The sequence below is a fragment of the Fistularia commersonii genome, chromosome 1, assembly GCF_037954325.1.
Source record: "Fistularia commersonii isolate RoL2024-O1a breed Wild chromosome 1, RoL_Fcom_v1.0, whole genome shotgun sequence".
Taxonomy (NCBI): Eukaryota; Metazoa; Chordata; class Actinopteri; order Syngnathiformes; family Fistulariidae; genus Fistularia; species Fistularia commersonii.
The window spans coordinates 10,225,438-10,278,790 of record NC_141284.1 but is presented as its reverse complement, the minus strand read 5'-3'; the positions used below and the strand labels follow the sequence as shown (position 1 = coordinate 10,278,790).

General features: G+C 42.9%; 2 protein-coding genes and 1 pseudogene across 3 annotated transcripts; all 3 read left to right on the top strand.

Moving 5' to 3' along the window:
* The first annotated feature begins 7,705 nt into the window (after positions 1 to 7,705).
* On the top strand, positions 7,706 to 52,600 carry LOC147237311 (uncharacterized; annotated as a pseudogene).
* Positions 44,623 to 46,647, top strand: marcksl1a (MARCKS-like 1a). Its single transcript, XM_086147124.1, has 2 exons — positions 44,623 to 44,934; positions 45,872 to 46,647. Exons 1-2 carry the CDS (start codon positions 44,863 to 44,865, stop codon positions 46,367 to 46,369), a joined length of 570 nt encoding a protein of 189 aa, XP_086003250.1. The 5' UTR covers positions 44,623 to 44,862; the 3' UTR covers positions 46,370 to 46,647.
* Positions 48,607 to 51,232, top strand: adi1 (acireductone dioxygenase 1). 2 transcript variants are annotated; one of them, XM_086147129.1, is made up of 4 exons: positions 48,607 to 48,766; positions 49,326 to 49,445; positions 49,533 to 49,680; positions 50,352 to 51,232. In XM_086147129.1, exons 1-4 carry the CDS (start codon positions 48,644 to 48,646, stop codon positions 50,405 to 50,407), a joined length of 447 nt encoding a protein of 148 aa, XP_086003255.1. In that variant the 5' UTR covers positions 48,607 to 48,643; the 3' UTR covers positions 50,408 to 51,232. The 2 variants fall into 2 exon arrangements, with proteins under 2 accessions (XP_086003255.1, XP_086003245.1); XM_086147119.1 differs by having other exon boundaries at positions 48,608 to 48,766; positions 49,533 to 49,712.
* Positions 52,601 to 53,353: the final 753 nt, after the last annotated feature.

Below are 53,353 nucleotides of genomic sequence, written 5' to 3'. Positions count from 1 at the left end.
TAGTACAAGTCATTGTGAGAATTTTTCATCTATGAGTTGAGTAATTGACATAGCCAAGAGTTACTGTTTTTGGAAAAACTGAAACTGTCTTCTAGTGAGGCCCAGTATGTTTCAATGGATGGCGCTGTTGCTCCAGATGGGGGCCAGGTTAGAAACTGCCACTCCTGTTCTGTTAGCCACAGCATCCATCTTACAAACTGCCATATGTTTTCCTGTCATTGCTCATCATAATTTGCAGTAATTATGTACTTTCTGTGTATCAGACACAGTCGATTGCGTCGAAGAAGGAAGCTGGAATGATGGTGTGTGGTCAATAGGTTAAGTCCATAGCATCAAAGCCAAGACCACTATGGCGATAATTTCAATGTGATTCTACATATTACAGGAGAACTCGACAAAGCTTTGAATCTTGATTATTGTATGTGAGTATGCAATAAAATGAACACACAGGAAATATGAAAGTAAAACCTTGTCAACTAGATATATGTTGAATCAATTGACTGCTCTTACATTCAGGTGACCATGGTAATTGCTTGTTGCAAGCTGGGTCCTAAATTACACAAAAACATAATATTGCATTGTTTATTATTCTATTCCTACTCACAGTCCTTACTCAGCAGAAAGGCAGTAAAAGAATTGCCTGTTGAGCCCACTTCTCCTCATGCCTGAATGTACATTACATAACCATCAGCTCTTGACAAATGACATATTCAGATCATGAACACACAATGAGAGGATTGGATGCAAACTTCTGTGAAGAGAAATATCTCCCTCCTGAGTATATTTTCAGCCTCCCCTTTCAATGCACCTTTGCTGCCTTTGCCTCTTCAACTTAATTTCCAGTTACTATCCCCTGTTTCAGTTTAACGCACTCTGTCAAATTCTCTCTCTCTCTGCCCCCCTTTCTTCCATGCGCACATCTACACTGTTTCATACGCGCAAAAAACTGGTGTCAGAATGAGGTAATTGTCTTGAGACTATCATTCTCTGCCCCATGAAGGGATTAACCCCCTTTCAGAAAGAACAACAGCTTCCTTTTGAGGGAGGGAGCAGATTCCTATGGAATGTGTTGCCTGTGTTTCAATTCACACCAATTGCATGTATGTGTGTGTCTGCATTCGTCCTTGCAATTGTGCAAGGATATTTAATGCTTGCATATTTGTGTCTGAATGAGTCTTTTTAGATCTTTATTAGTGTGTGTGTCTGCATACAGTGAATTTAGACATCTTGGTGTTCACTGTTAGTTTGAGGCCCATGCATATCATAGTTTTGTTCTCTTCCAAGCACAGAGGTACAAACTGTAGAAAGCAGATGTTGACCAAATGATTTGAAAACAAACCAAAAAACTTCGAAAGGACTTGAGATGAGATGCCTCTATATTTTACCATGACAAGCTATTGGCTTTTCTAATGTCCAGTGGTGGGAACTTGCTACTTTGTATGTAGTGGAGGCTTAGAGAAATGTGGGATTTAGTCAGGGAGGGCATGGAGGGAAGTATGATAACTCCTACTCTATAAAGATTTGTGGTCAAGACAGAGGGGCTCCTCTGGATACATGTCAGGGGTATAGCATTGATCCACCTCTCTGCCCCTGGGCTGCCAAAGCAAATGCTTGGTCACAACCACAACCTCTTTTCTTCATCTCTCTCTTTCTACCACCATATGGCTCAACTGTGCATACGTTTGTTCTTTTAAAAAAGTGCTCATTTTGTATTTGAAGAGCACCTTTCTCCTGCCAGACAGCCCTCCATTTTATAAGAGTGTGAAGATCATAATGGTTGATTTTTCAGAGATTTGATATAAACTGTGAGGCAGATGAACATTTTGGGAAAGTTTAAGAATGAATGTTTTTTACTCTTGCAATAATTTCTGTTTGACGTTTTGTCAAAATGTTGTTGTGGAGACTGGACTTGAATTTCTTCACTGAAGACTTTTGACCCCTCATCATCTAAGGGGTGTTGCTTGGAGGGGACAAAGGAGCAACCTTCGGGGATTTTCCTGGATAAGAATGTGAAAAGGTGAAGCCAAACTTCTCAGAATGTGAAACCAAAGAGTGAAACCTGTAGGATCACATCAACTGAGGCTCATGAGGAAGTTACTGGGGACTGGATTTGGTGGTGGATCTTTCAAGGTTGTTTGGAGGGTTCAGAAGGGCCTCGTCCATGTGTGCACATCGATCTTGGTATTGATCCCAGCATAGTGATGTGCAATTCATGATTGAGGAATTCATTTTTTTTTTACACAGGGCCATATAATAAACCTGAAAACGGTGTTGGAGGTCCCAACTAATAATAACAGGAAAAGCAACACACTTGTATAACATGAAAAGAATCAATATTTTTTCATTCATATTCTGATTGACCTCACACAGGCCAGTGAGGGACTGTGAAATGCCCATGTGTGCACTAGACCCTCTATTTGTCAGTCAGTGATGTCTTATGGCTGGTAATCTTGAATTATCTTGATTTGTTCATATTGTGAGTGAGTGAGTGGGTGAGTGAGTGAGTGAGTGAGTGAGTGAGGAAATAGTAAATCAAGAGAGAGACTTTGTAGGAGAAGACAGCCACTTAGTCAACAAATGGTTATTATTGAAACTGCTGTACTTTTCTGAGATCTATTTGAGGACACACATATTCATGTGAGAGTAGTTACAAATCAACACTGCCCACTCTCATATTCCATACAGGCTGGGAATGGCTATTTAGTTTTTAAATAAACTGTCGTCCAACCCTGCCAAGACAATGCTTATTACTGTTGCAGGTTCATTTGCGTTTCTCCAGTAATTTAATTTGTCTTGAAAACTGAAGTGCCAAGCAAAGCTTTAGAGAAGAACAAATATTCATACTCCCTGGCATATGAATAAATGTTCTTCTTTGGTTCTCAGTGTGTATGGAGTGAGTGGAGATTAACTGTTCCATGCTTTGGTTGTCTCTTAGACAACTGTCCTCACTTTGCTTGATTTAGTGTATTACTGTACCTTCACATAATAAGCAAAGTTTGTTAATTAGTTTAAAACACTTCAACAAGGGTGTGTCTCATTTAAATAGATATTCACAGCAAATTGTATGTGTGGAAACATGTTTTATTTTTATTTTTTGTTCTGCCCTAAGACTTGTAAGATACCTTCTCCTGGCCTTATCTCACTTACTTATCTGCTTTTTCATTTACTCTTTCTTTTTTTTTTACTCACAGCTAGCTCTGCAGCACACACACACACACACACTCACACACACACACACACACACACACACACACACACACACACACACAAAATCCTCTGTAGTGTTCATCTAATAATTCCAAAGCACTACATAAAGATTTCGGGGTCATCTGGTGCACTTAATGACCATCTATCTGGACAGGTTTGTTATCTTAGTTCACACAGATTCTCAAATACATGTAATTCCATCATGGCTGTAGTGAAAACTTCTTATAAAGGTTGTGCATTCATTAATAAACAGGACAAGGTATAACTGTCCCTTGGGCCAAGATCCTAGGTAAAGCTAGCAATAACAAACAACAAACCAGACACCACTTACCTACATTAGTACCTACATCATTGAGGGTTTTCAAGTGGGCACCTTCCATGTCTGTGTTTTGTTGAGTTGGGCCCACAACACCTCAAGAAGGCTTGACTGTGAACTCCAGGATCCTGGAAACACCCCCCTCCATGCGACATAGCTGATCCACAAACTCAACAACCATTCTTTAACAACCACCCCAGTTACCATGCTTCCTTCTTAGCCACAACCATTCACTGTATCGTTCTGCTGCCCAAGATGTGTTACTGACTGCAAGTTTCAGACTCCTTCTGTAAATGCCCAATTCAATCAGTAGGGCAATGACAGACTGCCACAAACACACGATAGCCCACCTCTACAGGCTGCACTCGAGCCATCCAACCTTGCTGCTCGGTGTCTGCTGCCATCTCAGCATACCTATCTTTTTTGCATGCACTAGCCTTGTCAACTCAACCCTCTCAGGGGACCGTAACTTTGATAAATACACTATCCTCTCAACCTCAGACCACAGCAACAAATCTGGTGGTTCCTGGGTGCGAACTATTTATAGTGTTCAGATCTGTCATCAGCTCCCAGGCCCTGCCAACACTAAACTGCCCAGCATGGTGCCTGGTCCTAAATGATCTAACCTTTTCTCCCTCACCTGCCTAACCTCCCTATTACCATCTCCAGAATTTATATCTAACCTATTTTCTTCCACTGCTGGTGCCAAACATTTCAACACCTGGTTATGATACCAAGAGTATTGCCCCTGGGAAAGACTAACCTTACACCCTGTCAATATATGTCTATGCGTGCCTCTCCAGAACACAATGGGCAGGCAGTGTCCTCGCCCAACTATTGCTTTTAAGTTCTGGGGAGATGGCAACACATCATACGTAGTCCCTCTGATAAAGGTAATTCTATTAGCCTCCATGCTCTACAACTCTCCACTTCAGCGTTCTTCTTTCCATATTCTCCCAATTCCCCCCCTGTCTTTGCTTTGCCTATGACACTGCTTTAGTATGTGTTATTACCTCCTCTTGCCGATGTATTTCATTTACTATCAACTTTCTCTTTTCTGCAACTGTATCCTTCCCCCACACCGGTTTTCTTACACCAGGATGAGAGTAATTCCTAGTCTAACCTTTTGACACTTGTACTCTTCTGACAAACTAGAAACTGGCAACTCCAATATGCCTTTCCCATACAAGGCTGCACTGCTTAGGCAGCGTGGAACTCCGAACCATTTCCTAATAACTGAACTTAACATCCTTTCAAGCATCTCTACCTTTGACAGGAGAACCTCTTACATTGTTTACGGCCACATCAACCGAGGCAACAGCCCAAACTGCAAACACCAAAACTTCAACTTCCCTGGGAGCCCTGATAATGTTAACAATATGTATGACTGGCAATAAATTGTTTAGATAATAAGTTACATTGAATAGTTACTAGGGATGGTACTTGCATGTGTGTTTGTGTATCTTTGTGCGTTAGTGTTTGTTGATACATAAGGGCTACATGGGCCCTGAGGCACTGGGCAGTGTCTTCCCGAGCTGGTCTAAAGCCGGGATAAATGCAGAGGGTTGCATCAGCAAGGACATGCGGGGTAAAACTTTTGCCAAAACCAAACATTAGAATCAAACCTAATAATCACATACTGGATCGGTTAAGGAAAAGTGGAAAGGTAGTGAGTCTAGAAGCTTAGGAGCAGGCTTTAAGTTGTACAAGTGACCTGCAGTCAGTAGAGGCGTGGGAGGCCAGGCCTCACCTATCATCACGGAAAGAAAAATGCAAAATGAAAGCTAAATTAAATGGTTATATTTATTCAGTGATTTGTACTATAAAGTTATTTTCCAAAAATTCATATTTACTGTTTAAATATGAAGAAGAGACATGCAGTTACGCGGCAACCAGCAGATCCCACTATGGATTGTGCAATGATTCCGCTAACTGTGCTGCCATGCTATGCACTGAGACCGTATTGCTGTCTCTGTGGATGTCACTACTAAAAAAAAATTAAAATATATGAACTAAATTTCCATAGTTCAGCCGGTGTCCAATGTTTTTCATCAACAACTGCAACATGTTTCTTGTGTTTCTCATATTCACAAAACGACTGCAAAGTGACACTAAGTGAGGCATGCAGTGACGGTGCCTCATGGTAGGGGGCACTGCTGATCACAGGGATCCTTCTTACTACTTGGCTACAGAATAATAGAATAGCAATAGCGAGCTACAGTAAACAGTTAGCAAGTCAAGTGCAGCCATCCAGCTATTTTTTTGCGGCTCTCATCGGGTTGTATAGCTCACAAACTGTGAGCGATGAATGTAAATCTCCTGGGCAGCTTCTCAACTTTTTGGCCCATAAGGATCTTATTCAAACTGTTCCTTAGGCAACAAAGTTGCTCCGGATGGTGGTCACCGTTCCGGCTACGACAGCATCGGTGGAGCGGTCATTCTTGGAACCGAAAAGACTCTAAACATACAGTCGGAACAGGACCAGTCAAGGATGACTGTCTTCACTGGCAGTGATTTCCATTGAGACAGAGAGACTTTTAAAGCTAAGCTGCAAAGACGTTATAGGTGAGAGTGTAGCCAGATAACATAGGATGGTGGTTTGTAGGATTACTGGTGCTGAGGAGGATCAAGAGGACAAAGGCAGCACAGTGGACTAAGAGGTGGAAGCTGGAAAGGGAGGAGTGGTGTGTGGTTTTCAGGGAGGAGTTGAGAAAGGGTCAGGGTGAGCTTCCAGATGATTGGACAACTACAGCTAGTGTTATCAGGGAGACAGGTAGGAGAGTACTTGGTGTGTCATCTGGAAAGAAAGTAGATAAGGAGACTAGATGGTGGAATAAGGAAGTGCAGGAGTATATACAGAGAAAGTGGTTAGCAAAGAAGAAGTTGGACACTGAGGGGACTGGAGAGAACAAACAAGAATGCAGGGAGATCCATCCATCCATCTTATCCTGTTTATTCTGAGTTGGGTCACAAGGGCAGCTGTCGGGGCAGTGAGGCTCAGACCTCCTTCTCCTCCGCCACATGGTCCAGCTCCTCTGGGGGTACACCAAGGGGTTCCCAGGCCAGCCTGGAGACATAGTCTCAAGCGTGTCCTGGGTCTTCCCCATGGTCTCTTCCCAGATGGACATGCTTGGAATACTTCCCTTGGGAGGTGATGAGGAGGCATCATGACCAGATGCCCAAACCACCTTATCTGGCTCCTCTCTATGTGGAGGAGCAGCGACTCTACTCTGAGCTCCTCCCGGATGACCGAACTTCTCACGGTATCTCAAAGGGAGGGTCCGACCAACCAGCGGAGGAGACTCATTTCGGAGTCCAACTTTTACCGGAAACAGGTCCGACTTATAACCGGCAAAGCGAACCAAGCTCTGACACCGATCATACAGGGACTGAATAGCCCTTAGGACAGGGTTCAGTACCCTTTACTCCATGAGCACCACCTAAAGGATCTCCCGCGGCACACGGTCAAATGTCTTCCCCAGGTTCACAAAACACATGTATACTGGTTGGGCAAATACCCATGCCCTCCCGAGGAGCCTACCAAGGGTAAAGAGCTGGTCCACTGTTCTACAACAGGGACGAAAACCACACTGCTCCTGAACTCGAGGTTCAGTGACGCGGCAGACCCTCTTCTCCAGCACTGCTGAATAGACCTTATCAGGGAGGCTGGGGAGTGTGATCCCCCCTAGTTGGAGCACATCCTCTGACTGGAAGACTGGTTCCCCCTTTTTAAAAAGGGGGATGAAGTGGCACTGTCCCTGACATCCATGCAATGTGGCAGAGGCGTGTCAGCCAGGACAGCCCTACAGCATCCAGAGCCTTGAGGAATCCAGGGCGGACCTCATCCATCCCCAGGGCCCTGTTACTGAAGAGCTTTTTGACTGCTTCAGCAACTTCAGCCTCAGAAATAGGTGTGTCTGCTCTGAGTCCCCTGGCTATGCCTCCTCATTGGAAGACATTTCAGCTGGGTTGAGGAGGTCTCTGAAGTACTGAAGAGGATCAGGCTGTCAAGGTCCCCCCCTTCTGCTGCTGCCCGACTCACACCGCACCCAACCCCCCTTCCAGGGGGGACCCATGTCGTTCTGGTTGTGCCTGGCCGAGCCTCATGAGTAAAGATCTGGCCACCAGGCGCTTGCTGCCGAGCTTGTCTGTCCTGTGCATGTTGGGATCGATTTTGCAGCTATGGCCACCGACCAGCCCAGTGACAAGGATGTCCTCGCTCTGCGGTCGTCTCTGCGATGTCTCTACTGGCTGGCCGCGACCCGGTGGTCCCTGAGGTCTGGCGGCATCGGGTTTTCGACTCTGTGCACTTGCTCTCACACCCGGGAGTCCGTGCATCAGTGAAACTTCTGTGCGCCAAATTTGTCTGGCCTGGCATTCGTAGGGATGTGAAGGAGTGGGCAGCCGCGTGTGTGGCATGCCAGCGTGCCAAGGTTCATCGGCATGTAAGAGCACCCCTTGCGCCGTTCTCGATTGCTACCAGGTGTTTTGATCATGTCCATCTTGACCTAGTGGGCCCTCTACCCGCTTCACAGGGTTTTACCCACCTACTCACCATCGTGGATAGGACTACTAGGTGGCCGGAGGTGGTCCTGTTGTCCTCCACGGCTGCTGCGGATGTGTCTCGAGCATTTGTGTCTTCTTGGGTTGCCAGTTTTAGAACCCCATCAGATATTACTTCAGACAGGGGTCCGCAGTTCGTGTCGTTGCTCTGGTCGGCGTTGGCTGGGTCTTTCGGGGATGACAGTGCACCGTACGACGGCGTACCACCCTCAGGCTAACTACTTGTGCGAGCGGTTTCACCGGTGCCTGAAGGCGGCGTTACGAGCTGCGCTCTCAGGCGACAATTGGGTGGACCGTTTGCCGTGGGTCTTGCTTGGGTTATGGTCAGCTCCTAAGGATGACCTCGATTCCTCCCCCGCTGAGCTGGTTCTCGGTCAGCCATCACGTGTTCCTGGAGAGTTTTTTTCTGAGAGGTCTGCTCCACTTTCCCGGCCGATTGCACCCCTAGGTTTGTGTTTTCTGGACCCGGCCCACCACTGTTTCCCATGGTCTTTTCGTGCCAGCAGAGCTCATGTCGGCTCATTTCGTGTTTGTTAAGCATGACGCTCACCGCTCGCCATTGCAAGACAGGGGTGGGCGTAGGGAGCGCATCACGCTAGATCGGCTAAAACGGGCACACAGGATGGCAGGTGAAGATGTCTCCACTTTCCAAGTACCCCGCTGGGGCCGCCCGCCGTCCAAGCCTGCGGCAACGCCCCTGCAAACCAAACATCCAGCGCCTCCTGTTGTCGTGCCTGAGGGACGTCGGAGCCGTTTCGGCAGACTCATCAGGACTCCCGTGCAGGGCTAATTGTGTTTCCTGAGTCCCTTCTGGGTGTTCGGGGGGTGGGGGGGTGGCGGACACAAAGGGGCGTCCTCTCTCACTCCACGGGACTAACGGTCGGCGTGCGTGGTTAAGGCGGGTTTATTTAGTTGATCCCGGATGTTCAAGTTCCAGTTGTATTTTGTTGGTGTCTCAAATTAAAGAACCAAACTCCTCTACGCCTCCGCCATTATTTCATCTTTGAAACACCACAACATACCAAATCTTCGCACATAAGACCATGCATATAGACACACTAAAACACACGTTAACTCACATGTAGAGACTGACATGTGAGTCATTCATTCTGTTCTTCAGTCTGACACATGGAATCATTAGTCAATAGATGAGAGGTGACATAACATTGAACTTAAAGTTTTAGTAGGGTGAGTTTTATAAATATATATATATAGGATTTATATATAAATATATATAAATATATTTATAAATATATTTCAGAATATGCAAAACTCACATAAGTATAGTTTTAAAAGAAAAAAATGTTGAATAATGTAACTTCATCTTTGAGGTTTTATTGATAGATGAATTCCCTCATGCTCATAGTAGTGGATATTTCCAAATAAAAAAATAACAACAAATTTCCATGTTTCATTACAGTACATTACAGTCATTTGGCAGACGCTTTTAACCAAAGCGACTGACAAGAAGTGCAATTCAGTCATTGAAGATCCAAAGTACCAGTAGTCAGAAGTGCTCACTAAACCAAATAGCCATCTCAGAACCATATACATGCATACACCTTTTTTTGTTTGGTGAAGAGGTATGTTTTCAGCTTACGGCGAAAGGACGGCGATCCCGCTGTTCTGATGTTGTTTTAACCAGTTTTACATAATTGTTATGAAAATGGTTAGGGAAATCCATAGGACACAAATATTTACAGGGGGATTAGAAGACACCACTTGTTAGCTTCACATCATTTAGAATTCATTAGTGCTAATCTAGAAATCTACCTACATGGTAAGTAAATCTCCATTTACACAAAAACATCCAAAAAATGAAATCAGTTAGATCAAAGATTTTTAAAGAAAATTATATATCCAAATCATAATCTGGAATGGGACAAAAACATATCTGTGTTAATTTCCTTTGGCTGGTTCAGCCTCCTTTCTCCTATTATTGTCTCTGATCCCACCTCCCAAGATTCTTTCCTAAGACATTTATTTCAAATCAACTGATTTTGGTGAAGAGAAGCTTATTATTCATGTTCAGGAAACACTTTTCAAAAGAAGACATTGAGTGATGCCATAGAATCACAAAACTGTGAAGGGGAGAGGAAAATGAGGAGTATGGTTACACGAGATTGCTGTTTAGTGTTGGTCCCTTCAGCCCATAACCTGTTTCTCAGCATAACCCCTTTTTTTTCATTTTAATTATTATTTGTTTTCTATTTATTGTATTTGTTTTCTATTTATTTGATTTAATTATTTATTTTTACTGTTACTGTGTCGTTATTTTAGTATGGTCTGTGGGTACTGCAGCATATCCAAATCTGAACTATTACATTTAAACATGTTATTTTTGATGGTCACCCGCTGTCTTAATGGATTCAGATCAGAAAGTGCTTGAAACCAAAGATATTTGTTATTTTAATTTTTTTGTTGGCTTCATAAGCATTTGTTTCAGAGTCCCTTGTCCTACTCATTGGCTTGTCATGCAGCGCCACCTGCATGCTCTGACTGCAGACTTTTGCTCCCAGGAGTAAAGGTACACTGCAACTCTAATGCAGCATATCAGAATAAACTTTCACATCCAGAACTTTGGTTCCCGGCCAAGCCTTATGTATGTCGCTTGTTTTAAAAAGACACGTTTTATTCCGATACTTCCCCCTCTTCACTGCACCTCTCTCCCTTTCTCTGAGTACACTTGCTTGAGGTCAAACAGAGTTGAGATCATGAGCCTGACTTAGGATCAAAGAGTGACTGAGCTATACTAGTGGCACTTACACTTTGAGGTGAATCCAAGTTGACCTTTTTGATACACATTTATCAAAGTTGCCTTATAATGTTGTCATGTTGATGTCACTTTTCAGTGTCAGTAAGGTGACGCATCGTGCTGCATACCAGACTGCCCAAGCATATGTAATGGACGCAAAGCACCCGTGTTGTGGGGGGGTGAATTTATCTCACTCTGGATGCCCGGGAGAAGCCAAAAGGGGTCCTAGCCCCTCGCCCTGACTCAATTTGCCCCTTAATTAACCTGCAACCAATTAACAAGTGGCATGAGTAGAGTCCCAGTGTTTATATCGCAATGGCCACCTAGGGTGTAGTTTGTATGAGTGAGGTGGTGATTCCTACCTTGTGTCCAACACGCACCACCCTTTTAACCCCACTTCAACTTTCTCTCTTCTGCTTCTAATGGAACTTCCCCTCTTCACACAGAAACATGTTTGATATGAAAACAAAAAGCCCCAGGCAACCAATCCCCCAGCCCCATACGCACAAACCTAGACTGGGTAGCCATAGCAACTGTGGTTCGGTTGTAGTCAGAATAGTTTGGTCCATGAAAGGAGACAGGTTACAGTGATAAAGGGATGATGCCTTAACCAGAGTAGCAAAGGAGTGAACTTGTGGTTTATGTTACATAAAAAGAGTTATCCTTCAACAAAGGATAGCTTTAAAGCTTTTAAGGATAGTCCTTATCTCAACACAACACAACACAACACATACACAACAGAAATGAACAAACAAACACAAATACAATTTTGTTGTTTATTGATATTTTTTAAATGGCAGTTTTAAAATCGGGGCCGTACTAGCTGACAAGCCAGCTGCGTATGTTGCTCTACTGGGAGACAGAAGTCTTACAGCTTCCAAAAACTAGGCTTCTTGGAGATTACTGAGTCTGGACCACTTCTCTCTCGTCACTGTAATGAGATTATCTGTTGTCTGTGTGTGTGTCTGTGTTTGTACATACAGAGGGGCAAAAAAGTATTTAGTGAGCCACCAACATACCAAGTTCTCCCACTTATAAATATGAGAGGCCTGTAATTTTCATCATAGGTACACTTCAATTATGAGAAACGGAATGAGAAAAATCTTTTTAAAGAATTTATTTGCAAATCATGGTGGAAAATAAGTATTTGGTCACAAGCAAGATTGCTGGCTCTCACAGACCTGTTACTTCTTTTTTAAGAGGCTCCGTAGTCCTCCACATGTTGCATGTATTAATGACACCTGTTTGAACTGGTTATCAGAATAAAAGACACCTGTCCACAACCTCAAACAGTCACACTCCAAACTACCATATGACCAACATCAAAGCGCTGTCAAAAGGCACCAGAAACAAAACTGTGGACCTGCACCAGGCTGGGAAGACTGAATCTGCAACAGGTAAGTAGCTTGATGTGAAGAAATCAAATGTGGGTGCAATTATTACAAAATGGAAGACATACAGGACCAGTGATAATCTCCCACGATCTGGGGCTCCATGCAAGATCTCACCTCGTGGGTTCAAAATGATCACAAGAACGGTGAGCAAAAATCCTGGAACCACATAGGGGGATATAGTGAATGACCTGCATAGAGCTGGGACCAAAGTAACAAAGGCTACCATCAATAACACAATACGCTGCCAGGTACTCAAATTCTGCAGTGCCAGACGTGTCCCCTTGCTTAACCCTTGAGTGGTGTTCGGGTCCTCTTTGTGGCAATAGAGGGTCTGAATTCACTGGGTCTTCCACACATGATAGGGTCATTCGCCTTGAACTCTCTCCAGCTAATCCATTGTATGTTTCTGTCGGGGTTCAAGGGCCGACATCAACACTATAAGGAAGACAGGAGACGAGTCAAGTCTGTTCAGCTTGCGAGGAGAGTCAGTTGGAGCACCACCGTATAGTAGTCTCCAGACAGCTTTGACTTTCCTTCGATAGCATGAGCTTTTATTTGTAATGGCATTGTTACATTTGCGTAAGCAAGATAATAGTTAATAGGCAGACACTTGCCCTGTTGGGTGTCGCTTCGCACGCGATGTTCTCTCGGCAGTTCGCTTCTTCATGCGATAATTTATGGTTTCAGCACAGTCAGTTGCATAGCAGATAAATAACAGGATAAAGTATCAGCTTGTATAGCTCATAAAACAGGATATGGTTCTCACATGATAATATAACACAGACAGTCTTGCTACATAAGGTAAATTACTCTAACAGTTTCCAATTGCAAATCAGAAGCTGGAGAGCAAGTGGACATTAAGTTCTTTGCCTGGAAAAAGTGTTCCCGTCATGACCTAAATATTCAACTAAAGAAGATGGAGAGACGGGGAGGAGGGACCAAGAGTAGGGTCTATGGGGGTGGGGGGGGGCTTTTTAAGGTGGGGGGCTTTTTAAGACAAAACAATACAAAATAGGGAACATATTTCCCAGTTTTTATATTTTGATGCTTGTATCTTTTACGTTCGTTCTTCTTTCCTTATCAGATGAATTTCAGCGGAAATCAATGCCATCTGCATTGCTTATTTTTGCATTTTTGTTTTGGGATTGCCCCAGTCATCATTCATTCATAGGTAAGAGTGTAGCCAGACAGCATAGGATGGTGGTTTGTAGGATTACTCTGATGACAAAGAAGATCAAAGGACAAAGGCAGGCCAGAGGACAAAGTGGTGGAAGCTGAAAAGGGAGGAGTGATGCATGGTTTTCAGGGAGGAGTTGAGAAAGGCTCTGGGTGGTCAGGGAGAGCTTCCAGATGATTGGACAACTACAGCTAATGTTGTCAGGGAGACAGGTAGGAAAGTACTTGGTGTATCATCTGGAAGGAAAGTAGATAAGGAGACTTGGTGGTGCAATGAGGAAGTACAGGAGTATATACAGAGAAAGAGGTTAGGAAAGAAGTGGGACACCGAGAGGACTGAAGAGGACAGGAGTACAGGGAGATACAACGTAAAGATAGAGGTAGCAAAGGCAAAACCTAGGGTGACTGGTATGCTTCGCTGTGGTGACCCCTGAAGGGAAAGCCGAAAGGAGGAGTTCTTGAAGGCTCTCTTCCATTCATCTCTATGGCAGTTCTGAACAAGGTGGTAGGTTTTGGAGATCAAGCTTTGAGAAAATGGCGGCTCCTTGAGCAGGTTCAAAGGCTGAAGACAGGAGAGAATATTTATTCTTGACAGTGATTTGGTTTAGTCCTCTAATCGATACAAGGTGGACAAAGTGGTGGAAGCTGAAAAGGAAGGAGTGTTGTACGGTTTTAAGGGAGGAGTTGAGAAAGGGTCTGTGTGGTCAGGGTGAGCTTCCAGATGATTGGACAACAACTGCTAGTGTTATCAGGGAGACAGGTAGAAGAGTACTTGGTGTGTAATCTGGAAGGAAAGTAGATAAGGAGACTTGGTTGTGGAATGAGGAAGTGCAGGAGTATATACAGAGAGAGCGGTTTGCAAAGAAGATGGACACTGAGGGGACTGAAGAGAACAGACAGGAGTATAGGGAGATACAACGTAAGGTAAAGATAGAGGTAGCAAAGGCAAAACCAAGGGCTTCGCTGTGGTGACCCCTGAAGGGAAAGCAATGACCTGTATGCTCAGTTAGACAGTAAGGAGGGAGAGAATGATCAATACAGGTTGGTGAAAACGCGTGATAGAGATGGAAAGGATATACAACAGGTCCGGTTGATCAAGGACAGTGAGGGAAATGTATTGACAGATGCTGGGAGAGTGATGGGAAGATGGAAAGAGTACTTTGAAGAGCTGATGAAAAAAAGTGTAGTGAGGAAGGCATTGAAGAGGATGAAGAGTGGAAAGGCAGTTGGTCCTGATGATTTACCAATAGAGGAGTGGAAGTGTCTAGGAGAGTCAGTGGTCAAGATTCTGACTAGATTATTCAAGATGATCTTAGAGTGAGAAGATGCCTGAAGAATGGCGATGAAGTGTGATGGTGCCCATTTTTCAGAATAAGGGGTATGTGCAGAATTGCGGCAAGTATAGAGGGATAAAGTTGATGAGCCATACAATGAAGTTATGGGAAAGAGTAGAGGAGACTGAAGCTGGCTTCATACCCAGAAAGAGTACTACAAATGTAGTATTTGCTTTGAGAATGTTAATAGAAAAGTACAGAGAAGGCCAGCGAGAGCTGCATTTTTTTTTTTTTTTTGTAGACCAAGACAGAGCATATGACAGGGTGCCAAGAGAGGAACTCTGGAATATATGAGGAAGCCTGGGGTGGCAGAGAAGTGTGTTAGAGTGGTGCAGGACATGTATGCTAGCTGTGAGACAGTGGTGAGGTAGTTTGTAGGGAATGACAGAGAAGTTCAAGGTGGAGGTGGGACTCCATTAGGGATCAGCTCTGAGCCCCTTCTTGTTTGCAGTGATGGTGGTCAGGCCGACAGATGAGGTGAAACAGGAATCTCCATGGACCATGATGTTTACCGATGCCATTGTGATCTGTAGTGAGAGCAGAGAACAGATGGAAGAAAATCTAGAGAGCTGGAAAAGAGAGGAAGGTCACAGCAAGACAGAGTATATGTGTGTGAATGAGAGGAACACAGGAAGAACAGTTAGGATACAGGGATTGGAGATCAAGAAGTTGGAGGATATCAGGTACTTGGGGTCAACAGTCAAGAGCAGTGGAGAGTGTGGAAAAGAGGTGAAGAAACAGGTTCAAACAGGTTGGAATGGGTGGAGAAAAGCATATAGAAGACTATCAGCCAGAATAAAAGGAAAGGTGTACAAGACAGCGGTGAGACTGGCGATGCTGTATGGCCAAGAAATAGTTACAATGAAGAAAAGACAGGAAGCAGAGCTAGTCGCGGAGATGAAGATGCTAAGGTTTCTCTGGGAGTGACCAGGATGGATGGGATCAAGAATGAGTCTATCAGAAGAACAGCACATGTTGGAATTTTCGGAGAGAAGGCCAGAGAAGCCAAACTGAGCTGGTTCGGTCAGAGGAGGGATAGAGAATATATTGGTAGACGGATGCTGTAATTGGAGCTGCCAGGCAGGAGGTCTAGAGGAAGACCAAACAGAAGATTTATGGACATAGTGAGAGAGGATATAAAGGTAGCTGGTGTAAGACAGGAGGATACAGAGAATAGAGTTCGATGGAGATGGTTGATTTGCTGTGGCGACCCCTGAAGGGAAAAGCTATAAGGAAAAGGAGAAATACTCCGTTCTTTTAATAGTTGAATGTGCTGACAACAAAATCATACAAAAATGATTGATGGAAATCAAATTCATTAACCCATGGAGGTATGGATTTGGAGTCACATTCAAAATTAAATTGGAAGAACACACTACAGGCAGATCCAGCTTTAATGTCCTTTCAAACAAGTATAAATCAATCAGTGTTGATTCTTATGTGGACAGTTTGATGTTACAGAAGTGCGATTGATTTGGAGTTACATTGTGTTGTTTAAGTGTTCCCTCTATTTTCTGAGCAGTATATACAGGCTCTTCTCAAAAAATTAGCATATTGTGATATGGGCATTATTTTCCATAATGTAATAAATGTGTGTTCCACATTGGCGTTTGTTCCATGTGATAAAAATTAAACTTTCATATATTTTAGATTCATTACATGCAACTGAAATAGTTCAAGCCTTTTTTTTTTGTTTTAATATTGATGATTTGGGCAAAAGAGTCAAGAAAAAACAAAAATCCCTATCTCATAAAATTAGCAATTATCATCCGACCAATAAAAAAAAAAAAGTTTTTAATACAAAAAAGTCAACCTTCAATTACTTATGTTCAGTTATGCACTCAATACTTGTTTGAGAATCCTTTGGCAGAAATGACTGCTTCAATGCGGCGTGGCATGGAGGCAATCAGCCGCTGGCACTGCTGAGGTGTTATGGAGGCCCAGGATGCTTCGATAGCGGCCTTAAGCTCATCCACGGTGTTGGGTCTGGTGTCTCTCAACTTCCTCTTCACAATATCCCACAGAGTCTCGATGGGGTTCAGGTCAGGAGAGTTGGCAGGCCAGTTGAGCACAGTAATACCATGGTCAGTAAACCATTTACCAGTGGTTTTGACATTGTGAGCAGGTGCCAGGTCGTGATGAAAAATGAAATCTTCATCTCCATAAAGCTTTTCAGCAGATGGAAGCATGGAGTGCTCCAAAATCTCCTGGTAACTAGCTGCATTGACCCTTCCCTTGATAAAACACAGTGGACCAACACCAGCAGCTGACATGGCACCCCAGAGCATCACTGACTGTGGGTACTTGACACTGGACCTCAGGCCTTTTGGCATTTCCTTCTCACCAGTCTTCCATCCGACTCTGGCACCTTGATTTCCGAATGACATGCAAAATTTGCTTTCATCCTAAAAGAGTACTTTGGACAACTGAGCAACAGTCCAGTGCCGCTTCTCTGTAGCCCAGGTCAGGCGCTTCTGCCGCTGTTTCTGGTTCAAAAGTGGTCTGACCTGGGAATGCGGCACCTATAGCCCATTTCCTGCACACACCTGTGCACGGTGGCTCTTGATATTTCTACTCCAGACTCAGTCCACTGCTTCCACAGCTCCCCCAAGGTCTGGAATTTGCCCTTCTCCACAATTTTCCTCATGGTCCAGTAACCTCCTCTGGTTGTGCTGCGTTTTCTGCCACACTTTTCCTTCCCACAGGCGTCCCACTGAGGTGCCTTGATACAGCACCCTGGGAACAGCCTATTCCAGGCCTGGCCTATTCGATCAGAGGTTTCTCTCTGTGTCTTACCCTCTTGCTAGAGGGTGTCAATGATGGCATTCTGGAGAGCTGTCAGGTCGGCAGTCTTACCCATGATTGCAGTTTTAGGTAATGAACCAGGCTCAGAGTTTTTTAAAGCCTCAGGAATCTTTTGCAGGTGTTTAGAGTTAATTCGTCGATTCGGATGATTGGGTTAATCGCTCGTTTAGAGTACCTTTTCGTGATATGCTAATTTTTTGAGAATGGAATTTGGGGTTCTTCTTGCCGCCGGCAGCGGGAAGAAGAAAGGAAGAGGTGTCGCTGTGTTTGTAAACAATAAGTGGTGCAATCCCGGACATGTCACGGTGAAGGAGCGTGGTCGCAACATCAAACTGTTGGCAGTGAGCCATACTATCTGCCCAGAGAGTTTTCCCACGCTATCATCATCACTGTTTACATCCCACCGTCTGCCGATGCACCGCGGGCTAATGTCGTTATCAGCTCTGCGGTCACAAGATTTCAGACCTGGCACCCCAGTGCCTTCATTGCCATGTCTGGGGATTTCAACCACGCCACCCTGTCATCATCTCTGCCCACTTTCAAACAGTTTGTGTATTGCAAGACAAGAGACAAAAACCCTGGACCTGCTGTACGCCAATGCCAACGCCAACGCCAAGGACACATACAGCTGCACAACTCTCCCTGCTCTGGGCAGATCAGACCACAATCTGGTCCACTTAAAGCCTCGCTATGTTCCTGAAGTCCAGCGGCAACCTGTGATCACCAGAACTGTCCAGAGGTGGTCACAGGAGGCAGAACTGACTCTGCAGGGATGCTCTGAGACGACTGACTGGGATGTACTCTGCGAAGATCAGGGAGAGGACATCGAAAAACTTTCAGCTGCATTACGGACTATGGGAACTTCTGCACTAACTACATCATCCCCACCAAGACACTGCGTTGTTTCTCAAACAACAAGCCCTGAGTGACCAATGACATAAAGGATACGCTGAACGGGAAGAAAGCGGCATTCAGGAGCGGAGACAAAGAGGAGCTGAAGAAGGTGCAGACTGAGCTGAGGGAGAAGATGGGAGAGGGCAAGGACAGTTATAGCAGAAAGCTGGAGAGCAAACTCCAGCAGAACAACATGAGGGAGGTGTGGAGTGGGTTGAAAACAATCACTGGCCATGGAAAACAGGCAAGCCAGACGATGGAAGGAGACCTTAGGCCAATGAGGCCAATGAACTGAACCTGTTTTTCAACAGATTTGATGAAGGAGCCTCTGCCCAACCTCCCCCCAGCTCCACTCTGGATTTTCCTCCCCATGTGCCCTCACCCCACACTTCAAAGACTTTTTCCCCTCGCCCACGCACCTCTTCTGCTCCCCTGTACGACCTCTTGTCAACACCTCAGCCCTCCTGCCCCCCACTGGGACTCTCTCCAACCCCTCCTGTCACCTTCACCGCTGAGGAGGTGAGAAGAGAGTTTAGTCGCCTTCGTCCCAGGAAAGCTGCTGGCCCTGATGGCCTTAGCCCCAGAGAGCTGAAAGGATGTGCCTCTCAGCTGTGTGGGATCTTCATACATCTCTTCAACCTGAGCCTGATCCAGATGGTTGTCCCTGACCAGTGGAAAACCTCATGCCTGGTCCCAGTGCCCAAGAAGAAGCATCCTAGCACACACAACAACTGCAGACCAGTGGCCCTGACATCACACGTCATGAAGTTGCTGGAGAGGCTCGTCCTGAGGCACCTTCACACAGTCTTCGGACCTTCGCTGGACCCCCTGCAGTTCGCATACCAGCCCCAGGGAGGGATGGAAGAAGCCATCATCTTCTTGCTGCACAGAATCTACACCCACCTGGAGGAGGCAGGAAGCATTGTGAGAGTCATTTGAGTTCTTTGACTTCTCCAGTGCTTTTAACACCATTTGACCTGCCCTGCAGAACAGAAAGCTTCTGGACATGCAGGTGGATGCCCCACTCGCGGCCTGGATCAACAACTACCTCACAGGCCGGCCACAGTACGTGAGGCTGGGAAACATCACATTGAACACCATTGTGAGCAGCACGGGGGTGCGACAGGGGACTGTCCTGTCTCCCTTCCTGTTTACGCTGTACACCTCGGACTTCAGGTTCTCCTCGCAGTCCTGCCACCTGCAGAAATTCTCAGATGACTGTGCCATCGTGGGCTGCATCAACAGAGGCTAGGGGGAGGAGTACAGAAGCGTGGTGGACATGTTTGTGGAGTGGCATGGACTGAACCACCTGCAGCTCAATGTGACAAAGATAAAGGAGCTACTGGTGGATTTCAGGAAACAAAGGACCATCTGTACCCGGTCACTGTCAGGGGTACAGAAATGGACATTGTGGACAACTACAAGTACCTGGGTGTCCACTTGGACAATATACTGGGCTGGACTGTGAACACCAACGCCTCCTTTGAGAAGGGCCTGTTCTTCCTCAGGAGGCTCAGATCTTTAGATGTCTGCAGGACCATGGTGCAGATGTTTTACCACTGGGAAGAGAGAAAATGACCTTCTGAGATTACCTTGGAAATCAATCCATGTAATTATGTTGATGGGACGTACAAGCACAGACACATTAAAGGGTCAAATGGTCGCCTTCCTATATGCTGGTCAATGGTAGTGTAGCAGTGTAAAAAAGACAAGTGAAATGTGAAAAGAGGGGATCATAATTACAAATGCCATTGTTACTAACATACCCCTTTGTTCCCCTGTCGCCAATCCACACAATTTAAAAATTGTTGAAGGCATGAGTAAACTAAATATTGAGAATCCCCTTCATACCTTTCTCATATTTCAGCAGTATTGCCCAGAGTTGTTAAGGACCTCTAAACTTTAGTGAACTGTCGATTATTTTCTGACACCTCTATAATTTATCAAACTTTTTAAAACATCCATCCTGTTTATTGTGGATTTATTGGCGCTTTATTGACAGAGTGATCTCCCGATGGGCTTCATCATTTCTAATGGCTCTGGTATCCTCTCTCTGGATCCTCTCATAAGCCGGCAGGCACAGGAGGGTCCGCACCTAATTGAGAAACCATAGTAATCTTTTGTGACTGCTATGTTAACGAAGGTTGCTCTAGCAGGTCTTTCCTTTAAAGGCAGGTTTATTCTCGTGTCAACCGTTGCACCCAGTGTTGACATTGTCTGGCCTACAGTCTGTTGACATTATCCTTGGGTATCAGATCAGCTAATTTGGAACCTCACCAGAGCAGGTACTAAAATAAGTACCAGGTACCATGTGTATGTCTGTATATGTATATATATATATATATATACATATATATATATATGTATATATATATATATATGTGTGTGTGTGTCACGATTCCTCGGGTCCCCGGGCCAGATGCACAGTGATCACTGCGGTTATCCTCTGCACCTGGAGGCCACGAATCAGCTAATCAGCCAGACTATTTAAGGCCAATCCATGGTTTCAGTCAGTGTGGGGTCTTGTTTGAGAACACTTGAATAAACCAACCTGCAAGTCTATGTACCTGGCCGCCTGGGGTAAAACTGTAACAGAGGATCAGACCTGGTATGGAGCCCACAAGCTTCCAACACCTCAGCCTCCACAAGTCATCCATGCTGCCCCGATGACCAGCCCTGCTACTTACTCTGGCTTCCCAGAAAGCTGTAAGGGATTCCTCCTCCAATGCTCTCTGATGTTTGAGATGCAGCCCGCTCGGTTCCCCACGGAGGAGTCGAAAATTGCCTACATCATCTCCCTCCCGTCGGGCAAGGCACTCCAGTGGCCTGAGGCAATCTGAATTTTTTTTTTTTTTTTTGGGGGGGGGAGGTAACTCTTATTGTTAAAGATGAAGCTTAAAACATGATTGATAAGTCCTGCTGTACAAGCACCTATCAGACTGAAACATTGTGCCCACTTACAATATCTTCTTTTGGTCTCTTTACATACATAACCAGTGAAGAATATTGGCCTGTATAGCAACATTAAGCAAAATGACAATTTTAGGACAAATGAACATTGAGATAACATAAAAAGTTGCTGAGCGTTTGAATCAGAAGTTTATGTTGTCTCCAACTCGGCTTTGTGTAGAAACGAACAAGACTGAGAATTCATTAAACCACCCGCATTTCAACTTACCTGTGTCTGTGCTCTTGGGGGAAACCTTAACAGTGTGTGTGTGTGTATATATATATATATATATATATACATATATATATGATAAATACGTACATAAAGACATGTCTATATTGATAGAGATACATTAAGAGAATATCTGCACACCATTATTAGGCAACTATAAGTATGCAAAATGAATATGCAACTGAATGAAAAACAAAGACTTTCCCATCTAACTTGTTTATTTTCGCCTATTAAAGTGAGACTAATAAACTCAATATTTATAAATAAACACTTCTGAAATTAAAAAAAAAAACAACCTCAGTGACTAATATAGCCCACCCTTCTTTCCAATAACAGTCACAAACCTCTTGTTCACGGAGTGAGTCAGTTTCTTGATCTGGTCCGAATCAACTTTTTGTGTAAGAAAAAAAAAACAAACACAAAAAAACAGTGCCTCCCAGACACTCTTCAGAGAGATGTACTGTTTACCTTCACTGTAAATTTCCTGCTCAGGAAAGGTCCCAACAGTTCTTAGTATGGTTTGAGTCCAATGAAGAGGGGGGGCATGTCATTAGTTTGTTTTTTTTCATCTTTAAGGCTTTTACCTGACAGCCACACAGTGGAGTACTTTGATGCATGTGATGGAGCGTTAACTTGCATAAAAAAAATTAAAGTCTTCTTGAAAGATTCTGACTTTTTCCTGTACCACTGCTTGAAGAAAATGTCTTCTAAAAATTGGCAGTTGATGTCAGTAGAACAGATGATGCTACAAAGGGTAAAGAAAAGTTGCAGAAGGAATGGGTAAGAGTACAGAAAGAACTAAATATGGAAAGTAAGGGAGGATGGACGTGGATATGACTGGCAGCAGATATGCGAGGCATAGAGGTAGATATACAGAAAATATGCAGGAGCTTAAGAAGAAGGTGAGAGAAGGGGTGTGGATAGAAAGAGGGAAGAGCAAGGAGGCGTATGAGACCAAGGAACATTATTGACAAATTGTGCACATTATGTGTCTGGCCATAGCAGCCCTGTGTTCAGTGTGGGAGGGTACACCATCGCCACAGGAGGGGGAAGATGGCGCCGAAAGGGAGGACGAACAAAAGCGAAGAAAATATGACAGCATCTATCCCGCTCTCCCAAGGGGGGAAAAGAGGAGTACCTCCTCACCCTCACTCCGCCTCACCCGTATGGGAAAACGAGAGGGAGTGACACTTATGGCACCAGTACTGCGAATAGCAGGCAAACTGGCCATGGATGTTGAAGACCCTGAAGGACAAATGGAAGAAAAACAACTTAAAATGATATGAGCAGTCCTGCAAGCAAGAACTAAGGAACGCCGTGATCAAGGTGAAGGACTATCACCTGTGCAAGCAGCCACCGGCATGAGTGCTTCAACCCCGAGCAGGGGGTGTAAGGACATTGGAACCCCACAGGAGGCAGTGGCAAGCCTTCGGGAGCAGCTGGCTCAGAGAACGGGAGAACTTGAGAGATTGGGCGAGCAGGCAATTGAATTCGTGAGGCAGCTGGATGAGCGAGGAGAGGAGAACGAGGAACTAGTAAAGGGAATGTGCAGAAAATTGAAAGACAGCTCAGGGAAGAAGAGGAGGAAATACGTCGGGAGGAGAGACGACAAACGAAATCAGAAGATGAACAACACAGGCAAACAAAAGAAGGAACCAGTAGAAGGGATAAGGAAGCAAGAGGGGGATGGCCCGATTTCCAGCAGCGAAGGGAGCGACACCAGCACAGCTCCAGAAAGCGAAGAGGGAAGTGACACCGACGGTGAAAACCGGAACACCAGCAACTTCCACTGGACAAAACACCCAATCAATAGCTCGGGCATTGCAATCTAAAGGGGACAAATTGTCCAAAACAATAGGTGTTTGCGAGGAGGCACTGGTAACCAGAAGTAAGACAACCTCTGCTAGAGGTCAGTACCCCTTGAGGGAAACCTTTGCTGGACAGCTGGCAGAATATCACCCCCTACTGGTGAGGGCCCTGGAACAGATAACTGACAAGCTGCCCCCTCTTTCAGGGGTGGTAGAGTGTGGTTGTGTAGATATAACGCTCTAATGCCTGGACAAAACTTGGCCCTAGGAGATTTGCGTCAGGCACTCAGGCAGTGCTGCTCTGCAGGACAAACCATAGAGTGTGCGGCGGGGACAAGCAGGCTCCCGTCCTGCACACCTCTGGGACAGTTGTGCCAGCAGTTATTCAGAGCCATAAGGGACACCATCCCAGTTACGTGGGATGGCGTACCAGCGTTCGACCCATGGACTAATGAAGTAGATCCTGGCAAATTCATCTCGACCTGTGAGCAGGCCTGGATGGATAAAACCGGTAGACACTATGCACGAGACAAAGAATCAGAGATGTTGTTCAAAACTACAGGAGTGCCCGCACTTCCAAAAGAAATACAGGAGGCCCTGGCCAACGACCCTGACCTGTATACGGGAGCGCTTCAAAAGACACGTAATGCATCACCTTTAGCAACACATGTTGAAAAAAAGCAAAGAACAAGGAAATACCAGAGAGTTGTCACTTCAGCTCCTTAATCTGCAGTTAGCTAAGGCCGTCTCCGTGCCCCCCCCCCAAGCCTGCCTTGGGGGGGCACGGAGCAGTGTAATAATGTTACTTTAGTAAAAAAAAAATTACAGGAAAAGCCATCACAATAAAAAAAAAAATCCACACACGTTTTAATCTTAAGATATTTTCACCCGCAACTTTTCGCGCTGGCACGCAACAAAGAGCCAATCCTTTCTGTACTCCGGTGTGCTGGAAGGTCCGAGTCTAATTTTGTTGGATAATTTATAACAGCCTGCACACGTCACTTTGAGGCCAAGAAGTAATATTCCCTCGTTTTTGGTTAGCTTGTTTATGCAGCGTGAACCCTTCTAACCAAGAAGATGACGAAAAGAAAAAATAATGAGGATTACCGTATGTTTCAGTAGGAATGGACAGAAGAATTCGCCTTCGTGGAGAGAGCGGGTTGTGCAGTGTGTCTTTTATGCAATGATTAAATTTCATCGATGAAACGTTCAAATATAAAGCGACACTTTGACACACGCCATGCCACATTTGCAGAGAAATATCCAGCGGGAGATGACAGAAAGAAGGCCTGTCAAGAACTAGTGTCCAGAGTGCAGGCTAGTCAGCAGCAGCTCCGTGTCTGGGCCAAACTAGGTGATTACAATTCGGCTAGCTTTGCTGGTTCTTTAACAATTGTGAGAAGCGGGAAGCCGTTTTCAGATGGCGAATACGCCAAATCATTCATGCTTGATGTGGCCTAACGAGCTTTTTGACAACTTTAAGGATAAAGACAAGATAATCAAACGGATAAAAGATATGCCTTTCTCAGTAAGAACTGTACATGATCGTACCATTATGATGTCAAATCAAGTGGAGAAACAACAGGTGAATGACATAAATGCAGCAAAGTATTTCAGTAGTTTTCGGACATGTGGGTAAATAAGCAGAGCTGGCAAGTAAACACAAATGGACAGAAAAAAACTTCAGCCTGCAGACCAGCTGCTTGTTATAATATTGACAATGGACAGTCGTTCTCGCACCTAGAAAACATTAAGACGAACCTGCGGTCACGTTTAGCAGCATTATAATTAAGAAGCACTTTGCTTGTTATTAAGTTACTTTGTTATAGCAAAGTATGTTGTTCAAAATAAATTCAGTCTTATTGTACTCTAAAATTGTTGGTCTTTCTCTTCCATTTAGCTGTTTTTGGTATTAAAATATACATATGGCTCTCTTAGGATCAGATTTTAAAATATGTGGGTTTTTTGGCTCTCTCAGTCAAAAAGGTTCCCGACCCCTGCTATAGGGTGTTGATCTCCTTAGTCCATACCCTCCATTACACAAATACACATGACCTAATATGCATTAAATCCAATAAGCATTCAAGTTTATATTGCTTGGAGTTAGAAATTATTGATAAATTAATGATATGGTCAAAATAATCACTTGCCTGATAATTGTGCTCAGAGTATAATCAAGACTAATCATATGAATATCTGGATTGCACTGGCAAAGGCATGAGGACCCTTGGTTAATGGTGTAGTAATCTGGAGGTTTCACTATTCATTGTGACTCAAGCCTCTTGTTGAGAAGCGATAACTATCTACCGCTACTATTTCGTCAATAAAATTTTATTTCGGTTGGCCACAAATATTGGGTATTTAAGTCTGACTCACTTTCAATATTTTAACTTATTTAGAGGGTGTTTGATAAATTCAAGTGCAGTGCAGGTTCATAGTACAAAACATTACAAACCCTAAAGCTAACCCTAACACCTGTCAGCATTTGCAATATTAACACTTGCAAATTTCTCAAATCAAGGCCTCTTCAAGAAATTTTTTTACCTTGTTGTCACACTGGTTCAAGAAGATACAGTTCTCTACATTATTTCTTGATACCGAAATTGAAATTTTAAATGTTTTACAAGGTTCAAAGACAATTTCATGATTATAAACCAAGTTAATTTTCAAAACTAAACTAAACTAAACTAAACTAAACTAAACTAAACTAAAGTTGTTGTTTTTTCAATTGCGATTAAAGAAAGTCTTGTTTTAATTGACTACAGTCTTCTTCCTGGATTTGTTTTTTTTCCTCATTTTCAAATTCTGGTTCCTTTTGTGCAACTAAAACAGGTATTTAACATATAAGAAAAAAGATTTGTGTCTGTGTGGGAGAACTTGGCTCACACTATTTTTTTCCTATATTGTGGTTTCAGTTACAGCAGCTGTAAGGGAAGTCAAGAGTATTTGTGGGCTAAGCGCTTATATTTTTGAATGTGTGTGCCCATGTGTGTGTGTGTGTGTGTGTGTGTGTGTGTGTGTGTGTGTGCTATTGCTTGTTCCTCCTCACCTCCCTGCTAAGTCTACTCTACTTCCTTGTTGCAGGTGCTGCAGTTAGATCACTTCCCGTCAACTCCTCTGCTTGTGTATCAATGGGCTCCAGCTATTTCCTGTCCATGGGGAAGAGGAAACTATAGGAAACAGGATGATCCTCTCAGGCAGGAGGGTTAAGAGAGGCCTGGGAGAAATTAAAGGGAGAGGGAGCCACTATATTAGGGGTTTTCTGCCTTGTTAAGATTGATAGTTTTGTCTTGAGCCAACACAAATACTGAAAAGATAAATCATATTCTGATTATCTTATTTTGTATTACAGAAGTCACAGAATGACTTGTCAGAAGTATCCATATTTTTGTAATTCCTACCAATGATAATTTATGGCTCAAAATTTAGCTCAGCAAAAGGATGGAAGGGCGAGGTATAAAAATGCATCAATCACCTACTCTAGATTCTGTTAAGCATTACGACAGGATGTTAGGATGCCACTGATGATGGTACAAAATGTTTTTTATTGCTCCATGTATCACATTTCCATGCAGCAAACATTCAAGTAGCCAAACAGCTTAACTGGTGTGACATTAGCCTACCAATTACACTTCCCCTGATTTCTCTTTTTCATTTAATGATTATTCCATGGTGTTTACAAAGCACCACCAAACCACAGCAATTTCTTTGTAATTGAAAAGATAACTGGCAAATAAAATTATCTTTGCAGAGGCCATATACATCATTTAAGCACTTCATGCATTATTTGCTGAAGTACATGTTTTGTTTTGAAATAAATGACTAATGATTGATTGATTTGCACTGATAATTATTGAGTGATATACACAGAAAGGAACATGTGCTGCTCAAGGCATTTGGACATTCTGCAGCTGGGAAATTATTAGTTTGAAATGAATAGTACAGGGCCTGAAGAGAACATGGATTCTTGAACATGCAATTGTGATCTAAACATGGCCTTTATATGACTAGAATGTGATCAGTGTGATCTGAAAATGTCCAAACCTAAAATGTGAGACCGGAAGTCACGAGCACAGATAATGAAGATGGATCTGTAAATATATGGTGGCAATAGATCGCGTCGATAGATCTTTTTTCAGAGTTTTTTTTTCTTGCAATTTGTTGTTTAATACATTTTTGAAGCTAACTACGACAGAAGACAATTGTTTCACAAGTCACACTGTCAAAAATTCTCCAAGATATGAATAGGTTTTGCAGGAAAACATAGAACAGTTGTGTTTTGGCTAAACACAGATAACAATTGTATCAGTAGCTACATAGGTGTTCAAGCAAGATGGTTCTCTTTAAATGAAAGCTTGGAATTTATCCACGGTTTATAAATATTAGCATAGGCTTGTTTTATACGGTAGCAAAATTAAAGGCACCTGTTATCAATTGCCAGTTTTTTACATCATTAGGAGTGATACAATTCCATTTCTTATAACAGTCTCGGTTACTCCTTTCCGGTTACTTTTCAGTGTTATATACAGCTTTAACAAAAAGGTGATAAGTGTATTTGATGAGTACTGTTAAAAGTAACTAAACAATATGGTAGTTGATCTTCAATGCCAGAAAGAAGAGTTTTTAACCACATGGTGGAAATGAAGATGTGAAGTCAAACCTGATGCCTTGAAAGCAGCTGCTGAGAAATCAGCATAATTTATAAGTTATACTCATTTTAAAAAACTGTACTTCAGCGAGTTGTCTCACACTGGATTATAGCCACTGCTGATCAGCTGCCACTGTGCATAACTATTGTGTGCCTATTATGCATTTTTGGTCAATTATGGCTTCCTGTTACTTTCACACCCCATTACATACCTTACCTAAAATTATCACTGTGCAAATTGCTCTAATAATTGTCTTGATAATGCTCTCATTTGAAGGGACTTTTCTATGTGTGTGTGTGTGTGTTTGTGTGGTGTATGCGTTTGTGTGGTGTATGTGTGTGTGTGTGTGCAGATGGACCTTCCTGTTAAAGACGTGTGATTTCCTGTGCTCACACAGCTGGGTTGTGTGAGCAAATGTTGTGTACAGCGATCTTAACATCCCACACATGTATGTCATATGATAAAAGTTAAAAGCTTGACCTTCATATTTTGTCCAAATGCTAGGAATATGAGATGATTTATCCAGGTATTTCTTAAGGCGATTAACTTTCTTCAATACTCTCTGACCACAGATTGGTTTTCCATGCACTGATATTGGTTTCAAGGCACAATAGGACGACAAGCCGCAGGAGCCCTCAAAACCCAGCTCGCATTCTTTTAGATGCTTGTTGTCTAGTCATTAAAGCATACTAGGAATGTGAGGAAAGATAGTCACCACGAGAATACTTGGATTAAATGATTTATGAAGCTTCTTTATCAAGTGCTCCATGTAAATGTGCCGTACTAGTTTTGATGTTGTGCAGCGACAAATTCAGTAAATAATTGGTTCACTTAAATTAATTTCATGTTGCCATATAGTGCATAAATCAAAGAACCCAAAGAAGATGCACAAATACTGTCTCTTCATGGCAGGTACTGGAATGCATTGTTAGTATTCAATTTGGGGCTCATTGTTTATGAAAGGATGTCCTTGTTTCTCCCAGGAGTCACAGTCAGAAGTCATCTGTCAGACTTTGACTCTGTATGCTCATCTTTAGAATGCACTGCCTTATTAACTCTACTCATCTTTGTGGCTATTTTTTGTGATGGAAATTTTGGAGTGCAACACCTGAAAAGTATAACTTAATTTTAGGGTACCCACTTATCATTTAACCCCCCTTTGTCTGTGGTCAGTCTGAATATTTTAATTTTTATTAGGATATCAACTCTGACTCCCAAAATTTTCTCACTATAGAGCTATAAAAATCCATTACATTATATTTTGTGGGAGAGGCCCCTCCTTTTCCTGTGGGATGAGTGGTTCTGCATCCTCCAGATGCCCTGATTTCCAGTGGGGAACAGTAACTTGTATGACCCAGGGGAAGAAGGGTGTTTGGGATGGTGGGAACTGAAGTGAGCAATGACTGAAATGTCGCAAGAATCAACGACTTCATGGAATCTATTCTCCTTATTAGAATATAGTTTTTAATTCTGAAAACAAATAAGGCATTGTTCAGGAAGCCCAATCACACTGCCACCAATCACAAAGCTTATGTCCTGTATGTAATTTGAAGATTTAATGAACCAAGATAAACAAAATGTCTGTAACAAAAATATTTTACTTACAATCTACAATTGCATGATTTGTGTCATTCATGATTGAAATAGATCTCTGATCTCTAATGCATATTGATTCCCCCATAACAAATAAACAACAGTGATTTATTACATCATCTTTATGTTGTTAAATTCATGATGATTCTTTTTCGGACCAGAGGGCTTTTGATTTTTCTGTTTTTTTTGCACATGTCATGTCAGATCTAGCTAAAGAATAAGACTGAAAAAAAGATCACAAAAGTAAGTGAGGAACAATTACATTGATAGAAACATTTTTAAAGTGAACAAAATTATATACTGTACATACTGCATTTGTCTATTCAGTATAAGATGCAGGGTGCAAACTGCTTCTTGTTCAGTCTTAGTTGGGATTCACTGGAGCACCACTGTGACTCTGAATGAAGGCTACATGGAAGAGCAAATGAATGAATGAATGAATGAATGAATGAATGAATGCAATCATTGCACTGCACTTGCTCAGATAAATATAATATAAATCTATTCAGATGGATGCAATAATTTATGTTCCCATAATTTCTGCAGAAAATCATCAAATACTTCCTGTTCATCCCGGATCTAAACCAAAGGAGCAGTGATGCTTTTGGAAAAATTGTATGCACCTTTAAACGAAGAAAAGATGAGAATGCTCATCTACCCAGCAAAAGACCCCAAACTAATATTGTAAATAAGGTTTTTAACCCATGAACTAGAGGCATTCAAGTTGTTTGACTTTGCAAAATTCACTTTTTTGTTGACTATTTTGAAGTTAGCCCATGACATTTATCTTATCTTATAGGACTATCAGATCTACATTCAATTTCTTTGTTAAATTATTGAAATATTAGTTACCTGTTATATTAAAGAAATGACATTATAATTTGATTATGCTTCTCCTTTCGGCTTTTCCCGTCAGGGGTCGCCACAGCGAGTCAACTTTCTCCATCTAACCCTATTCTCTGTATCCTCCTCTCTCACACCAACTACCTTCATATCCTCTCTCACTATGTCCATAAATCTTCTCTTTGGTCTTCCTCCAGACCTCCTGCCTGGCAGCTCCAATTCCAGCATCTGTCTACCAATATATTCACTGTCCCTCCTCTGTACATGACCGAACCATCTCACTCTGGTTTCTCTGACCTTCTCTCCAAAACATCTAACATGTGCTGTTCCTCCATCCTGGTCTCTCCCAAAGAGAACCTCAGTATCTTCATCTCTGCTACCTCTAGCTCTGCCTCCTATCTTTTGGTCATTTTAACTGATTCTAGGCCATACAGCATCGCTGTTCTCACCACTATCTTGTACACCTTTCCTTTCATTCTGGCTGATAGTCTTCTATCACATAGTGCCCCTGACACTTTTCGCCACCCATTCCAACCTGCTTGAACCCATCTCTTTACCTCTTTTCCACACTCTCCGTTACTCTGGACTTTTGACCCAAGTACCTGAAATCCTCCAACTTCTTGATCTCCACTCCCTGTACCCTAACCGTTCCACCTGAGTTCCTCTCATTCACACACATATACTCTGACTTGATGCAACTAACTTTCATTCCTCTCCTTTTCAGCGCACACCCCCACCTCTAGATTTTCCTCAACCTGTTGTCTGCTCTCACTACAGATCACAATATCATCTGCAAACATCATGGTCCATTGAGATTCCTGTCTAACCTCATCTGTCAGCATGTCCATCACAACTTCGAACAAGAAGGGGCTCAGAGCTGATCCCTGATGGAGTCCCACCTCCATCTTGAACTTCCCTGTTACCGATATATATGGGGTTATATGTGGGTATATATGGGGTTTTATTGACGTAGTAGGCTAGATATATTATCTTCTACCTATGAAACTGGTGAGTCAAGCTTGTCAAGTGAGAGATTGCCCCCCTAAGGTGACCTCTCCCATTGCGCAAACACAATATTATTGTTATTGTATGCTCAGTTGTTTGTTCAGCCCATAGTATATAAGGGGATAGGTTTCTTGTTCTCTACGAACAGATTTTCCATATGAAGCTAAAGTCTGTTATGGCAGAAAAAAATGGTCTTGAAACTACAGGAAGCAGCTGCAGACTCCATTTTCTCCCGTAGAAGAAGTAGCGCGCAGTGCATGCTGGGATGTATGACTGCGCGAAGCATGTATTTTCATTTCCATTTGTGTGTGTATGTGCGCATGACGCTGAAGTAGCAGTGGTAACAACGGTAAAGGGGAATTCCGTTCTAATAGCGATCAGTCACGCAGTAGAACATGGGAATAGAGCTGCAGCGAGAGAATTCAACATTAAAAAAATCAATGGTAAGAGATGGCTACAGTGAGAGGACAAACTCAAACAGTGGGTTGTTGAACAGAAAGCGGCAAGTAGAAGCATCTCTGCAGTCACTATTTGAATGAAGGCAACAGCACTAGCTAGTGACATGATCAGCAATGAATATAGAGGCGGTCCTTCTCAGTGCTTTCGTTTTATGAAACACTTTGAACTGTGTCATTAGAAATACATTGTTTTCAATAAAGGCAGCGCAAATACCGATAAGAGCTACCCGTACGTACGGTACCCTATTGTGAATGCACTAACTTGTTTTGGGAGTAAACAGTTGTCAGAACGTTGGTTTGTATTCTATTAATAAAGTTTGACTGACTTATCTGACTGTTTTGTTGACATTCCCTTTAGCGCAGCTCCATTTAGTGGATGCATAATGCAACCCCAGCCACTACTATAGCTTCTATTATATGCGCCTTATAATGCGGGGTGCCTTATGTATGATTTTTTTTTAAAATAGGCCATTCATTGAAGGTGCACCTTATAATCTGGTGCGCCTTACGGTGCGGAAAATAGGGTATACTGTATACAGACGCATGGAGTTGAGGAGAAGAATTAAGGCAAAAACATTCGTCTTAAGCCCTGCTTATGAATAATTTGTGATCACTCTGGTCATTTAGGAGGTCATTTAATGTTAGAATCTTCTTATCCTTCACAACATAATATCAAAAAATACTGTGACATCCATCTATCCATCCATCTTCTCCCGCTTATCCAGAGTCGGGTCACGGGGGCAGCAGCCAGAGCAGTGAGGGCCAGATCTCCCTCTCCCCTGCCACATGGTCCATAGCTAGTGGACTCCAGCGCTGCGGGAGAAGGAGTCCTATCAGGCCTTCTGGCCTGTGGACTCCAAAGGCAACTGACATCTACTGGCAGGCCAAGCGACATGTGGCTCCAGTGGTTGCTGAGCAGAAACTCGGCTGTAGGAGTGGTTAGGGGGTAACATGCTACACCTGCCCATTTCCAGTCTGGCAGAGGAGTACAAGTGTGCCAAAGTCAGATTGGAGATGATGCTGTTGGTTCAAGCGACCCATTCATAGCCCAAGCACCCCCCATCCTGGCAACTGGGAGGAAGTGGACCCCGCTGGCTGCAGCTGAACAGGCAAAGGCAGCCCTCAGACACAGGGACATCGTGGGCCGGGTTCAGGAGGGGAGGAGTGGACTTGGGCTCGGGGCCAGTACACTAGCCTGGAGCAAGGCCAATCCAGCCCAAAGACGCAAGCTGGTGGTCCAGGAAGTTCGCCGGGAAGAGGAAGCAGGAAGGCGCGCACAAGCTGTGTCACAGGCAAAGCAAGGGCAGTGGATGACATGGGAGGGAGTCGAGAAGCGGAAGATCTCCTGGAAAGATCTGTGGGAGATGGAGGCCTTCAGGGCGAGCTTTACCATCAGGGCAGCCTTTGATGTCCTGCCTTCTCCTGCAAATCTAAACCAGTGGTATGGCGAAGACCCTGCATACCCTCTATGCTCAAGCCCAGCAACATTGAAGCACATCCTAGTGGGATGCAAGACCAGCCTCTCCCAAGGCCGTTATACCCGGCGACACAACCAGGTACTAAAATGTCTTGCAGCGGTGCTGGAAACTCGCCGGACGAGCGTGAACGCCCTTCCTCCCCCGTCATCCCGTTGGCACACAACTCCATTCGTGCGGGAGGGGCAAGCCAGCCTCCCCCCCACGAGAACTGACCTTGGGCCACTGGCCAGCGCACGGTACTGGAAGCTGCTAGCGGACCTGGACAAGAAACTTTGCTTCCCAACTGAGATCGCATCCACCAACCTGCGACCAGACCTCGTTCTGTGGTCATTGTCTCTTAGGCTCGTCTACATCATAGAGCTCACGGTACCCTGGGAGGGTGCAGAGGAGGCCTATGAACGGAAGAAGCTGAGATATGCTGAACTGGTCACAGATGCTCAGCGACAAGGCTGGAAAGCGAAGGTTCGTCCAGTAGAAGTAGGCTGCAGAGGTTTCATAGCCACGTCAACATTGAGGCTACTCGGGGAGATGGGAGTTAAAGGACGTGCCCACAGACAGGCAGTCAAGGACTTCTCCAGGGCTGCTGAAAATGGGAGCCAGTGGCTGTGGCTGAAGAGAAGAGATCCAACGTGGGCCTTCAGGTGAGCTGATGGCATCTAGGGAGTGAACCTGGGACGCTGGGATTTACTGCTGAACCCTCTGGAGATGTCATGGGCCAATCAGCGAAACATCCATGAAGGAGGGCGCTCACTTGACAACCCGAAGGAGGCCATCGCTCACTTGAAACCCCACAGTCTCATTGGTGCCTTAGGCATGCTTTCATCAAGGGATACCAACACATAGTCATACACAACAGGTCTGATCATCTGGTTAACCAGTGACTGCTGTGAAAGTGCAGCTGACAGCAAGGGAAAGACCTTGCGACAGCATGGAAAGACAGCTGACAGGAGGGAACAGACCCCAACGGGGCCATCATGGGCTAGCTACCCGTGGTTGGTGGGACCCAGCACAACTGGTGTATGGGTCCCACCCATAACTTGCTATGAAAAGTAATACGAAGAAAATACCCCCTGAGCCTGCAAGAGCGGGGCGGAAGATGGCTCATCGGCAGATAACACGGTAACGGACACAGGAACGGAACAGACTACGAGTTTGATGATCAGCATGCCAGAGGCTCCGCTAGGCTACAGCAGGACACAGGCTCCAGAACTGCGTATGTGGTTGGACAAAGGTTACCTCCACCCTCGGCCTGAAGATACACCAGGGCAAGAAAGGGTGCCTAAAGAAGGGTCAACAGGGATGTCGCATCGACAGCTACTTTTTGAGAAGCAGGGCGAGTCAGTCGACTGAAGTCCAGCAGCAGGACACACACCACAGTCTGCAGAACATCAATGCCCCTGTCCCAGAGGAGGAAGAGCTAGGCGTAAGAGAGGAACCGGAATCCAACACCTCACGTCCATCAGCAGAGAAGAAACTCCCGGGGCGAAGGCCATTAGTCAAGTGGCCAAAGTCCTGCGACAAGTCGCTGTAGAAGGAAATCAACACTGATCTCTGCAACATCCTAGAGGGGATCAAAAGCACCACCATGAAGAAGTTGGAGAGAATGGGCGGGCTGATCTATGCCTATGGAGCAGAACGGTTTGGTGTGGTCGAAAGCAAGCGATCGAACACAGCAGTGCCTACCAAGTCCAGAAGGCAAACAGAAATAGACCGCCTAGTCAAGGAGAGGAGGCAGCTGAAGAAGCAATGGCGGAAAGCCACAGAGGAGGAGAAGGAGGGAATAAACCTGCTGCAGGAAGAAATTCAGAGTGGGCTTACAACACTGAGGAGAGCTGAAAACCTCCGCAAGAAGCGCAGGAGGAAGGAGCAAACAAGATCACGCTTCTACAAAGACCCCTTCCACTTTGTGAAGATTAGAATAATCATTTCATGTGATCTGGTAATTCAGATATTTTTAAAGATTGAGCCAAATTGTCCTTGTATTAAGCATTCCTGGTTCGAGTCCCTGTTCCTCCTCAATTGTCGAAGTGTTGTGGAGCAAAATACTGAACCCCTCCTTAACTGCTCCCCTGGTGCTGCTCAGTAGCTGGCTTCAGCTCATGGTTCAAACATGCATGTTAAATGCGGATATCAAATTTTGCCTATGTATATGTATGTGTCAATACAGGACTTTCCTTTTTCTTTCTAAATGCAAACAATATGTAAAATTGATCCAAGTTGCTTGATCAGATGAAGATACAATGAGATTCTCCTCTCTTGCTTTCTCCACATACTCCTAAATCATTCATGATTTATATGGTATGAGTGCCCAGTCAAAATAAAAAGCATATGCAGTAGTTTCCACCCTCACCGTGCTGTAAACCCAAGACAAGGACTGATCCAAGACTGCTCAGACGACTACCTTATACTTAACGATTGAGATAACTGGAGTTCACTGTGACTTTAATAAGACTCCAGTAAGACTCCTTAAATTTGAGTCTGCAGCTGGGAAAGTTGTTAGGCTTAAGCCGAACATAAGAGAAAAAGAAAAAGTGGCTACGAATTGAAACATCAACATTGCCTTAATTGCCTTAACAGTGATAGCTGCTGCTTTTCTGTGTTATATCAATGTTTAGTAGATATTAATATTTTCACCAACTCATATCTTATGTATCCCTCTGGCTAGTCCATTTCTGACCCTAACACAACTGGACCCGAACACAACTGTACAGTAACAGAGCACTTTGGCAACACATGTGGCCTGCTCGTTTATTGAAGGAAGAAACTCTTTGAACAACCTTGAGTGCATCTCTGTGTAGGATCAGCAACATAATTATAATAGTGTGAATAATCAACATAACCTCTGAAAATTTTGAGGTGTTTCATGATAACACAGGAGCTGAGATAAACAACAACAGCAGGGCTATGCCAGGATGCTCTACGTGGAACTACAGCTTGGCCTTCAACACAATCACAACAGACATTCTGAACACCAAACTGGACACCCTGGGCCTTACCCCTTACACATGTAGATGGATCAAGGAGTTTTTGACTAACATACCTCAGACTGTGAGACTTATCCACAGGGCTGTGTGCTGTGCCTCCACCTGTACTGTCTCTATACCTACAACTGCAGTACGGCCCACAGGAACATAGTCCAGTCAAATACGGTGACAATATCACAGTGGTCAAACCGATCTCTAAGAGAGATGATACAGCCTACAGAGAAGAGGTCAACGATCTATTGAACTAGCGCACAGACAACAGCCTGACATTGAACACCAAAAAGACAAAGATTATCATAGACTCCAGGAAGAGCAGAACTAATCCACCCCCTCTACATCAATGGCAAGTGTGTGGAAAAGGTACACTCATTCAGGTTTTTGGAATTCAGATCTCCGACGACCTCTCCTTGACAGACAACATCTCAGGGTGTCCTAAAGAAGGCTCAGTAGCATCTACCCTTCTTTAGAGTCCTCGGAAAGAACAATCTGGAAAGGGACCTGCTGCCAGCCTTCTACCACTCATCCACTGAAAGCCTGCTGACATACTGTGTTTCCACAGTATGGTATGAAAGCTACAACAAGGCAGAAAGAACGAGGCTTCAGAGGACTATCAGAGCGACACAGAGGATTGTTGGCTGCCCTTCCCCCTCCCTGATGGACATCTACACCAGTCGATGCCTCAGCAGAGCTGTGATCAAGGAAAGTCCACATCCATGTCCATGATAGACCTGTTGCCCTCTGGCAAGTGCTAAAGATGCAGCAAAACAAGTACAAAAAGACTGAAAAGCTGTTTTTCTCCAAGAGCCAACCCCACACTGAACTCTCACATACAAAGACCTCTAGCACTAACTCAGCAATCAACCTATCTCTTCTCCTTTCGGCTTTTCCCTTCAGGGGTCACCACAGCGAATCAACCTTCTCCATCTTACCCTACCCTACCTCCATCTCTGTATCCTCCGCTCTCACACCAACTACCTTCATATCCTCTCTCACTACATCCATAAATCTTATCTTTGGTCTTCCATGAGACCTCCTGCCTGGCAGCTCAAATTCCAGCATCCGTCTACCAATATATTCACTATCCCTCCTTTGTACATGGCTGAACCATCTCAGTCTGGCTTCTCTGACCTTCTCTCTAAAATATCTAACATGAGCCGTCCCTCTGATAGACTGTTTCCTGATCCTATCCATCCTGGTCACTCCAAAAGAGAACCTTAGCATTTTCATCTCTGTGACCTCGAGCTCTGCCTCCTGTCTTTTTGTCATTGTAACGGTTTCTGGACCATACAGCATTGCTGGTCTCACCACTGTCTTGTACACCTTTCCTTTCATTCTGGCTGATAGTCTTCTATCGCATAGTACCACTGACACTTCTCTCCACCCATTCCAACCTGCTTGAACCCGTCTCTTCACCTCTTTTCCACACTCTCCGTTGCTCTAGACTGTGGACCCCAAGTACCTGAAATCCTCCAACTTCTTGATCTCGACTCCTGTAGCCTCACCGTTCCATCCAAGTTCCTCTCATTCACACACATATTCAGTCTTGCTGTGACTAAGTTTCCTTCCTCTAGCCATCAACCTATCTGACAATATAAAATATTTCTCACCCTTTACATCATAATCATGCCAATACATCCTGTACATTTCTATCGTGACCGTCTCCATAAAATTTGCACTGTCTTGCACTGTTTGTATTGTCTTCTACACAGAGTAAATTTGCACTGTCTTGTCTAGAGTAAAATTGCACTGTCTTATAAGGTTTTATCTTATTTATGTTAGTTATTAGTAAAGCTAACATTTTGAAAGGAGAAGCTATCCAAGCTTGTTGTTCTTTCAGTATAATGTCACTGAAGGGTGTTCTATTCTATTCTATTTTCTATCCTATAAAGCTGTTCACAGATTTCAGCTGTTGGTTGTCAAATATGTAGGATCAACCTTACCTTGAGGAGATTAGGGTCACTCGGCCCATTAGGAAGGACAACTTGCAACTGCTTTCCAATTTCCAATAAAATTCCCAAAAAGAATACTTTGAACACTACAAACAACATTAAACTAGGAAATGCTGATAAATAAGATTTTAAATAAAAATGTATGACAATGGATAAAGCTTTTTTTTTCATCATTGATGACACATGTTTCACCATTTATTACCAACATCATTGGACTATCACTCACAGACAAGAGTTAACTCTACTTTGGTCCCTCTATGTCAGTCAAATTTTTAACACACAGTCAATTGGAACTGTTAGCAAGAAAATTCCTGGTTTTGATCACAACCGGTGTCTTTTTGTGTAAAGATTCAAAATTGTCAAAAAATTGTCCTGAAGTGTGAATAGAATAGTGACTGGCTGTGTATCTGTATATTTGGCTTGGTGATCAATTGGCAACCAGCATTAGACACAACCCATTTGGCTAGAGCACAATTCAGTTTTGCAAGATAAGCAATATAAAGAGTAAAATAAGTACTGTATATTAGCCTACTGTGATATTTCTTGATCCAGATGACATCAAAAGAGCAAGTACAAAACAAAACTCTACAAATACATTAAAATCAAACCTTATGATTGCTTTTCACCAGCACCACTCACCTTTAAAATTTTCAGCACCAAATAATCAGCCATAGTCAATGTCTGCGTCCTGTTTACAAAACACACATTGCCAGTGTATATGAATGGCCCTGCCTTAATAATTAAAAGGGACAGATTCTAAAATAATGATAAACCACTGGTGTGGACAGAATCAGACATTGTGGGTACAAACAATGTCACAATTTGCAATTTACTGTCCCTGAGGGTATTGTCTACCTGCAGTAGATAGAAAAGAGGCTACGATGCATCAACAGACAGTGGTCACTTTTCTCTTTTCATACATGCATCACACCATTCTGCTCTGCCCACAACCAAAATACAGGTATGTGCTGTATGTATACACACATGCATCACACAAAGAGACTACATATGTAGATTAAATAAACTGCATTGCAAATAGACGGGATCCAAAACAGATGTCCTGTGCGTCATGTATTTGCAAGTGTATTTGCAGTCCTTAAGTCCTCTATTGTAAGTTGCTTTGGATAAAAGCGAAATGCAATGTAATGTAATGTAATGTAATGTAATGTAATGTCCAAGTCCCAAACCCGTTACTGTAACCCCACTCACTCCGTCTCAGAACTGCATTCTCATTCTCACAAAGGAAGTCACACTGTCTCATTAACCAATTGCCTCTGTATCCCTCAGATGTTGCTAGTGCTACTGATTATCCTTTTATTCCTGTCAACAGGAGATACTGGCATACCTTTTTTTGTGTAAATCTGCCTGGATCGTGTATTGGTTGCTGAGGAGGAGTGAATGTATGAGAAATTAACAGGCTGTGACAATTCTTTTGTTAAACGGACTACACTTATTAATGACATAAAATGCTTGTGGTGTCCACGCCCTTGTGGTTCTACTACTCTCTCTTTCCCTTTTTAAATCAATCAATTCCAACTCAATCACCTATAATCATTGTCAGAAAATAGCAAGACGGTTATGAGTTCACCATAGCTAGAAAGTAGAATGCAAATACAAATTGTCCAGGTTGCTCAACCTGTCATAGATCAGCCCTCTCTTAATCAGCATTTATATCTCATGCCCACATCTGAGCAAACTATTCCTCAAGAATGGGATCTGAATAAAACGTGCAAAACACATTTCCAAGAGTTTTTGAATTTTTGGATGGAAGGTTTATGAATAGAGTGCACAAGATGAAAGTCTGTTGACAAATTGAGATTTTAGTGCTGGATTTTGTGCTTTAAAACAGATTAATGCATTGCGATTCACAAATGATCTCTTCCTTTTCAGATATAGTATTAGTATACCGCAGGGAGCAACATCACAACCTCTGTGATGTTCAGCTCATTATGTCCAGACGGACCATTTTACTGAGCATCCTATTACTCTGTTGTGCTCTCTTTGTTCTGTGAGATCGTTGTGGAGTAGAGAAATAGGGGCATGTCTGCCACCGATTATGTTAATGTTGGGTAAGGATGTTGATATGTGAGGTCTAAGTCATGAATACAAACTTGGGGGGATACACCAAGATGCTCTCTGTTACTCACTGTCAGGATGCCGTGCCCCAAACCAACGCAGTCCACCAGGTGAGGCACAGCACGGCTGGCAGGTCATACTTAACACCAAAGCCTCCGCAAACTTCCTTGCTCCGCAGCGACCTCCCCCCTCTTCTGTGCCCATCCCCCACTCGATCCTTAAATCTGCATTACAAATGAAGATAGCTCAGGAGGAGGCTGGGGGAAGGGGTTTGGGGAGCTCTGTTTGAGGAGAAGAAATGACAGAAGCAAGAGTGATGATCTAAGCAAATTGTCCAGAGGGAATATTGGGAGTTTGTTTCACGTGTCTTTCTTTCTCTTCTATTTGTATTTATCACTTTTTTTTCTTGGTCTTTGTCTCTTTGGCTTTCTGCACATCTGTTTCAGATCATGCTCCATATATATATATATATATATATGTATAGATGCCAGTGGTGGGCCGTGCGTTTCACACGGAGGCCTTCAGTCGTGCTCCATTTATCAATCAGCCCGTAAATAATTGTTTTATGGCGATGAAAACTAGCTTATCATGCAGAAATGCAGCATAAAGAGCCGTGATATCGCAGAGGCAAGTCGTTTAGCCATATACACACTGTTGCTGAAGAAACAAACCCGGAGTGCACAAGCCACCTTCTACTGCAACTCCAACTGCGACACACATGAACAAGCAACAATAATATCCTTATAAAATTGCAATATTATTTTGGAAAATAGAAACATTTTACTTACCAAAAATTCAGATTATTTCTTACTCTCAAAAAGAGTTCAATTACTCTGTTGCATAGACTATCCGTGCACTTCAGCTCCATCAAGAAGTCCTTTTATATCACCATCAAAGTTAATGTGACAAGTTGAGTCTGCCCTGTCATATTTCTGTCTTTGACAATAAATCTGCAACCACATCTGCAACCATAGCAACCACATCTGCAACCACATCTTCTTTCTGCCGTCATGGGTTGACAAATTATCTATTATATTGACAGGGCTTTATTTGTGCGCTAGCTCTGGATAGCACACTCTCTGACGATCCAATCAAAGGGCAGGTGACACGCTGGCGTTACTGTAGCCTTCTTGAAGGCCTTGGTGTCGCAACTTGAAATCTGATTGGTTGAAGAAAAAGTTTCATCGATACTTATTTTTTGCTGGAACGCCTGTGAATCTGATTCTGCAGGCCTCCAAGGCAGATTTCTTTGACTTTGACCCTGCCAGGCAACAAAAAATGGCTGAAATGTAATTGGTTAAATTCTTTAATATGGAAAAATGAATGTGTGGGACCAGCACAGCCAGGGAAAAGGCTATGAAAGGAAACGGACAAACCATTTGGAATTATTTAATGGATTCATGGATAAAATATAATTAAAATCAGTCTGATTCAGATATTTCTTAGGCCAGAAGAGAAGGAGTTGCAGGCCCTGATGGCCCACCACTGATATAAAAACACTCACACATACACACACACACGACCACACACACACACACACACACACACACACACACACACACACACACACACACACACACACACACGACCACACACACACACACACACAAACACACACTGCCTCACATGCTTTTTCTGTCTTATTTTGACAGTGCTTCCTGGACTTTTTCATTCCTCTCTCTCTCACCTGTCTGACATGTATTTCGCCCTATGCTGCTGTCTCACTGGCTGGGCTAGTGGGTAATGGAGGATAAATGAGAGACTGGACACACATTACAGTAGGTCATACACAAAGCAGATGATTTGATTATTAAAATGAAAATATAGCCTGATTTGGAGAAGGAAAAGTAAAAGTAAAAAGGAAAAAAATCTGCTGTGGTGAAGGCAGTTGTTCACCTCAGTAAATTTTCTTGTCAGAATCAGAAATAAACAAACAAGGGCTGGTGTGGTAAAAAAAACAACTATGCTATACCTTTAAATTATAGATGTGGGTGGCACAGTGGTTAGTGCTTCAGCCTCACAACACAAAGGTGTTGTGAGGGTGTATCCCCTCAAGTTTGTATGTCTGTGTGGGTTTCTTCCAGTTCTGTCTTACAGTCCAGGTTAATTGGAGAAAATTGCCCTGAGTGAGTGAGTGAAATCTATCTGTATATGTGGCCTTGCGACTGACTGGCGACCAGTCCAGGGTATACCAGGTATATCTCACCTGATGACAGCTGGGAGAGGCTCCAGCATCCCCTTACAACCCTGAGTGCAGCATAACTGGCAGATGATGGATGGATTTTTGTTAGACATCAAATTTTATCTGGTCTACTAATATTGTCTAATTTGATTTCATTGGATCAAGTGAGAAGGCATTTCAACAATTCATTGTTAATAAATATTTACATTTTTCAAATCACAGTCAATTACATAACTTTGGGAGAACTCAGTTGTCAACATGCAAACAAACAAACAAGTAACACTGACCCTAACATGGAAGTGGCATATGGTAACACATGCACAAAAATTGGGAATATGTGGAGACAATCAAGATAAATCTGACAAAAAATTGGTTTACACCCTACAATTTGAAACGATTTTGAAAAGACTTGTGTAAAACTATCATCTCACACCAGCTCACAACTAAAGACTAGTTTTTAGAGTTTTAAGGGCATGTGAGGGCATGAAAACAGCCTCCTACAGAAACAGGGCCATTGACTGGCTTAGACGTTTAAAATAACTAAAACCAAAAAAGAAATCATCTCTTCTCTGCTCTTGTTCTATAACCCTTATTGATTTAAAAAAATTAATGTATTGTCAGTTTAGTAGAAGAGAGAAGGAATTCCATATCTATGTTCACAATTTGCATGAATGAGATTAGATTTACTTGAATGAGCCCATGCATGGGAAATTGTTTAAATGTAGTGCGGGAAGCTGAGGTATGGGTGGAAAAAGAAACAAAACTGTTCTAAATATTGGGCTCTTTCTTGACTCAGTAGGAAAAAAAATATGGTCTGGTGGTGGTCTGTAGCAGGTTTAAACCCATATCGGTGTAATCCACATCAAGAAATTTTGGCTAAGATTTTACATTGTTTACTTTGTGACATGTGCATGCCTCATATACCATTGTTGTGACATGTTAGTGTATACATGTAGACTGGGAGTGTTTTATCTCTTTGATTTAGGGGAATGTCAGCATAAGATGCATATAAAGAACAGAGAACCTTCATAAGAGTAAAGCATAAATTAATTAAGTCATGTAAAGATGAAATGCAGATTGAGTGTTGGTGAGTCAGCCTTATCATTACGGCCAGTCTTAGTTCCTTTCCTTGAAGATGCTTCACCTCTCATCCGAGAGGCCTCTTCAGCCCATAAGATCGAGTGATCATGAACTAAAGAAGGCTCTCAGATGAGAGGTGAAGTGTCCTAAAGGAAAGAAAGTCCAGTTGCAACAATATAATTTGACAATGACTGACGATGATTTGGATGAACTGGATGAGCACCTGAACAAGTGTCATTTAACTTAGTAAATTACTATCTTATTTGATTTAGCTCTGAAAGATTACTGTACTGTACTTAACTTTACATAATACTTGTCCCTTTTCTCTTTGATGCAAAACACTGTTGTTATCACAGGTTGTATATTTCCGTGAGCTGTATGAATTCCCAAAAGTTAAGTTGATTTTCACAGAATAAGGGCAGCTCAAAGCTATTTCGTGAGCACCATTCTTTTTTGAAAAATATTTTGCCTCTGAAACTTATTTTTCAAACTTTTCCATCTTTCAAAATGTCCAACCCCAACCAAAGTCCTTGCGGTTGGTAGCCATATGATGTTGGATACATTGGAGGTAAGTTGGTATGCTACTGTCAGTACCTGAAATTATGTGTAATACCTGATATATTCTAAACTTTAAACTATTATTGTCAGTCTTACTTTCAGGGAGTAAAAATTCTCTTTTGAGTAACAGCCCAATGTACGGCTTTGTCATGTTCCTCATGCTTATGAATTTTCAAAATGTCCAAAATCTTTAGCACTTCAGTCTGTTGCATTGACAGAACATAAAGAGGGCCATCTCCTGGCTGCCGATTGGATATAAACCTGACTGTCACGCCCAGGGGAGGAGACTGTCGAGTTTCAGGCGCGGTAGAGATGTTCACAGTTGTAACCGTAACAACAGTTAATTTGAGTTTAGCTGCTTGGGGACTAGTTGCGGCTGAAGAGAGAACTCTTTGTTTCCAGACCTAACTGAAAGGGAAGGGGGTTTCATTGGGATTTTTACCTCGTTGGTGTGATCTTATTGATTCCAGTGTTGGAATTTTAATAAAAAAACGCAGTTTTTCCCTTTTTAAGTTTTATTTATTTGTTTTTGTTTGTTTGTTTTGTTTGTTCCAAACATCTCTAAAGGGGGAAAATGGGAGTCCACATGTCCAAGGGAGGAGTAGCTGCCACAGCAGAACCCACTGCTGCCAAAGCCAACGGCCAGGTGAGTCAAACAGACCAGACAAGCTTAACATCAGGAGCCACATGGGATCCAACGCCCACTGCCGGCATAGGTGCGAGGCTCAGGATGACAACAAATCTTTTTCTCAAAGCAGACTTCACTAAGAGCATGTTTGTTCAAATTATGCTCCCGTTTAGATGTAAAATGGGAAATTCGGATGGCAAAATGTTGGTTTAGACAGTGTTTTCTTTAATGATCAGATTGCGATCTGATGTGGGCTGTATATTATCTGATGACCAACAAAAGGTGCAGGGACAAGCGGCGCATAGGATGCAAATGTGCTCTGCTGGAGGCAGATTTTTCAAAGTCACGACGATGGCTCGTAAAGGCGCCCTTCCTCATCCCAAAGTTAGGAGGAAATGCTATGTATGAACATGATTATTGGACTGTCGAATGTGTTTAAAGTTCGTTAGAATAGACACCCATTCTGAGGATGGATTGTGCGATACTTTTTTATCAAATAATCCAAAGATATTGATCAGCTTTGCTCTTTTGAAATCTTTACGCTTGAAACACATCACCAAACCCCGCTTTACTGCAGAGATGAGACTGGTATGATGATATAAAGGGCAGTTATAGATATAACCTGCAGCCCTTAGTTGAAACCTGTTTCTCGGGGATTCCTTTGTTCGACAACATGTTGACATTCCTATGAGGCACTACTGCCCCCCTGTGTCGGGTCAGTCGTACAACTGGCCATTCTTTGCGAAACACTATGAAACACTGCCAGTAAGAAGCAGCTCTAGAGTCTAACTTACCTGGGATGTCTGGTCGGATAGCTGGGATACTGCTGATTTGTCTTATGAGCCATTACAAACACATTTCAAATAATGCACACTGGTCCATGCATTAGGCAACTGATTTTCATTTAACTGAAACTGCAATTGCTAAATGTGGTAATGAAGGCTCTATTTTACAGGAGAATGGCCATGTCAAAACCAATGGTGATGTATTAGCCAAGCCTGATGAAGGAATGGGAACTGCCGATAGAAATGGAACACTCCAAAACGTAAATGAGGGTGAGACTAATGCTGGAGATGCCATCGTGCTCACTCCTGCAGCTGATGAAACTGCAAAAATAGAGGGTGAGGTCAAGGATGGCAGGAAGAAGTTCTCACTGAAAAACTCCTTTAAGTTTAAGGGCATTTCACTTAAGAGGAGTAAGAAGAGTAGTGAGGAGAGTAAGGAGGCGGCCACCTCCCCTACGACTGAGGAAAAACCAGAGGAATACAGCCATGCAGCCAAGGAAACCAAAGAGGAGACATCGGCCACAGAGGCAAAAGAAGGCCAGACCACTACTCCTGAGAGAGAGGCCGAGGCAGCAGAGGCCACAGTGGCTGCTCCTGTTGAGGAAATTGTAGCCCCTGCAGAGGACAAAGCATCTACAGCTTCCGAGGAAGATGACAAGGCAGAGTGATTTCACTGATTTTTGAACTGATTTTCCAAGGATTAAAGTATACCTGTATGTATGTATATATGTGCATACATACATATATATATATATATATATATATATATGTGTGAGACTTGTGCCACATTCATAAAGTTACAAATAAAACTAAAGAAGACAAGAATGTATAATTGTATAACCTTTATTGATTCAACCACTAGTGCACTGCCTTTCTTTTAGTTCTTCAGGACAGAATCAGGCCCTCGCTTGATGAGTCAGTTTGTGCCCCCCCACTCCCCGGTACACACGGTGACGTACATGTGGAAAATTCAATGGCATGGATATGGACTGAATCAGGAATACTGACTAATTTTTCTTCAACTCATGGATAAGGACCTTTTATTAGTGGGACAGACCTATAACACTTAACTCATCGCTGTAGGACCGTTTCAGAGCCGGGCAGACCTTCTTTCACTGAATATCTGTTATCTTCTTCTTCTTCTTTCGGCTTTTCCCTTCAGGGGTCGCCACAGCGAGTCAACTTTTTCCATCTAACCCTATTCTCTGTATCCTCCTCTCTCACACCAACTACCTTCATATCCTCTCTCACTACGTCCATAAATCTTCTCTTTGGTCTTCCTTGAGACCTTTTGCCTGGCAGCTCCAATTCCAGCATCCGTCTACCAATATATTCACTGTCCCTCCTCTGTGCATGACCGAACGATCTCAGTCTGGCTTCTCTGACCTTCTCTCCAAAACATCGAACATGTGCCGTCCCTCTGATAGACTCATTCCTGATCCTCTCCATCCTGGTCACTCCCAAAGAGAACGTCAACATCTTCATCTCTGCAACCTCTAGTTCTGCCTCCTGTCTTTTGGTCATTGTAACAGTTTCTAGTCCATACATCATCGCTGGTCTCACCACTGTCTTGTACACCTTTCCTTTTATTCTGGCTGTTATATGGAGATGTAAACTTTTTTGATGAACTTGCGAATATTTAGAATTTTGCATTCCTATGTCTTTCCTTCAAATTAAAAGTATTTTTCACATATAGTAAAGTAAAATCAAGGAGGGACAAGATCTGTCTTTGTGCATTTTGATGATTTCTGTCTAAAACCACATTTAAGCATCACTGTATTCACATTTCAGAGTTTATCATGATGGGGTTGGGTTTGTATACAAATTGGGCCATTTTTATCTACAAATTGCCACTGTAACTACCTCTTGGCCACTACATTTGGTTTCCTGTTTCGCTATAAGTCAGAAGCCTTGATGGATTTATTGTAACTTTTAATAAGGGTAAATTTTTTTTTTTTCTCCTCTGTGTTCTGGTTGTCATATCTAAAATATACTAGTAAAGTGGGAGTGAGTGAGAATAAAGATATTTTAGGTCATGCCATCCATAATCACATAACAGATTAACATGTAAAAAAAACAAAACAAAATATGTTGATGCAATCAAATATGCAGCACATTCAACAGAAGCAAAGGTGGGCCCACCAACAGCCATTTATACCTCACACACTTCCCATTGTGTAACTGAGCTTTCCTTCTCTGACATGTTGCTCAAGTCATTTGGGATTTAGCGAGCATAATCAATTATTCAGTAAAAATACTGAAAAGGTTTCACATCAGGAAAGTCACTGGAGAACAGCCTGTGAACTCAGTCTGTATTTAAAATGATTGTCATGATATATGCACTTATCTCATTGTCAGAGAAAGGGCGCTTGTAGAAATCAAATGGGAATACTTGTTCGAAAACAACACTTCCACCTTATCTTGATGTGTTCGTTATCACAATTTCTATCTGATGAATCATGTAAAACAACAAGGCCAAAGAACAGCCAAAAACACTGGGCTCTGCACAACTGCCTTTTATGGCAGTTTGCAATGACGGGTGATGGTCAATGAGGATGGAGAGGTTGAGATAAAGTTAGGAAATTTACACAAAAGAAAAAAATACCTTTTTTTTTTCCATATTTACCCTACATTAATAACAAATTGTTGTTCCTTGCTGTGACCAACTGTTGCCAGCATATTCGTTCTGAAATGTTACATCAAAAGCAAACAATGGCCAAGTAATGGGTATTCAAATTGAAACTATATTGCAATAATTCGTTTCAAAAAAACATTCAAGACCGTTGATGAAATTAAAATCGTAGTGATATAGTATCCGCATTCAACACATGAGCAGCGTTTTGAACGCTGCAGCAGCACTACGCATGACATGTTGGTCATGTGCTGGTACATAATCCTGTGGCTACGCAACCTCTCCAAAGGTTTCGGTCCGCCATACCAAAATGGTGACAGAAGCGTGGTACATAGACGATTCCGTCGAGGACCAACGGAAACCTCACAGACTGAACCCAAATCAGCCTGTTTCCTTTGAAGAATTACAGAAACTTGGAGTTTTTCATTGGAAGGTACGTAGGCATCAGCTACTACGTATACTCTTATTGGTATGTCTATACAATGTTCTTGAGTGACAGGAAAGGCGGGTTCAAAGATTCAAATACAATCCATCATTATTACTTTTATAATGTTTAGGACATATCTTGGAACAGCGATCAGCGTTTGCTTCGATAGTACCCTCACTCCATTTGTTAAACACGTACTTATATTTTTTGCCGAAGAATGCCTTGGTAGTTGAGCAACTGAAACTAGTCTTCTTCCTCTTTCGGCTTTTCCCGTCAGGGGTCGCCACAGCGAGTCAACTTTCTCCATCTAACCCTATTCTCTGTATCTTCCTCTCTCACACCAACTACCTTCATATCCTCTCTCACTACGTCCATAAATCTTTTCTTTGGTCTTCCTCGAGACCTCTTGCCTGGCAGCTCCAATTCCAGAGCAACTGATACTAGTACTAGTATTAATTTTGTGGATAAAGCGTAATTTTATCTTTCCAGTTGTACTTGAAATTGGTGTATTGTTTTTGCATACAGTTTTGTACTTTTGCACTCAGGGTTTGTGTTTTGATGGCAGCTGAATGCAGATATCTATGAAACAGACCCGGAATTGCAGCAGATCCGTAAAGACCGAGGGTACTCTTATGCCGATATCATCACAATTCACAAGCACAAACTCCCCAACTATGAAGAAAAGGTATCCTGAGGATCTAACACCTAATGTTTTATTATTGTCAGATCTTGAACCACAGGGAGTGTTTGACATCATCATTTGTCTTCTTAGTTGAAGATGTTCTTCAAAGAACATCTACACTTGGATGATGAGATTCGGTACATCCTTGATGGCAGGGCCTATTTCGACATCAGGGATAAAGACGACCGATGGATAAGAATTTCCATGGAGAAGGGTGATTTGATCACCCTTCCCGCAGGTATCTACCATCGCTTCACCCCTGATGAAACTGTAAGTTTGACAGCAACATGAGATGAAACTGACAAATGTGTTGAACAGTATGGACCCAAAAACACAAAGATTAAAACATTTAATGTGAATGTAATAACCGCAAATGCTTTGCCTGTTGCTTATTTGGCAAATGCAGACAATTAACAGTAAGGCTCCTTTAACACTTCAACTTTTGAATGCTAGCATGGATTCCATTTTGTTGTCGATGCTGAACATGGTTATTGTTAGAAAGTACAAAACTAGTTTCCATGAATTAGAACCAAATTAATATGCAAGTAAATGTTGTCATGTACTGTGTCTTTAATTTAACAACAGACATCATTCTCCTTTGTATGTTGAAATAAAAAAATGGCAGTTTTTATTTAACTGACAATTTTCCCCATTGCTGCTGCTGACTCATGAAAGGTATGATTGAATCTTTTGTTTTTAAAGTTTTTGACTCCGTGTTTGTCAATTTATCCAAGCACGACTTCCCACTCTCATCTTAAGCTGTGTTTCTAACAATTTTACCTCAGCTAATTTCCCTGTGGTACTGTATTCATATTGATATGAGTCAGTAATGCACAGTTTGAAGAATGAATTCCCTATACTTATTTTTGATAGAAGTGTTCAATGTTCTGAAGACGTTTTGATTTCCAGGACTACACCAAAGCCATGAGACTGTTTGTGGGCGAACCAGTTTGGAGTGCCTATAATCGCCCTGCGGACGATCATGATGCCCGACAGAAATACCTCATTTCGCTGCAGGAATCATGAGAGAAAGCCACAGCCTTTGCTTTGTCAACTGCTTCAAGACCTCTTGGAACACTAGTTTGAGGATTTTAAACCATGTTAAAGAACCTATTATAAGTTTGAGCTACAGTATTAACATGCAACTAACAAGAACTCGTGTGCTCTGAATGCAGTGGAGAAGGTGTGGAAAGCGCCAATGAAAATAAAGACCAAAATTCTTATAGGTTCTATGGAACCCATCCTTCTGTACGGCTCTAACTCGTGGACTCTAAATGTTATCCATTACCAGGAGAATCAACAGAACTGATAACCAAATTCTCTGAGCAGCCTACACCATTGATTAGTGTGGCCACACTGTAAGAAGTGTTCTCCACTGCACGACCAAAAGGATTGCAGACATCAAATCACATTGCCTTGCTCTTGTTGGTGCATTATACAAAACAAGGAAGTACTTTGTTGGACACCAAATGCTAGACATAGAGTAAGACGTCCCATCATCACCCTAAAGAATCTATTCCATCACATTACTGGTCTGATTTTGTTTTCCCAACATACATTTAATAAGGTTAGTTAGGACTGATATTCTTAGCCACCTTGTTAGGCCTTAAGTTAGCTATACTTCATGCATTCATGAATGCCCTTGTTCAAACAGATTCTTTAAATGCACTGACTTACCAGTACATATTTATATAAATATCAGACTGGATAATATTACATGGAGAAGTCTAAAATTTACATCGTTTGTGCATTTCCACTGTGAGAGACAGAATAAAAAAAATCAAAAATCACATTGTATGATTTTTTTTTTTTAACAATTTGTAAATTAAAGGGTCAAATAAGTATTTGATCTCATGCTTATCAGCTAGATTTCTGCCCCTCAAAGATCTGTTCCTCTGCTTTTACAGAGTCCAACAACACTGCTCATTATTCTAATTGAGTAACACCTATTTGAGGTTGTTAGCTTTCCTAAGGACACCTGTGTATCCCGCAATCTGTCAAAAAGTGTAACAGCCAACATGAGTAAAACCAAAGAGCTGTCAAAAGACTCAAGAGACAAAATTGTTGACCCTCACAAAGGTCTACAGAGCAATTGTCAAGCAGCTTGATGAAAAAAACTGATGGAGCTACTGTCAGAAAATGGAAGAGCCTAATGATGACTGTCAATGTCTCAGACTGGGGCACCACTGAAGATCTCTTCTCGTGGGGTATGGAAGCTAAGAAAGGTGAAGAACATGGGAGGAGCTGGTCAATGATCTGAAGAGAGCTGGGACCACCGATTCAAAGGCTACTATCAATAATACACTGAGACATAAAGGTTTAAAATCCTGCATCGCATGGAAGGTTCACTTGCTTAAGGCAGCCCATGTTATAGCTTGTCTGAAGTTTGCTAGGGACCATCTGGATGGTCCAGAGGAGTCATGGGAGAAAGTTTTGTGGTCAGATGAGACCAAAATAGAACTTTTTGGTCTTAACTCCATTGGCCTTGCGTGGAGGAAGAAGAAGGATGAGTATCATCCCAATAATACCACACCAACAGTGAAGCATGGGGTTGGAAGCATCATACTTTGGGAGTGTTTTTCAGCACAGGGGCCAGGACAACTGCACTATTTAGAGGAGTGGATGAACGGGGCCATGTAAAGCGAGATGATAAGAAGAAGAATAAGAACAACTTTACTTATCCCGAAGGAAATTGTTGTGCCAGAGTTTCAAGTAAAACATTAACGCTCATAAATAATAGTAGGAAGGAGGGAGAATAAGAAATACAAATAAATCCATAAAGTGTCAAAGTCAAGGCTATAAAGTGTTTTAAGGTCTTAAAAAGTACAAAGATTTGAATATTCCTGTTAGAGAGTGATCCTAATTCGTGCTGGTCTAAGTTGAAGCCTGTAAAGAGGAGACCGAGGTTATCACAAGAAATAACACAGACAAGTGACTATTCTTTTGAGCTCTGCAGAGGGGGAGACTCAGCGCGCTCTTTGGAGGCAAGATCCAGAGAATCCCACTGAGTTCCTCCTTGCTCGGCCTTTTATTGTGTGAATGTGTATTGGTGTTGTTGACAAGATCATATACAGGGAGAGGGTAATTCCTGTTTACATTCAGGGGGGTAGGTTCCTTATCAGGGGGTAGGTTCCCATTTGCTTTGCAGTCATTTGGCAGACGCGGTGCTGGGGATTGAACCCAGGACCTCATGCATGCGCTCTACCACTGAGCTGCAACACTTTTGTGCTTACTAGAATATACAGTCATGGGGGTAGGTTCCTGTTTGAGGACAAAGGCCATTTGTGCTCACATGTCTGGCTGTCTTCGTGTGAGTAGTCAAAATAACATAGCTATGAAAATAGAGAGAAAACTCTTAACAATTCCCTTCGGCTGAAGGAAGAGGAATTAAAAAGTCTGATAGCCTCAGGTAGGAAAGACCTCCTGTGGTGTTCAGTGGAACTCCTTGGTGATATCAGTCTACGACTGAAAGAGCTGACAGGATGTCAGTGTGGCATGCAGGGGGTGATGGACGTTGGCCATGATGCTGAGGAGCTTCCTCAGCATCCTCCTCTCTGACACCTGCATGACAGACTCCAGCTCCACTCCCAGGACAGATCCAGCTCTCCTGATGAGCTTATTGAGTCTGTTGGTGTCAGCTGTCTTGAGCCTGCTGTCCTAGCACACAACAGCGCAGAAGATGACGTTGGTGTGATCAAAAACCTCTCCCTCAGTCAGAGCATTAAAATGAGTTGTGGCTGGGTCTTCCAACATGCCAATGACCTGAAGCACACGGGCAGGAAAACCAAGGAGTGGCTCTGTAAGAAGCACATCAAAGTTCTGGAGTGGCCCAGCCAGTCTCCAGACCAAAATTCAATAGAAAATCTTTGGAGGGAGCTGAAACTCCATGTTTCTCAGTGACAGCCCTGAAA

Coding starts and splice junctions, on each gene's coding strand:
- adi1 (XM_086147119.1), top strand. CDS start 48,644: ATGGTGACAGAAGCGTGGTACATAGACGATTCCGTCGAGGACCAACGG. Junction 48,767..49,325: donor TTGGAGTTTTTCATTGGAAG/GTACGTAGGCAT, acceptor TTTTGATGGCAG/CTGAATGCAGATATCTATGA. Junction 49,713..50,351: donor GCTTCACCCCTGATGAAACT/GTAAGTTTGACA, acceptor TTTGATTTCCAG/GACTACACCAAAGCCATGAG.
- marcksl1a (XM_086147124.1), top strand. CDS start 44,863: ATGGGAGTCCACATGTCCAAGGGAGGAGTAGCTGCCACAGCAGAACCC. Junction 44,935..45,871: donor CTGCCAAAGCCAACGGCCAG/GTGAGTCAAACA, acceptor TCTATTTTACAG/GAGAATGGCCATGTCAAAAC.